This window comes from Pelmatolapia mariae, linkage group LG3_W, assembly GCF_036321145.2.
Source record: "Pelmatolapia mariae isolate MD_Pm_ZW linkage group LG3_W, Pm_UMD_F_2, whole genome shotgun sequence".
NCBI classification, from domain to species: domain Eukaryota; kingdom Metazoa; phylum Chordata; class Actinopteri; order Cichliformes; family Cichlidae; genus Pelmatolapia; species Pelmatolapia mariae.
In genome coordinates, this window is record NC_086229.1 from 78,700,008 (window position 1) to 78,771,596 (window position 71,589).

At 40.8% G+C, this 71,589-nt stretch overlaps 4 protein-coding genes and 1 long non-coding RNA gene across 5 annotated transcripts; 3 read left to right on the forward strand and 2 right to left on the reverse strand.

The window, feature by feature from the left end:
- Positions 1–13,689: 13,689 nt before the first annotated feature.
- LOC134618850 (uncharacterized) lies at positions 13,690–14,767 on the reverse strand. Its single transcript, XR_010091935.1, has 3 exons — positions 14,604–14,767; positions 14,373–14,435; positions 13,690–13,971 (listed from the first exon to the last, which is right to left on the reverse strand). It is a non-coding gene; the product is annotated as an uncharacterized LOC134618850 (long non-coding RNA).
- Positions 14,768–19,323: 4,556 nt separating this feature from the next.
- On the forward strand, positions 19,324–22,010 carry LOC134618856 (cornifelin homolog B-like). Its single transcript, XM_063464445.1, has 4 exons — positions 19,324–19,451; positions 19,777–19,887; positions 20,140–20,285; positions 21,735–22,010. The coding sequence occupies exons 2-4, from the start codon at positions 19,779–19,781 to the stop codon at positions 21,828–21,830; spliced, it is 351 nt and encodes a 116-aa protein (XP_063320515.1). The 5' UTR covers positions 19,324–19,451; positions 19,777–19,778; the 3' UTR covers positions 21,831–22,010.
- Positions 22,011–38,679: 16,669 nt separating this feature from the next.
- LOC134618866 (cornifelin-like) lies at positions 38,680–40,806 on the forward strand. Its single transcript, XM_063464458.1, has 4 exons — positions 38,680–38,790; positions 39,116–39,226; positions 39,801–39,946; positions 40,536–40,806. Exons 2-4 carry the CDS (start codon positions 39,118–39,120, stop codon positions 40,629–40,631), a joined length of 351 nt encoding a protein of 116 aa, XP_063320528.1. The 5' UTR covers positions 38,680–38,790; positions 39,116–39,117; the 3' UTR covers positions 40,632–40,806.
- A 3,702-nt stretch (positions 40,807–44,508) lies between these two features.
- On the forward strand, positions 44,509–50,201 carry LOC134618870 (cornifelin homolog B-like). The gene is made up of 5 exons (XM_063464472.1): positions 44,509–44,718; positions 46,441–46,462; positions 46,805–46,918; positions 49,063–49,208; positions 49,448–50,201. The coding sequence occupies exons 3-5, from the start codon at positions 46,807–46,809 to the stop codon at positions 49,610–49,612; spliced, it is 423 nt and encodes a 140-aa protein (XP_063320542.1). The 5' UTR covers positions 44,509–44,718; positions 46,441–46,462; positions 46,805–46,806; the 3' UTR covers positions 49,613–50,201.
- Positions 50,202–53,664: 3,463 nt separating this feature from the next.
- Positions 53,665–57,067, reverse strand: LOC134618880 (transmembrane protein 272-like). The gene is made up of 5 exons (XM_063464482.1): positions 56,983–57,067; positions 56,702–56,774; positions 56,560–56,610; positions 55,488–55,649; positions 53,665–54,777 (listed from the first exon to the last, which is right to left on the reverse strand). The coding sequence occupies exons 2-5, from the start codon at positions 56,754–56,756 to the stop codon at positions 54,569–54,571; spliced, it is 477 nt and encodes a 158-aa protein (XP_063320552.1). The 5' UTR covers positions 56,757–56,774; positions 56,983–57,067; the 3' UTR covers positions 53,665–54,568.
- Between the last annotated feature and the right edge of the window lie 14,522 nt (positions 57,068–71,589).

The window sequence follows — 71,589 nt, forward strand, 5'->3', positions numbered from 1 at the left end:
GGTCTCCTCTCAGTTTCAGCCGTGATTTGGGGACTGAGAGCAACAGCTGCTCAGCTGACCGGAGCGAACGAGTGGGACATAGGGCTTCAGCAAATCAGACATATATGCAGGTGCCAGACCATTTAAAGATTTAAAAACCAATAAAAGAACTTTAAAATGAATCCTAAATTCAATTGGAAGCCAGTGCAGGGAGGCCAGGACCAGAGTAATGTGCTCAAATTTCCTTTTACCAGATAAAAACCGTGCCGCAGCATTCTGTACTAGTTGCAGGCGTTTCAGAGTGCCCAGTCCAACCCCTATTAAAAGGGAGTTACAATAATCCAAGCGTGAGGTTATAAAAGCGTGGATGACAGTCTCCAAGTCACGCCTTGAAAGAAAAGGTTTAACCTTCGACAGACGCCTGAGTTGATAGAATGACGATTTCACCACCCCATTCACGTGGCCATCAAAGGTAAGTGCAGAGTCGATTTTTAACCCAAGATTGGTAATCGAGCTCTTCAGGTGAGGGGTCAGAGCAGCAAGGTCAACATCAGGGATATCAGAGGAACGATTCGGGCCAAACAGAATTGCTTCCATTTTACGTTCATTAAAATTTAAAAAGTTTTGAGCCATCCATGACTTAACATCACTAAGGCAATCAAGCAGGAGTCTAATTGGGGAGCTATCAGAATGACTGAAAGGAAAATAGAGCTGGCAATCATCAGCATATAGATGAAATGAAACATTGTGTTTACGAAAGATCGCACCCAGTGGCAGGAGATACAATGAAAACAGTAATGGCCCAAGAATAGATCCCTGTGGTACACCCCATGACAGAGGGGCCACAGAGGACGATGATGAGCCCAACTTAACACAGAAGCTCCTGTTTGAGAGATATGATTTTATCCACAGGAGTGCCAAGCCAGAAATGCCCACACAATGCTGTAATCAAGAGATCAGCAGGTCGTGATCCACTGTGTCAAATGCAGCAGTCATATCTAGTAGTATAAGCACTACATGTTTACCACAGTCTGTCGCTACCAGAATATCATTCATAACCTTTATGAGAGCTGTCTCTGTGCTATGAAACGGCCTAAAGCCAGACTGAAAAACTTCAAACATTTCAGTTGTTTAGATAATCCATCAGCTGAGTGTGAACAACCTTTTCCAAGATCTTACTCAGAAAAGGAAGTTTAGAGATGGGTCTAAAATTTGACATTACTGAAATATCTGAGCCTGGCTTCTTAAGTAAGGGATGAATAACTGCATGCTTAAACTCACTTGGTACTTGACCTGACAAGAGGCTGGTATTGATTATGTTCAGAATATGTGGTCCAACAGTAGGAAACACCTCTTTCAGAAAACGGGGATGAACGACATCATTCGGAGAACCACATGGTTTAGCAGTTAACACAAGCTTCTCTAGTTCAGGTAGAACAATTGGTTGGAAAGCAATAAGCAAATTTAAACAGGGAACATGCACAACCGGGCCAACAGAAGATAAAGTGGAGGGTCTCAAGCTGGCAACCTTATCCACAAAGAAATTAAGAAACCTATTACACATAACCTCAGAAGATTGCAAAAGAACATGATCCTCTGCATTCAGTACAGAATTAATGGTATTATACAGAACACGAGGGTTATGTGAATTAACAGCAATAAGTTGTGAAAAATAGGAGTTTTTGGCAGTCTTTACTGCCCTCTGATAAGCTTTCCAGCTCGTCTTAAGAGCTTCCAGAGAGACGTACAGCCTGTCCTTTTTCCATCGTCTTTCACATCTCCTACATTCTCTTCTAATGGCTCGAGTAAAATCGGTTAGCCAAGGGCTGGCCTTGGGTTTACACTGCCTGAGTCTTAGAGGTGCAACAACATCAAGGGCAGATTTACAAACAGAGTCCAGATGAGATAGTAATCCATCTACGGAGGACGACTCAGAGGGACTGGACGCAAGTTGTTCAAATAGTGTTGAAAAATCCTCAGCAGTATCAGAATCAGAATCAGAAAGGGTTTTATTGCCAAATGTTGAGCAGGTTTACAACATTAGGAAATTGCTGCGGTGCTTAGTGCAAACATACTGTCATATAATGCTTAAATAGACATAAAAATAAGAATTAAAAGTGCTATCTGAACTAAAGGCATGATAGCATCGCATAGGTGCAGCCCGTTTAACAACAGGACTAAGAGGAACAACGTCAAATAAAATGGTCATATGGTCAGAGAATACAGCATCCTCCACATGTAAGTTACAGACAGATAACCCATACGATAACACCAAATCCAATGTGTGACCACGTTCTTGAGTGCCACATTTAACAGATTGAACAAGATTAAAAGAGTTCACCAGGTCCATGAATTCCTTAGCCAGGGGCTTCCCTGGGCAACAGACGTGTATATTAAAATCACCGAGTAGCAGGACCTGGTCATACTGGGATGCACAGTCAGCGAGAAACTCCGAAAACTCCTTGTTATATTTAGGAGGCCGACAATAAAAACAATAAACTCAAACAGATAAAAAAGAGCGGTTGACGGCATGCCAAACACACAGGCACATCTTAAAAACTGCAAAACTGATCTTTCACTCATCTGGCTGGATCATGCCACCATATTTGGATTCTCAGAGAAACCAAATCCTCCAAATATTAAGCTTCCTGGATTAAACTACAGTGTGACAAGTAAGCAGTATTCATTTGTTCCCATTTATTAATTTAGTTACAGCCAGATTTAGACTTATCTCTAACTTCTCTTTTCTCCCTCTATCTTTTTTTTAAACCTGTCCTGTCAGGCACTTTTAGTAAACACATGGTCTGAATGCTTTGTTGAGCCAAACACATTTGCTTTGCAAAGTGGAGCGCTGTAGACTCTGTATAGGCTCCTATTGTTAATCATTTTAGTTTATTTTATTATTCACATTATTATCAGACTGGTTATTATGCCAGGGCTGACATGGGGTGAGGGCCAGGTTGGCAAAAGACAGAAGAAGAGATAATAACAAAGACAAGAAGGAGGAGGGATAGAAAAAGAAACGAAACAGAAAGAGAGAGAGAAAGAGGGGAGGGAATGGATGCCCATAGTCAAAAGGCAAGAGCCCCAGACAACCAGATGCAATGGGCGGTCCACCCTGGCAGAGGACGGTGGCCATGGCACGAGCCAAGGAAAAGTCAGATGGGGTGGCTGTGTGCTAAATGGTAAATGGCCTGTATTTGTATAGTGCTTTACTAGTCCCTAAGGACCCCAAAGTGCTTTACACATTCATTCATCCACCCATTCACACACCGGTGATGGCAAGCTACAGCCACCCTGGGGCGCACTGACAGAGGCGAGGCTGCCAGACACTGGCGCCACCAGGCCCTCTGACCACCACCAGTAGGCAACGGGTGAAGTGTCCCAAGGACACAACGACCGACACTGTCCAAGCCGGGGCTTGAACCGGCAACCTTCCGATTACAAGGCGAACTCCCAGCGCTTGAGCCACGATCACCCAAGCCTAAAGAAGTTCAAAACACCCCGACTGCATCCCCTGAGGGCACAGGCCAGAAATCATGCCACAACACCTTGTCAGGTGCCCTGGAGCCACACGTCCAGCATTGGTGGTTGTAACAACGAGTGGGGAGCAGCAGGGAGCAGTCAGGGCTCCTGGGTCGTTGACCCTGCGTTTTCAGTTCATGTTCACTGTTTGTTTTCCACATGTTCCATTTCCTGTTTCATTATGTTCAGCTGTGTACTCACCGGTCTCTCATTATCATCCTCATCAGTCCCTGTATTACAGTTTTTCTCGATTGGTTTGGCTCATTTCCTGAAACCGAGATGACATTCTCAAAATAACATGGACAAATCTCCAAACCACCTTGCAATTGTTCACAACAGAATGTCATTTTTCATTGGTTTAATCAAATTGCAAATGCTTTAGTACATGTCTCAAGTGACTCTGTGCTTCTTTTCAAATGATTATGTACAAGTAGCTACAGTTAGCACAATGAGCCCACATTTAGCACATTTTCCAAATAAATAGATCTTGCCGATCTAAACTGATTAGTTGATTTTTCAGTGAAATGGTCACTCACTCCAAAACATATCAGCATGGTTTCATTGTGTAAGTCATCATATGCACAATTGTCTGTCCAACTGTCAAAATTAGTCAAAGATATAATACCATGAAAGAATATCTTGGAACATTTGATAAAGTTATGACAGTACTTGACAATCAATCAGGTGTAATTAGAACTAACGAAGGAGCAGTTTCCCACATCTCAGATGACCAATCAAACAGGTTGTTCAGATACCTGACAGGGGTTGTCTATGATCATGACTGCTGCCAAAAGTATATAGACAGAGCTTGGCCCGAGGCCAGTTTCATTTGCAGTGTGAACATGGAAGCACCTCGCCAAGTACAACAGCAACTTCCTGCTCGAGGAAGAGGAAGAAGAAGAAGAGGAAGAGGAGGAGTGAGAATGCGTGGAGGAATAGGGGGAAGAGGCCGAGGAGCACGGAGGCACCATGATGTCCCAGATGAAATCCGGGCCACCCTTATTGACCACGTTATAAACCATCGCCTCACAATGGCAGAGGCAGGTCGCCGAGTGCAGCCTAATGTGCCTCGGTCTACAGTCTCCTCCATCATCCAAACCTTTCGCAGGGAAAACAGGTACAGAACTATGCTAGTGAACTATTCAGTGTTGGTGTGTGTGTAGGCCTAGAGTACTGTAATATCGTCATGTGATGTTATATGATACTATAAAAATGAAAAAGACAAAAAAATGGAGAAAATACTGTGAATAGTATTCCAGTCACTATGCAGTGCATCACACTTCTAGTACCATAAGACAGCAGTACAATTACATTGGTAACTCATTTTGTAACAAATTTACAGTGTTGACCTTTGACTTGTATGTCTAGGATTGGACGACAGCCTCAAGTGGGTGGCAGAAGAAAACTTCTAAATGAACAACAAGAACGAGAAATATGCAACATGGTCATTGCAAATAATGCCATCACACTGAGACAGATTCGTAATGCAATCCTGCTAGACAATGTAATGTTCCAAAATATAAACTCTATCAGCATCTCCACAATAGACCGGGTATTGAAGAAACATCAGATGACCATGAAACAGATTTACAGGGTACCATTTGAGAGAAACTCTGACAGAGTGAAAGGGCTGCGGTACCAGTATGTGCATGTAAGTCAACTACTGGTTGTCTATCATTGTAACACTATTACAGTAAGACATGGTTACCACTGTTTTTTTGTTTTGCGTTATCCTTTTCACCTTCAGAATCCAGCTTTGTGTGACTAGAGCATTTTGCCTAGAAATTGTCTTCAGTTTTCCACTCCCTGTTTGTACAGTACTTTAGATCCTCCCTGCAGTATCTGTCTCTACTTGACTGATTAGATTTATGTCTATTCTATTGTAGAGAATAATGGCATTAGAAGGCAACGAAACCCCTCACATCCTAGTGTTCGTTGATGAAGCTGGCTTCAACCTGGCCAAAGGTCGAAGGCGTGGCCGTAACATCATTGGCCACCGAGCCACTGTGGATGTCCCAGGCCAGCGAGGAGCAAATATAACAATGTGTGCCGCTATATCAGAAAGAGGTGTGGCCACACACATTCCCAGTTTAGGGCCCTACAATACACAAAAGCTCCTCAATTTTTTGGACCACCTTTATACTGATCTGATCCCAGAAAATGAGAGAGGTGTAGAAGGACCTCAGCTACCACATTATGTCATTGTGTGGGATAATGTGAACTTCCACCGCGGCCCACGCATCAGAACCTGGTTCACCACCCATCCCCGGATGCTAATGGAGTTTCTTCCACCTTACTCTCCTTTCCTAAATCCAATTGAGGAGTTTTTTTCAGCTTAGAGGTGGAGGGTGTATGAGCATCAGGCTCAAGACCAGAGGGCCCTGCTGCATGCAATGGATGCTGCATGTGAGGACATCACAGGGGATCAATGTAGGGGATGGTTGAGACATTCACGCTGTTTCTTCCCTCGCTGCATCGCACGAGAAAATATCCGTTGCGATGTGGATGAGAATTTATGGCCTGACAGAGAGCAGCGCGTCGATGGCCAGGAGGATGAGTGTTAGAGTGGATTGTTAAATGTTTGTCATTTTTATGCTTGCCAACTCTGATGAAAGGGATTCCACTGTCCTTCCCCCCAGATTCTCGGGGTTCTGGGTAGGGGGCTGTAATGTTTTATTGCAGATAGATCCTATCTGGAGGATCTACTTCTTTTGATGTAAGCTTCCTGAGTTTACGACCCTTTGGTCAGCAGGAGGTCTGCCACACACACACACACACACACACACACACACACACACACACACACACACACACACACACACACACACACACACATTCCTACTTACATATAGAAGCTTCACACATATACATACAATGCCTTAGAAGCATGTGGGCATTGCTTTGCTGTGTTTTGTGTGAACTGTCTCTCAATAAAAGCCAGCGAGAGGAGGCCATCATCGGGGTCATTCGTATTGAGCTGAGATACCGACGAGGCCTCCCTTGCAAGTAAATGATCAATCGCAGTTGCCTTGTTTTTCTTTCATGGGAATAAGTCCTGGATACAGCGGGGTCTGAGTTTAGACCCAACAATGAGGATGGTGGCCAGGAAAGAGAGGGTGACAATGGCGACCACTGAAAATATTACTGTACTATAGTTCTGAAACTTTATTTACAGTATGGTAGGCTAGAGTTTTTTTTGTTTTTTGTTTGTGTTTATAACTGTTCACATTTACAGAATCCTGTATATGTTTTCTTTTCACAGTATGTTCTCTAATGTTAACATTTCTTTGTACGAATAAAAATGTTTACAGTTTCCTTGAGTATGAGTGGTGTATTGGAGGCTGATTTTACTGTAAAATCTTTTGGTTTTATTCATAGTGGTATTCTGTTGCTAGACCTGTGCCTCAGTGACAAAACGTCTAAGCATTTTGACTTGCAGTGCTTAAACAATGCCAAAGGTATAATGCATTTTGGGGGCATTGACTATTTATATGGGAAGGATATTTAGTTTTGACACATGGATAAACTCTTTTGGGAAAGATATGAGCTTTTGCAGGGGATCCATGGTGTTGTGCTAAACCATCCAGGTTATTCTGACATAAGCACTAAATGAATGCACATGTGCCAAGGCAATTGAGAAGGATCTGTGCTATTTTGACTGTACTGACCTTTTATATGGGAAAGGAATCTGCTTTTGAAGCATGGACGAAGAGTTTGGGGAAAGATATTTGATTTTGCTAGTGAGCTATAATGTTGGGCAGCACTGTAAGACTGTTTGGCCAAATGACCTTATGGTTTTGAGAATGTCATCTCGGTTTCAAGAAATGAGCCAAACCAATTGAGAAAAACTGTAAAACCCTCAGTTTCTCTCTGTTCTGGGTCATGTCATTGTTGATGTGATGTTGTCGTTTCCATGTGTGCTTTCAGTTCAGCCAGTCAGTGTTCGTTCACGTTCTGTTCATCCATTTTGTATAATAAACACCATTCTCATCTTCTCAAGCCACGAGTCCTGCATTTGGGTCCTCTCTTCCTCTCATCCACACACAAACCCTTGACACTGTCATCCAGGTCATGGTAATCTAACAAGGTTGGAATGAAAGCGACTGGACTTCTTTAAGTTTCTTAAAGATTTAACACCTTATCCATAAAACTTTTTCAGTTCTATGATCAAATGGTGGTGAGTCCCAGGTATTTAAATCCTGGTGGGAGTGTCCCTTAAGAGGGTCGACCACGTGCCTCATCACATGTGCCAAGGTGTGACAAAAGGCGTTGGCTGAGTCTCGCCTTTTCTATGTTGTGCCATGGGTTTATGAAGTGGCTCTTTGGTTTCCTTGCTGCATTGCAGAGCAAATACCACATTTTTTAGTTTGTGTTTGGGAGTTTTGTCCTTGGAATGAACCAGTTTTTGTCTGAGTGTGTTTCTGGGTTTGAAGTGCACTGGGATGGTGTGCTTGGAGTAAATTCTCTGATAAGCTGCCCCAGACCTTGCACGTACACAACAATAAAGCCTTGACTGTCTTAGTAAAGTTAAACACTCTCATTTTTTGCCTTCTTCTTTTTGTTTGGTGAGTTGGTCAGACAAAATCAACCAACAAATGGTCAGAATTATAGATAATTGATAAAACAGGAATTAAATAACTCCCCCCCCCCCCCCCCCAATAAAATACTAAATAAAAATGTTTGAGGTTTAGTCTACCTACTGTTCTATGCATTTGTAATAGTTGTGTCCAAGAGGTAAGTGAGAAAAGTTTAAGAAGTTTTTATTATTTATTTTTTATTTATTTGTTCATTTCAGGCACAACAAAAATACATATATTGAACATAAAGTGCACAAAACAAAAAACAAAATTTGCCTGAAAAGGAGTGGGACGAAGAAAACTTATTAAATCCCACCCCTATACTCACTCATCAACAAAAATCAATAAACTTCCCGCAGCTACGCCCATCGTTGCAAACAAAACAACCCATTAACAGCCCCGGGCACATGCAAGCATCTCAACGGCAGCTCGCAAACAGCAAATAGAACCTTCATAACTGAATACAGAATATATTAATTATAAATTGCGTTACCACAGGTAACAGGCAATTACATAGTAACAAACACACACATGTACATATATGTACATACATATGCACACACTTTTTTCCTTTTTTTTTTGGAATCCATACCAGCAATGGTAAGAGAACAGACATTACAGAGCACACTAAAACCATCATTGAGTATACTGTGACCAGACCAACTGTTTGTAGAGGAATTTAAATCTATAAATATTTTTGCATTGTTTCAGTTGTAAACTCAGACTGTTCCAGATTTTCACACCACATACAGACACACAAAAACCTTTACGGTTTGTTCGAGTTCTTGGTAATTTGAATTCACCGAAGCCTCTCACATTATAAGCCCTTTCTCGAATTTCAAATATAGTTTGTAGATTTGCAGGTAGAAGTTTATTAAAGGCTTTGTATAAGATTATGGATGTATTATAATTAACCAGATCCTGGAATTTGAGTAACTTTGCCTGAAGAAAGAGTTTGTGAGTATGATCTAGATAACCAGCCTTGTGAATAATACGCAGTGCTCGTTTCTGTACTGTGACTAATGGATTAGTTGTATTTTTATATGTGTTTCCCCACACTTCCACACAATATGTAAAATATGAAAGAACCAGGGTACAGTACAGAGTACGAAGTGCATCTTTATCAAGGTATGGTTTCACTTTGTTCAAAACTGCGAGGCTTCTTGAAATTTTGGTTTTTATGTGTCTGACGTGGGGTTTCCATGAAATTTTGTTATCAATTACGACTCCCAAAAATTTGTTTTCACTCACATTATCAATTGGTACACCTTCTATAATAATTGGTAATTCTATATTATATTTTAAATTACCAAAAACATTGCTTTAGTTTTATTTATATTTAATGATAGTTTATTTATATCCATCCATTTTTTAATTAATTTTAGCTCCCTGTTTACGGTCATTACAAGATCAGTATAGTCATCGCTACTGAAGAATATGTTGGTGTCATCTGCGAACAGTATGAGTTTAAGTACTTGAGAAACATCAAAAATATCATTTATGTATACATTGAAAAGTTTTGGTCCCAACACTGACCCTTGGGGAACACCACATGTAATACCAAGTTTCTCTGAATGGTAATGCCCTATGCTAACATATTGTTCCCGACCCGTTAGGTAACTTTTTAACCAGTTACCAGCTTTCCCTCGAATACCATATCTTTCCAATTTATCCAATAAAATTGAGTGATTGATTGATCAACAAAAATACCAACTGCATATTTATTTTTATCCAGTGCATTAGTAATTTCTTCTACTGCCTCAATTATCGCCATTGAAGTGGTTCTTTGCGTTCTGAAACCATACTGACCAACATATTATTATTTGATTTTTTTCAAGGAATTTTTCTAATCTTGAATTAAAAAGTTTTTCTAAAATTTTTGAGAATTGAGGCAGTAGAGAAATAGGCCTATAATTGGTAAAACTGTGTTTGTCATTACTTTTGTATAGTGGTATTACTTTCGCAATTTTCGTTTTTTTTGGAAAACAACCGGACTGAAATGATAAATTACAGACATATGTTAAGGGACTAGCAATATTCAGAATAACCTGTTTAACTACGGACATATTTATGTCATGATAATCCATTGAAGACTTACTTTTACATTTTAATGTGATATTTATTACTTCTTGCTCATTTGTAGCTGAGAGGAACAGTGAAAAGGGATTTGATTTTATATTACTGATATTTTCATTTTTTTTGACACGGGATGTCTGCTGCTAGTTCAGGGCCAACATTTATAAAAAATTTATTGAACCCTTCAACAATGTTACTCATGTTGTGATTTTCACCATTTGCATCAATGAAATATTCAGGATATGATGTTCCAGAAGATCCTTGTTTAATTAAGTTATTTAACACATCCCAAGTTCCTTTTATATTGTTTTTATTTTCATATAATCTTCTTCTATAATAAAGTTGTTTACTCGTTCTTATAATATCAGTCAATTTATTTCTATATGCTTTATATCTTTGTTCCACTTCTTTTGTTTTTACTTTGATGAACTGTTTATACAGATTGTTTTTCTTTTGCAAGCACTGATAATTCCTTTTGTGAGCCAAGGACTTTTTATCTTTTTTTTCTTTGTCTTGTGTTCGTTTACAGGACAATGTTTATTGTACAACATAGTGAAAATATCTAGGAAATTGTCATAAGCCTTGTCCACATCTGACCCATGTATGTTGTATTTTACCGTTCTTCTTCAGCTGCCTTGCCTTCCTCGCGATGTCTGCGTTTTTTCGTGTCAGATGCTCATTAATGAAAACGTCCGTGTCTTTCAGTTTGCGTCCTTGTTTCAGCAGTGCGACCTTGTTCTTCCGATTGATGAATCTCATAATGACGGCCGGCGGTCTGTCGCTCCTCCTGGGCAGTGGGTGAAATGCTTCTATGTGCTCCAGGTCCATCTCTATCCCCTTGCTTTGGAGGAAGGACGCCACCTGTTGCTCCACCGAGCGGGTCTCCTCGTCGCTGGGCTCCCCGACGTTCCCGGCCACCGCGCGCGCGTACGAGCGCGGCTTGATTTTAATACCGCCGATGACCACGTCGTTCGTACGGGTGTACTGCTCCAGCTCATCCATCCGCCGCTTGAGATCCATGATCCGTCTGTCCTTCTCGGCATTTTGGAGGCGTAGCTGTTTTACCTCCTCCAGAAGCCCCAGAAGCAGCTCCTGCTGCGCCCTGACTGCGGCCACGTCTCCGCACAGCGCTCCGAGGGAGGTTTTAATTAGGGCTGGGTATCGTCACTGATTTCTAGAATCGATTCAATTCCGATTCACAAGGTCCCTAATCGATTCGATCCACGATTCGATTTAATTCGATTCGATTCAATTCGATTTGAATCTGGGAAATTTTGACAGTCAGAAATATTATAATTCAGATCAGTACATTTACATATTTGTATCAATAAAAAGGAAGATGACACACACAAGACTTTATCAAAGGTGTGAGCGTCACAGCAGATGCCTTTGTGTCAAAGTAGCTGAAGATAAAACACAGAAAAACATGAAGGTGATTTTCCTGGCCTGGGATTTTATAAAAAAATATTCTGCAGTACATCAAAAACGAAAGAAAACCATTAATGAACATATGAACGTACCTCTGACGTTACAGCGGTTTTATTAGAGACACGGCTAAGCGTTTTGCATTTTGCATAATTTTAAAAAGTTTAAATTGGTTCAGTATTGAACAGCAGAAATGAGGTTTTCTTTTCTGAAGAATGTAAAAGGGAAAAAAAAACAGCGGCCGACAGCGCTGTAAACAACGGTAGACTTGGGAGAGAGAGAGAGAGAGAGAGAGAGAGAGAGAGCTGTGCATGAAGTGTGGTGGAAGCAAAACAGTAAAAGTCAGAGTGAATTCATGACGATGTTTATGTGAAGCGTAGTTTGGATCTTCTTGTGCTGCTGGTTCGGTCAATATTGTTTGGAGAGAGATAAAACTAACAGCTTTAGAATCAGCGCAAAAAGGGCGTGAACACAAAGCGCGGACCCGCCGATAGATCAGAATCAGTGAGCTGTCGGCTTTCAGCCCCGACCGTGAGAAAGGCGACATCTCACTGATTCTGATCCGCGGGTCGCGCTGTGTGTTTATGTCTTTGTGCAGAATCCGTGTTCCTGCTCTCATTTACTGTCTTAGCTGTTTGGTGGTTGTTGAAATTTTGTGAGAATTCACCAGAGATTCTAGCATTTCGGGCAAAATAAATTTATATTAAAAAATCGATTCAGGATTTTAATGAATCGATTTTACGTTATCCAAGCCAGAATCGATTTTAATCGATAAATCGATTATAAAAACCCACCCCTAGTTTTAATGTCCTCGACCTCCTCTGGTGTTGGGCCTTTCTTGGGTGGGATACTTCACCTTGCGTCACTGCAATTTAACTGACTGGCTTCGAGCTATCCGGCTAACCTCCACGAGCGAGCCGCCTGCACGCCTCTGATCGCTCTCGTTGGTTTGCATCAGCTGATCGGAGCGGGTTCGGCGCCGGACCCAAGATGATATTCTTGGGAATATCATCTCCAGGTTTTTACAGACCCAAAATGGGACCTAAAATTCCCAAACTGTAAAATAATGCTTAACCTTTCACATGAGGCATACTGAGTTTCAGCTAAGCAATGGAAACTGAGGCTACAATTCGATATTCTGGTGTGACGAGTCTCAATTTCTGCCAAAAACATTCAGATGTTAGGTTCAGAGTTTGCTGTAAACATTATGAAAATATGGATCCATGCTCCATTGTATCAACAGTTCAGGCTGGTGATGGTGTGATGATGCTGGTGATATTTTTTGGCACACTTTGGGTCCCTTGGTACTAACTAGCATGCTAGTAGTTAGTACGAGCATCATTTAAACACCAGAGCCTACCTGACCATTGTTATGAGATGTCAGAGGCTCACCTCCACACTGTAAAATCTAATTAGTTCCCAGAACTCAAAAAAATTATGGAAACTCGTTGCCTCAAAAAAATTGAGTAAAGCTTAACTAAAAATGACTAAATTAGGACAACTTATTTATTTTGAGTACTCTGTACATGCTCATTTGTTCCCAGAACTCAAAAAATTGGATCAAGTTTACATAAGATGACCAAGTTAGGGCAACTTACTCATTTTGAGTACACTGTACAGCCTTGTTAGTTCCCAGAACTCAAAAAAATTATGGAAACTCGTTGCCTCAAAAAAACTAAGTAAAGCTTACTTAAGATGACTGTTAGGACAACTTATACATTGCAAGTCTGCAGTATTAAGAATAACTTGATATTTCTGACTGTACAATACTAATTGTTTACCTACTGACAAACATTTCAAGTTCAACTAAATGAAAAAACAATTTGTGGTAACCTGAATATGATTAAAAATAATTAACAACACTTTTTGTAATGATGTTAAAATGAGCCCAACTTTTATTTTCAAACACAACAAAGTACAACAGCCAACATACTGGACACTGTTCTGCTGAACAACAAACAATTATATTGCCATCACTGTTATAATCTTACAATGAAACAAAGTCTCAGATGTAATTATTCTGAAAATAAGTTTAGGCCTACCACAAGTTTGTTTTGTACTTACATTACTTATATAATCAAAATAAAATATTTATTGTTCTGTCACAAGTGCAGTCTCTACTTTAAACAACACATTTGTTTTTCATTCCAACACATGAGCTGGAATGTTGTATTATTTTAAGGATGGCTTGTTTCCAGTCCAGGCATTACTGCCTGAATGACTGTCATGGATCGAGGTGATCCAAATGTAGGTGCAGAAGAAAGTCTTTAACTTCCCTTAAGTACAGTGGCAGTGGATGTGGGTTGGAGATGCAATGAGCTTGAACCTGCAGGCGACCATCTTCACTGACCACACCATCTGTGATGGAGGACTCATCTCTCCTGTTGTCCTGCAAGCAAACAATCATATTTTTTTGGAACATGAACTTAATTGCTTTCTTAAAACATTTTTTTCTGCATTTTGTATAAAACAGACTCCAATTAAGACCATCTCAGGCTCCCTCCCCACCGGAGAGGTGACATTCAATGTCCCAATTGTCAGTCTGGATAGCCGTGACCACCACCCAACATACAATAATGTCATGAAAGCATCATTTTAAAAGGGGCTATGCAAACATGGCCAATAACTTTCATTCTAATGATGTGCAAAATGATTTTGGGCACAAAACAAATTTTGCTGTTAAGAAAACTTGCAGACTTCACTATATACAGTGTAGACCCTCTAAACTAAGTTTGGGGGATGTGATCTTTCAAGAAATGCAGACTAAACTGTTGTTGTTTGTATACTTACACAGCATGTCTTGTAGAATTAACTGGAGTCACAGCAACAGCATAGTGCAGTCATATCTCAAGTCTAATAACAGAAGACAGGAAAAGATCAGTAAAGAAACAACTTCCCCAAACCAAAGCACAAATAAAACAATAAGTAAAACAGGCTGATCTAAAGTATGATTAAAGTTCAGCCTGATTAATATAAATGTCACTGACAGTTGCTAATATATTGGAAAACCAAAACACTTACCACTGAGTTGATGTCTTTCTGTCCAACAACAGGAGTGCTGGTCCCGAGCCTCAAAGACAGTAAGAAGCAAGCAGAGGGAGAAAAAACAGAACATTTTTCAGAAACTGATTTGATCCTTAATGGCTGTGCAATCATTGTAACATAGAGTTTGCTTATGTTGTTAAATAAAGGATAGATTTAACATTAATAGATGCCACAGATGTTCAAAAGCTGCCACAAAGCATGAAAAAAATGGACGTCTCCGAAAACGTTGGCGCATTTTTGCAAATATGCGATGTCTTGATAAATCGAGCAGATATTTGAAATTTACACAGATACATTCTCGCCTGAAAATATCTTAAAAGTTTATTTTGTGACCCAGAAAAAGTAATAAGTTTTTCAGCGGCGCTCCTCCGCCATTGCCGCGCTTACAAGTACGCACAGGCTCCGACAACCGTGGCGACAAATGTGATCCTCCTTTTCCCCAGACTACCCTTTCTGGGTCACAAAATAACCTTTTAAGACATTTTCAGGCGAGAATGTAGCTGTGTAATGCTCAAATGTCTACTTAATTTATCAAAATATCACATATTTGCAAAAGTGCTTACACGTTTTCGGAGAGCTCTGTTATCCACCCCCCACACCTTCCCCGCCCCTAACGGCTGCACCTCCCAAAGAATTTTGTCTGGGCTCTTATCTCACTTTTTTATTTCAAACAATCAACAGAAAATTTCACCGACATAGTTTTATGTAAGGTTTTTAAGGCTGTGGTGTTAATTTTTTAAGTAACATGAGCCCAGCGGCAGCAGCAACGCTAGGCTAACACTAACTAGCTAGCAAGATTAGAAACCTGGTGCTAAACTAAGAGAAGCCACAAATCAGTTTGAATAAGAGTAAACATTTACTCACCAAGTCAGTAAAGATCCACAGCAATGACAACAATAATCTCTTGAGCTGACGTTTCTCCAGGTTTGCTCAACATACGGACTGATCCGCAAGGGAGGAGGACGGTAGTCACGTGGCATTTTCAAAAAACATCTTTCATCCTTCCGCACTGAGAAGCAAAACTTCCAGCTTACTTAGTTTTTCTAAGTTAAGACAACTCAAATAAATTGAGTTTATCAGCGTTTTTGCATAAAAAGTACTGGTAACTTATTTAAATTGAGTTCTAATAACAAATTGATAAAAATTGAGTTCAGCCTATTTAATATTTTTAATTAAACACAATATTACATTTTACAGTGCACTGAGGAAGTGACGATAGAAATATAACACAGAGTTCAACAACAAGTATAGCTGTATGTGAATTTGCTGAAGCTAATCTTTTTAGGAGCAAAGATATATTTCATTCGATGTAACAAACATACACATTTTTTTCGATGTAGTGAATAAGCAGAAAAGTATCAAAATGTGTTGATTCTGAATACTGAAATGTCATCTGAATTGCTGAGTTAGGCAACCGGATGAGTCATAGGGCTTCTGCTCAAGAGGAGGACAGAGGGACGGTAAATTCATGGATAAATATATACAGTTGTGGTCGGACGTTTATATCCACTCATCATTGGTCTTTTAATTATTTCATGAACTGTTCTTTTTTCAGCATAGAATAATTGCACAGCACATGTCTTTCATGACTTTAAAAACTAAAGGTTCTGTGCATAAATTTTAATTTATTTTTCTACATGTCTTTTGACCTAACAAGGTTGAGGCCTGTCAACTTCTTGTTGATGATGATGATTGACTACAAGTGCAGCATAAAAGCATTTGGACTGACCAATACTTTGAAATAAAGTAAAGCCCAAGAAAATCAGTGAAGATCTAAGAAGGAGAGTTGTAGATTTACACAAGTTGATTATTCATATAAGAGGGCAAAATAAAGAAAGCGATTGTTCTCATGTAGATTTTTTCTTCTTTTATGAGCTACAGCTCTCACTGCAGCTACTGACAGTTTCTCAACTAGTGTGTGATCAACATCTGCATTTCTGAGTAAAGATTAGGAGGTACTTCAGGGTTTAAATCACGGCCACTGGCATGTGATTTCTTGGTCAGCATCATCTGCCTGATTCTATGTACAAATTTCGTAAGGCATGCCATGTACGCAGTTTGCAGATTTCTTGCTTCCTCATTTTCATGTTGCCCATGGGCATGTTATGCAGATGTTACAACAGACAGTTTCTCATCATATTGTGTATTAGAAACATTCAGATTACTATAGACAGGTTTATTGAGCTTTTACCCTCTTTGATAATTATTCCTTACATTTTTGTGGTATTTTCTTGTTATCAGTTCTGAAGAAGTTAGTACATTTCAAACAGGCTAGGCATTTGGGATCAAACATTTTTTAGAGATTCAGAATAGTTCCCTTTTTGAGGTTTGGTTTCTCTTTTTTTTGTTTTTCTCAGCTTCCTAAGATCCGCTTTTCCAAAATACTTTCCCTGTTTTCAGTTCACATTCTGTTCAAAGTTCTAAATATGATTAATTGGCCTGTAAAAGAGATCAACTAAGTACAACTCTACTCAAAACGTGACTTAAGCAAGATTAACTAAGCAAACAAAGTATACACAACTTAACTCACAAACTGACCTAAACACAAAGACACTGAAGGGTAACTTTTATAGTGGTTTGGCCAAACGATTTACACACACAAGCGGAAACAAACTAAACATCAATACTATCTACTATCTAAGCTAAAACAGCCCCTTACTGACAAGCACAGGGTTGGTCCTGCTGAGCTGGCATTGTGTTTTCAAAGTCCTCAGCCTTTGGCCACACCTTTTGCCCAGACAGTAAACAGCCAACTCCCCAAACCAGGTAACTCAAAAGAAAGAGAAACATTTTTTGGTTTTCTGTAGAGCAAGTCCGAGTGGAACTGATAAGGAGGTTCGATAGGCAGGCAGACTAACAATTCCAAGGAAATGATCTACTGATGCGCAATTCCCATCCCTAGACAGGACTATTTATACACATCCAATACCTCACTACAACACTTGCCTTACTTCACAAGGAAAAAGGCACTTCTAAAGTATATAAGCAGATACAAGCGACAGCGGTCATAATAATTTTTTACTGTGTTGCTCCTCTTATTATTGTTTTGGTGACGGTTTACAGAGAAGAAATGGTCTTCTCTGATAAATGAACCATTTATGATGCCATGGTAGAAGCAGCAGACAGAGAGGTCTTCACTGACACTTGCTTTCCATGGCAGTTAACTAATGATATGATTAGTTTTGATTTGCTCAAAAAACTAGACGAAAACAATTCTATAAATTCTGGTGTTTGGGATTTCTCCCTCTACCTCTTTGCCTCTCTCTCTATCTCTACAGGCCTGACCGGAGGACAAGAGATGGTTGCCATGGTGAAGTGGGAAGAGTGGTCTTCATAGGTCATCATAGAGAAGTTTGTGCCATACAGGGTGAAAGATGACCCAAGTCCAAACTGTGACGACCCCTCAGCTATTTCGACCAATCACATTAATATTCTATTTTTATGATGCATAATAGAACTGTTTACTGCCTAGGTGTTGTGCTCTTTGTTCGTTTAGGTTTGCTAAATGAAGTAAGAGACATGGTGCTGTTAGTTACTCGAACCTTTAACTGTCTAATAAATTTTAAGAAACGTGTACTTTGAGTTTATGTTGTCTTCCCTCATAAAGAACCTGACAATACTTCAGATACTGTTATCTTCTGCCAAGACATCAGCTGCCTTGTTCTTCCATACCTGAGAATAGAAGCTAACTGTTGTGTTGAGCTTCTTCTTTAATCACTTACATTTGGAGTCCACAAATAAAATCTACAAATGTGATGACTTGTTCCTCACGTTTCACTAGCTTTACACCAGATGTGTGCGCTGTGTGTATTCATTTCTGGAGCTGTCAGTAAAAATCGAACACGGTGACCTATTCTGAGCATGTTCCTTTTCACTGGCTGATGTCAAAGATTGATCACCTGTTGCAAAGATGGCAGAGTTTATTCTTACACGGTTACACCGTGCAACAGTTTGCAACTACCTGAGATTTTATTGGTTTTATTGACTTTTGGTCTCACCTTCTAATTCATTGTGGTACCCGTGCAACCCATGCAAGACATACACTAGGTATGTACTTTATTGTCTGAGCCAAAAACATAAAGAACCAGCTTTGACAGCACGACACTGCCTGTGAAATCAACTAAAGACACAAGCTAGCTCATTAGCAGCTAAAAATGGCATCTTGTTAATTTAATTAAACTGCCAACATGTCTTGTTTCTTTAATCATTTCATCATCTTCAATAATTTTCCTTACAAATGTGACACTATTTAAGGGGAACTAACAGCGATATACAATTTATTGCCAGGAAGCATTGTTGCAGCAAAGAAATAATCAACCAAACACAGATTTCCTCATCTATATTTAAAAAAAAACAGACATTCCTCCAGTCATAACAAGTATCATCGGTGCACCTACTAAACCTCAGGTTGTGCTAGATGTGTCCATTGGAGTGTGAATGTTGGTACAGCAATGAAGTATTTGTACTTCGTTACTTCCCACCTCTGGTGTCAAGACTGATAGAATAAGTCTTGTTGCTGCTCACTGGTTAAGCAGTGTTTTTCCATTTCACAGTACTGAAGCAGAGACTCAGTGAACTCTTGACCCTTTATCATAGCAGTTACAGGAAAGTCATTGCAGTAACTGGTGTGGAATTTCCTTCAGGCTCAGCCCTCTGCAGTTCACGAGCAACCCAAAAACATCTGCCAGTCCAATACAAATTAGATGTGTGTGTGCGTACTAACTCCACCTCCCCTTCCTGTTATTGTTCTGTGCTTAAATGCTGATGTTTCCTAACTTTTTCTCTTGTTTTGAAAGCTCAGAGAACCAGAGAAGACAAAAGAAGGTAAGAAAAACATTTTACACTGATGAACAGCTTAAGACAATCAGAAATCTTTGTGAAATCATGAATGTAATATGTGGTAACATTTTTCTGAGGAAGTCCGAGACAATAAATCTGTGCTTAAAAATGGTGTCAACTCTTTTGTCTGGGCCGTACATAAATCATTTGTACAGCTGGCCCAAGATATTTGTTGTGATTTATATGAACCAGGAATCATCCTGTTATACTTATAACATGGATCAAAACCAGTCTTTTACCTTTTTCATGTTGAATTTCTCTAACCAGATAACCACTACAGCGTTTCAATCTGTGTCTGTGTTTCCTTCAGGCATGGCCGTCCGCCAGCAGCCCACCCAGGTGGTGACAGTCATCAGAACCATTGAAAACTCTGGCCAATGGAGCACTGACCTCTGTGATTGCTTCTCTGATATGGAGACCTGTAAGTAAACCCAGGAAACCCTACAAACAGCAGTGATTTGTACATGAGCGATTTCCTCAGACTTTGTTTGCAATAAGCTAGCCGAGCGTTTGAAATCAGTAAAAAATCAAGAATAAATTAATTATCTGAGACTGCATGATAGCAATGATCATTTAGTAGCATTATGGAGTTTTTCATTATTTTACATTTTTCACCAGAAAACCAAGTTTTCGTAATTGGATTATTTATATATGTATATATTTCTCCTCAAAGGTTGCTGTGGCTTTTGGTGTTTCCCCTGCCTGCAGTGTGATGCAGCCAATAAACATGGATGGTGCTTTGCACTGCCACTCCTGGACGCTTTTGGTGTGGTGTCCTGCTTACTCCGTCAGTCCATCAGAGAGCGCCACAACATCTATGTAAGGCTGGGTTAGAGATGGAGGATACTGTTACAAACTACACTTAAAAGATAGATGTGGTCACTAGAGGAAGTGCAGTTTTATAACTTCTGCACTGTCTGTGAAGGCTCTCAGTCATCCAGGTCATCGTAGTCTAAGGAGCTTGGAAAGAAAAGCGTCTGGACTTGTTTAAGTTGCTTGAAGACGTTTCACCTCTCATCCGAGAAGCTTCTTCAGTTCTAAGAGTCAAATGGTGGAGAGTCCCAGATTTAAACCCAGTGGGAGTTTCCCCCCACAGATGGACAAAGGACCCCCTGATGATCCTCTACCTAATCACATGAGCCAAGGTGTGAAAGCGGGTGTGGGTCACAATCAGCCAGGGTTTTGGGTGAGCTCATTGTGAAACCTGGCCTCAACCTATCATGTGATTTCCTGAGGTCAGATGGCCCAGGATGTGAGTGGGCGTTAAGGCGTCTGGGAAGGATGCCAATGTTCACATTTTGGACAGAGAGGACAGATGGTTTGAAAGAGGAGTGAAAGAAGCCATTTACGTCCACTGTGGGCGACCATCTTTGAACAGAGGCGGTGGTTTACGACACCAACTGTCTGCCATCTATAATCCAGTTTTGAGTTCCCACCCCAGACGCCTTAACGCCCACTCACATCCTGGGCCATCTGACCTCAGGAAATCACATGATAGGGTGGAGCCAGGTTTCACAATGAGCTCACTCAAAACCCTGGCTGATTGTGACCCACACCCGCTTTCACACCTTGGCTCATGTGATTAGGTAGAGGATAATCAGGGGGTCCTTTGTCCCTCTTTGGGGGGACACTCCCACTGGGTTTAAATCTGGGACTCTCCACCATTTGACCTTAGAACTGAAGAAGCTTCTCGGATGAGAGGTGAAACGTCTTCAAGCAACTTAAAGAAGTCCAGACGCTTTTCTTTGCAAACTCCTTAGACTAACTTCTGCACTGGCTTCATTTTAAAGTCCTGGAGGTTTCTGCTTGTAAAATGAACTAACATAAAATCTAAATGTAAATTTTATGAGATTTATATAAAATGCACACAAATTGTGCTTTGTGCAGATCTTTCTCACTCACCCTCACCTCTCATGGTCAAACCGACATAAAGTAACCATATCATGCAGTGCCATTATAAAAGTGACCTGGATAAAACTTGTGGTATTTTACAAACCGTAGAGTTTATAATGGAGTAGCTTAAGTTGAGAAAGAGGAAGTGTAAAGTTATTCAAATCTGAACTCTTTTGCCCTCACTGTAGGAAAAAATGCTGAGGTTGCTTGTTTTGACAATTTCTCAGATATTTGGTTACCCAGCTCTACACAGGGACACAGCTGCCGGATGAGGGGATGACAACACCCCACTAAACTTTTATGTCTGAGGGGTAACAACAGTAACTCCTGCTGCTTCATCCTCTGTCTTTCTGCTTCTTCTTCTCCATCCTGCAGGGCTCGTTCACTGATGACTGCTGTAAAGTGTGCTTGTGTTACCCGTGTGTTTGGTGCCAGATGCATCGTGAGCTGAAGATCAGGCAATACCGTTAGCCCGCCACCTCGACTGTGATCACCACGCAAGTCGTCTGTGGATACGATGCAAACATTTTGGCTGTGTGATGAGAGGCTATGTTCACTGCTGAACCAAAATGCTTTAAATCTGTTGTCATATAATGTGCTGAATGCCTATGTGACTTTTTCAGGCCAATAAAATCCTTTAATTTTATGCAACATCATGTGTGAGATTAATTGTCCTCTTCTGCAGAGTTGAGTTTAGCCAGTGTTCAGATAAAGACTTGTCATATTCACTAATTGTGAACTTTGATAGGATACCGAGAAGGACATTGTAAGGTCACACTGTCCACTCATAACTTATAATATTTGCAAATGAAATACAGTGGCTTGCAAAAGTATTCGGTCCCCTTGAACTTTTCCACATTTTGTCACATTACAGCCACAAACATGAATCAATTTTATTGGAATTCCACGTGAAAGACCAATACAAAGTGGTGTACACGTGAGAAGTGGAACGAAAATCATACATGATTCCAAACATTTTTTACAAATAAATAACTGAAAAGTGGGCTGTGCGTAATTATTCAGCTCCCTGAGTCAACACTTTGTAGAACCACCTTTTGCTGCAATTACAGCTGCCAGTCTTTTAGGGTATGTCTCTACCAGCTTTGCACATCTAGAGACTGAAATCCTTGCCCATTCTTCTTTGCAAAACAGCTCCAGCTCAGTCAGATTAGATGGACAGCATATGTGAGCAGCAGTTTTCAGATCTTGCCACAGATTCTCGATTGGATTTAGATCTGGACTTTGACTGGGCCATTCTAACACATGGATATGTGTTAGCCGCCCGGCCTGGAGCCCAGTCGCCACCTCTACTACCATTTTCACCTCAACTTCAGTCGCCCCCTGTTCAGTTTTCTGTGTCGTCGCTAGCCCAGTCCCCTGTTTAGTTTCCGCTAGCCCAGTCTTCACCTCCACCACAATCAGCCCCGCTTCCTGTAGCTCAGGCTTCAGCCCCGTCAGCCACTATCACAATCAGAATCACCACAACCTTTGTTGCAGTCCATAGCTCAGTCAGTAGCGCAGTCATTAGCTTTGTCACCAGTTCAGGCTCCAGTGTTGTCACCCATCCAGTCAGCCACTCATCTACACCTTCAGCCAGGGGCCTCAACGCCTTCTGGTCATGCATCAGCTCCTGCTGGAAGCTCGAGTGAGCCAATCCAGCGTTTCGCGGCTCATACGCCGCTGTCTGTCTCCGCTGGCAGTTCAGGAGAACTGTTTCAGCAGTCTGCCTCTGCTGAAGGGTCCGAGAGGCCCATCCAGTCGTCTTGTGTTTTAGCTGGGGTTTCTGGAGAACCCAGCCAGCATCAAGCCACGTCAGCTGACGGCTCTGGGGAGTCTGTTCAGCCACCACCTGCAACTTCCACGCCGTCATCTGCAGCGTCACCACCTACAACTTCCACGCCTTAGCCTGCAGCGTCACCACCTGCAACTTCCACGCCGCAACTGGTCCCGCAGCTGCCACACCGTCGTCTGGTCCTGCGGTTGCTACACCGCTGTCAGATCCTGTTCCACCTCGCCTTTGACGGCTGTTTTCCAGGCCTCTAGTGGGACGTCATGGTCGTCGAGGGCGGCCTCCTGAACAAGTTCGTCACTGCCACTGCCTTTGGCGTGGCCGGCCTCCGGACCTGCTCTGCCGCCGCCACTGCCTTCCGCGTGGCCGGCCTCCTTATTTGCTTCGCCTGTGTCGCCGCCGTCCACACAGCCGGTCCCCTTAACTGTTTTGTGGACTCATGTTTGATCTAGTTTTGGGTTGGACTGTTTTTGGACTGATTTGGGCCTATGCTCCTTGTTTTTTGTTTCTTTGTCGTGTCGTACCATCAGATTTTGCCTGTGTGTTCTAGTTTGTGTTTTTCCCAGTTTGGTTTCTGCTTTGTTTTCTGGCAGCAATAAAGCTGTGGGTTTTGAGTTGCATTCAGTTTCCGAGTTCTGCATTTGGATCCTCACCTCCGCCTGCCTGCACACAGAGCCCTGACAAGCACATTACTGTAGCAGAGAAACTCCAGAGCTACCCTAGCCAGTGCTATTATGCCACTGTTTTAACACTCCCAGTTTCAACAATCCACTTAAATGCTTCTTATTAACAGTTAAATAATTCACAGTGATCACAGTGGCCACACAGATGTTCATATCCAATGACCGTATACAATGCTGTGCTCTACAACCCACCTGGTGCTCATTTCTCAGTGCATTTATCCACTGCCTCTGACAGAGGGCGCCATTGTTCTTCCACAGATGAACATTGTGGTTATTATGGCAAGTGGAGTCACACACAACATAAACACAGTTACACCTCCATGTGGTTAAGAGACTGAAACAATGTTAAGCATGTATCTCCTTTTATCTGCTTTATTACAAATAGTTCAGCTAACTTAGTGTGGCAGCACGAGGTGGAAATAAAATAAATACTCTTCACAGTTTAAAAGACAACGCCACCCTGGGAATTTCACCCAGAAAATACTAGAAGTAACACTAATCACCAGAAAGGCACTTAGGTTCGTTTATGCTCAGTACAGAGATGAGGTTCAATTATAAAACAGACCATTTATTAATAGCTATTTAAAAGAGCCTATAAAAACACAGCATAAATATCAATATACAAACATTCTATAAAAAAAACTAACAAACAAAAAAAAAAACCCACCCACAACATTCAGAGCCGAGGCTTACCAGTGGAGGGGCCGGGATACCACACACCAACTCAAAAAAGAAAAGAAAAATCACCAATACACCGGTGTAGCAGACCATCACCCACTCACACTAATAAACTAAAAGAAGACAGGTGTGTAACACTCAAAAGTTCCCACCACCAAAACACCCCCAGTCTCCTCCATGTCAGCTCTCCGCATCTGAATAAAAGAAAGAAAATTATAATATATTACAACAAAACTAATATGCAGCGCTGGGGGAATAACCCAACTGCAGGACCACACTGGTGATCTGCAGCTAGAAAAAGGGCCTCCCACCAGTGGCGTAACAAAAACCCAAACTGCAAATCAAAACAACAGAAAAGCAAACGTACAACCTAAATAAAACTTTAAAATCTGGAGCAAACGGAATTGCCGTATTGCTCCAACTTGCCGTCTGCCTGACTATAAGTTAATCATCCAGTCAATCAATGTGCACGCCAGCCGACTCCCGTACCCGGCATGCATATGGCCGCTGTCCACGCCGACGTCCACTTTAAAAGGCTGGCAGCAGCAGGAAAAGAAACCTCGCAACAGGAACAGACGGTAAAAGCAAAGCAGCAGCAATTCAGTTAGCGTGGTGTAAAAAAGCTGTAGCGACCTTTCGGTAAAGCTACTGGTCGCTCACTAAGGCCCACACTTCCTGCAAAGCATAATAAGTATTTACTATAAAAGAACAATAAAAGGCAGAGATCGTAACAAAACTGAATTACGTACCGAGTAAACAGCGTCACGAATCATGAGCAGAGTGGCTCATAGGAGGCTTCTACAGCTACGACCTAAAAACAACATCGGTTTACCACCAAGTAAGATAATGTACGCATTACACTGAGTAAACACATACGAGCCGCGATGGAGGCTTCAGAAGGGTAATCCGCAGATGATCTCTGCAACACCAAGGGAAGTCAGGTGACCAAAAAGGAGATCACAGGTAAGCGATTCAGGAATGCTCAAATGGCCACTATTTATACTAGCGTCCCCCTAATGCGCCAGGCCGAAAGTGGGTTGAACCAAGACATAACATTCATCCTGCCACATTAGGAAAGCTCTGGTGCATCGGCCTAACTGGGGGGCTCTTCAACTGGCAGGGAGGTTGTTCCATCCTTGCAGAAGTCCACTCTGCAGGTGGGGGAGAGACATAGGAGAGGTGGAGAATAAACCTAACCTGGGTGTCTGTTGTCTTGTGTAGTCTGGGAGATGATTGAATGTTGGGGTGGGTACAGTTTCCTCTGCGGTGGGGTGGGGTGGGCTTCCCCGGGTCCTGTGGGGCTTGGCGGTGCTGCTACTGTAGGCCCCGGTCTGGATGGGTCTGGGCTCCCTTGCCTTGGTGGGTACCAGAGGACGGGGGTGCCTACTGGGGTCAGCGGGGGAGCTGGCCCTAGGGAGGGGCATCTTGCCCCTCCCTTCTTTTCCTCCCCATCCCCGGCTGCCTCCCTCTTCCCGCTCCACCACACCCACCCACACAGGTAGGGCCTTGGGGTGCGGGTGTGTCACCAGGGTGCAGGGGAGGCATTCCCCCCCCCCCCCCCCCCCCCCCGTCCCCTTCTGGCCACCTGTGCCTCAATTTTATTCCACAACTTAGACATCCACATTCCTCACACTCTCATAACACACACATATACATAGGGCCTTGAGGGTGACCACGTTAACGGCGTCCAGTGGACGGTCTGTGTATTCAACCTTACCTCTGGCACCGGTGCCCACCTCTCAATTTTAAATCCATGTAGACATTGAGGGTTCTCGGGAGGGGCCGTGCTAACACCTGCTGCTCTCTGGCAGCAGCACCATGCCCTCCCTTGTTTTAAATGCACTTTAGAACAACACGCAGCAACACTACACATGAGCGGGAGGAGGGAGGTATGGGGTCTTCACACACCCCCGTTCTCTACTAGCCATCGGGGCAGGGGGCTGGGAGGAGGTGTTGGCTGTCCGATGGGCCTCCCTGCTGCCGCGGAGCCTGGGGCGGTCTGCTTGCCTCCACCCCGGGGGAAAGGGTCACATCTCTTGGGTCTGGGTGCCGTTTCCCCCTCTGGGGGTGAGGGTACCTGGACCCGGGGTATAGAGTATGTTTGGGGAGTGTGATTGTGTGTACATGTCCATGTATGTCTATTACTAAGTTGGGTGAGTGCTGAGTGTTTGTATATGTGTGCATGAGGGTGGGAATGCATGTTTGTGTCTGTGTGTGCCTGTTTGTCTGTGTCTATATGTCAGGTCGGGTCTTAGACTCCACCTCTCTGGGAACACCCAGGCCCTCCAAAGTGTGGAGGTCTATCTCCCCTCACCACACTCCCTGCCAGTGACTGATGCCCTCAGGGGTTGGTGCATTGGTGGTTCTTGGTGTCCGGGGCTGGGCGCTCAGGTATGCACCAGCTCACTCCCGGTGGCTACTTGGCGGGGCCTGGTGCCTGTCGCTCGGTCAGGCCTCTTCCGGGGCAAAGGGGACCCCCCGGGCCTCCGGCCTCGGGGTCTGCGGCTCGGTTCACTCTGGCACAGCTGGCTGCCGGCAGAGCCGGCGGGCACGCCAGTGCAGCCCCCTCTGGCTTCTGCTCTGTGGCTACTGGGTGACCCCTCGTCTGGGGATCTCCTCAGCCCTTCCCAGGAGGGTGGCACGGATGCCCCTCCGGTGGTCCACCTTGGGCTCTCGCACTCTGGGGCCTCTGGATGTCTGAAACCTGGATCTTCTCCATGCCTGCTTCATGCCCTGGGGGACGGGGCTATGGCCCCCCACACCCTCTAGCAGACCGTTACATGGAGAAACCTTTTGTATACAAGCGCGCTGATCCACACAGGTGTGCACACAGGTGTTCACTGTTCGTAGACATAAACTACACCTTTCTTAGCTGCTACTTCAAAGCACATTGTGCGCTGTCTGTCCTGTGTGCTACACAACAACATTCAATATTTAGTATTTACTGCTGTTCACACTTAGCTAGATTAACGGGATGGTGTTGTGTTTAGTATGTTGCTTTGGTTTTTTTTTGCTTGTTTTCTCTTCTTTTTCTCTCAACAGGTGATCCAGGAGATTTTTTTTTTCTCTTTGTCTTTGTAAGTGCCCTTTCTCACTGTCCCTCTTCCCTTCTGTTTTTCTTTTCCTTCCTCTCTTTCCTATCCCCCAGTCGTGTCTGTCCCATCTGTAACAACTGAAAATAAAATAAATAATAACAACAAAGGTTGATCAAATGGACCAATACGGCAATGCCATGATGATCCATTTGGCAAAATAAATCCATTTGGTATCCTTGTTGGTCTTCAGACAACAATTCTGACGGCTAAAGAACCAAATGGGACAGACAAAAAAAAAAAAAAAAAAAGGAAAGTTCTTATCAACGTGATCGAGCCTCTGCATCAGGCGGGATAATTACTGGGTCCACCTTAAAACCGGTGTATTTTACTCAACTCGCACTACAAAGGTTGCTTTTCAAAGTAACACTGCAATAACTGCATCTTTAAATTCAGGTTTATGAAGGTGAAAAAGGTTGTTTGCAACAAGAATGCTTCCAATAATGTTACTTTTAGGGAAATGTATGCATGACATTATGATTGGGGGATGACATCCTCTAAAAGTTTGACCCCAGAATGAATCACGTCACTTCACCATAAAATAAATGAAACAGAAATACATGCAAATTGATGTGATTGTCTTACAATACATTTAAAACAGGCTTTGTGGTAATAGTAGTCTGTGTAATTCAGTTCAATTTTATTTATATGGGGCCAATTCACAACAGCAGTTGTCTCAAGCCTCTAAATGGATAGAAACTTTCTGTTCTTCACTAACTGATTTTTCTTACTTTGTAAGAAATGGTCTGCCTAACTGGTCTTCTATTATTCCCAGTAACAACATTAACATCTGTCCACTGGTCTTTTACAGTGTTTCGCAGTTGTTCAGTATCATTAGGCATCATTAGTTAGTTTATATCTGGCTCAGATGAACATGTATTGCTAATTTTGTGTTTTTCTGTCCTTTCTGACTTTAAGAAATTAATTAATGCCTTCGTTTCATCCAGGCCTGATTATTTCCTTTATTTTGGAGTCACTCAGGCTCTTGCTTTGCTCCCTCATCTGTAGTAATCATTCAGAGTGCAGCAGCTCTACTCCTGACAGGGACACGCAAGCAAGACCGTATTTCCCCTGTTTTGGCTTCTTTACACTTTTTCAATTCAATTTCAATACAATTTTAGCGCCAAATCACAACAACAGTCACCTCAAGGCGTTTCATATTGTAAGGCAGACCCTACAATAATACATACAGAGAAAACATCAACAATCATATGACCCCCTATGAGCAAGCACTTTGGCAACAGTGGGAAGGAAAAACTCCCTTTTAATAGGAAAAAACCTCCAGCACAGCCAGGCTCAGGGAGGGGCAGCCATCTGCTGCGACTGGTTGGGGTGAGGGGAGGAACACAGTAAAAAAAACATGCTGTGGAAGACAGCCAGAGATTAAAAATAAGTAATGATTCAATTCAGAGAGGTCTATTAAGGATAGATAAAGTTGGGTGTCATCGGCTTTTGGTCTATATGAGTAACTTGTCATGACCAAACATTTGATGATCGTCTTTGCATCATTCAAGCAAAACTTAAATTTTATTAAGGGTCACACACACCAACCATAACATGCCAGCTGATGTGAACCTGCAAAATTAACTAAGCAAACAAAGTATACACAACTTAACTCACAAACTGACCTAAACACAAAGACACTGAAGGGTAACTTTTATAGTGGTTTGGTCAAACGATTTACACACACAAGCGGAAACAAACTAAACATCAATACTATCTACTATCTATCTAAGCTAAAACAGCCCCTTACTGACAAGCACAGGGTTGGTCCTGCTGAGCTGGCATTGTGTTTTCAAAGTCCTCAGCCTTTGGCCACACCTTTTGCCCAGACAGTAAACAGCCAACTCCCCAAACCAGGTAACTCAAAAGAAAGAGAAACATTTTTTTTCTGTAGAGCAAGTCCGAGTGGAACTGATAAGGAGGTTCGATAGGCAGGCAGACTAACAATTCCAAGGAAATGATCTACTGGTGCGCAATTCCCATCCCTAGACAGGACTATTTATACACATCCAGTACCTCACTACAACACTTGCCTTACTTCACAAGGAAAAGGGCACTTCTAAAGTATGTAAGCAGATACAAGCGACAGCGGTCATAATAATTTTTTACTGTGTTGCTCCTCTTATTATTGTTTTGGTGACGGTTTACAGAGAAGAAATGGTCTTCTCTGATAAATGAACCATTTATGATGCCATGGTAGAAGCAGCAGACAGAGAGGTCTTCACTGACACTTGCTTTCCATGGCAGTTAACTAATGATATGATTCGTTTTGATTTGCTCAAAAAACTAGACGAAAACAATTCTATAAATTCTGGTGTTTGGGATTTCTCCCTCTACCTCTTTGCCTCTCTCTCTATCTCTACAGGCCTGACCGGAGGACAAGAGATGGTTGCCATGTTGAAGTGGGAAGAGTGGTCTTCATAGGTCATCATAGAGAAGTTTGTGCCATACAGGGTGAAAGATGACCCAAGTCCAAACTGTGACGACCCCTCAGCTATTTCGACCAATCACATTAATATTCTATTTTTATGATGCATAATAGAACTGTTTACTGCCTAGGTGTTGTGCTCTTTGTTCGTTTAGGTTTGCTAAATGAAGTAAGAGACACGGTGCTGTTAGTTACTCAAACTATGCCGGCTTGTACACACTTGTAAGTCCTTTAACTTGCTGCTTGAAACAATTTTTGTTTTGGACGTTATAGTGGAAATCTTGAGTTTAACTGGCTCTAACATGGCGTTGAGCGACTGAGCTGTGTCTTTCAAGATGAAAGTGGTGTCACTTTGAGTATCGAGCAAAGCATACACTAACTTTTCATTCTCTGGTTCATCCACAGTTGATACATAAACTGGGATAACTGAGGAAGTACAACCTTTTGACTTTTGTTGCACAACTCTGTTGGATGTAACTTGGTTAGATACTTGCTCTTGTACTTCAGAAACCTCTGTTTCCTGGTTAGTCTTTGATTGTTGTTGGCTATTCTTTCTTTGTTCCTTGTCTCTTTTCTCTCTGTCTTGATGTAGACAAGACAGAGAGAAAAGTCCTGTCACAGAGACTGTGACAGGACTGTGACAGGAAGATGGCGCCTTTGCTCGGCTTGACGTCTACCTGCCTACGTTGTATTGTATTTTATGCTTTTATATCAGCCCTGACGTTTAATATATGGAGCTATGCTGCTGTGATTTACGACCGTTCTTCCTTGCTCCACATTGAAGAGTCTATGGAACGTCTTTATGATGACTGGGACAGTTATAGAAAAACTTTCCCCCCACCATTTGTTCACTCTTCCACCTCACCGGATTACTTCTTGCTACCTGCGAAATGTGCCCTAAGCAATTCCAAGAAGAAATCGAGGAAAAGAGGCTGTAGGGCCGGCATCCAGGTACACATCAGACGAGCCTACAGATCAGAGATTTCCCGACTCGTCTGGAGGCGCCCCCGTTTTCTGCTGCCAGTTACCCTTCCGGATTTGATTGGAAACACGTACTTGCTTCCACTACAGCGTGGATCCTGCCCATCTGATGCTCTGGATTTTGCAGATTATCTCCCCACCGCTGCGCCCTCACAGCCCACATCGCACAACCGGTGGTTGGCCCCGCCGGTTCCGTGGCGCCGCTGGAGACCTCGCATGCGGACACGGTGTTTGCTGTCTATTCCACTCCGACAAGCTGATGGGAAACCTGCGCTGCCAGCTCTTACTCGGATTGCGCTCTTGAACGCTCGCTCCATCGCAAACAAATCCTTCTCCCTGAATGAGCTCTTCACAAGGAAAAGCCTGGACTTTCTGTTTCTCACTGAAACATGGCAGAGGGATGGCGAATTTATTCACCTAAACGAACTGCGTCCTGCAGACTGCTCTTACTTGGGCGCCCCCCGTTTAGGTCGCCGTGGTGGAGGTCTTGCTGTTGTCTTTAAGGACAGCTTCACCGGCAGAGGTATGCAAACTGAAAACTATTCTTCCTTTGAGTCGCAAACAATTAAGGTGGGCTCTACGAACATCTTTTATTGTGTTTTAGTCTATTACCCTCCTGGCCCTGCTACTGAGTTCTTAAAGGATTTTATGGACTTCTTATCTTCTATTATCAAGCTGGAGAAAGTTTTAATTCTTGGGGATTTTAACATTCATATTGATGATCCCTCATCTAACTCTGCAGCTGAACTTCTATCTATATCTGAGTCTTTTAACTTCGTCCAACATGTCTCCGGTCCAACCCATTTAAAAGGCCATACCTTGGACCTTGTTTTTTCCGTGGGCCTCAACATTGGCAATGTGTTTGCTGAGGATGTACATTTGAGTGATCATAACTGTATCTTCGTTGAACTTAATTTTAGCTCTAAACAAATGCCTGTGAAGTTAAAAACTCATAGACGCATAATAGCTGAGACTACTGCTGAGAGGTTCTCCATTATGTTTGATAGGTCTCCACTTTTTACCGGAAACGATGTAAATGTTCTTATTCAGTCTTTTAATAGGGAATGCACATCCATTTTGGATCAAGTGGCACCTATTAAAACAAGCTCGGCTTTACAAAAGAAGACATGCCCTTGGATAAATGAGTCTATCTTAAACTTAAGGAGAATATGCCACAAAATAGAACGACTATGGAAGAAAACCAAACTTGACGTACATAGGCTCCATCTTCGAGATCTCATGCTCTCCTTAAACAACACGGTGAGAACTGTTAGATCTGAATATTTTTCTAGACTCATAACAAAAAACAAGAGAAATCCCAAGTTTCTTTTTGACAAAGTTAGTGCTATTGTCTCCCCAGATGTGGTACCTTTAGATGTACACTCTAAGGTAGATAGTAATAAACTTCTCCGATTTTTTGTTGATAAGATTAATGACATCAATGCTAAAATCTCCCCAAAGCTTTCTTGTTCTCCGAGTCAGGCACTCCCTTTGTACTCCTGGTCAACTTTTACAACTGTAACATATGATGAAATAGCAGCCCTGGTTGACAAAATGAAGCCGTCCTCAAGCCCCTCAGACATTATCCCCACTAAGCTTTTTATTAATGCCTTTGACACCATTGGTCCCAGGGTTGTGAACCTTTTTAATGTTTCTCTTCAGACTTTTTTAAACATGCCATTGTGGAACCAAGGCTCAAAAAACCCAACCTGGACCCAACACTACTTCAAAATTTAAGACCTATCTCCAAACTCCCATTTATGTCAAAACTCCTTGAGAAGGCAGTAGCTGTCCACCTTACGGCATACTTGGAGAAATATAACATCCATGACCGTTTTCAATCTGGGTTCCGTAAACTGCATTCCACTGAGACAGCACTATTGAAAGTTACTAATGATATTATGATGTTAGCAGACTCCAGAGAATACACAGTCCTAGTCTTGTTAGACCTTACCTCAGCCTTTGATACAGTCAACCATACCATCCTGATAAACAGACTGAGAGACCTGGTTGGGATGTCTGGCTCTGTTCTAGACTGGTTTTCATCTTATATATCTGAAAGGAGTTTTAGTGTGTCTGCAAACCAGATCATGTCGGAATCTACAGAGTTGTTGTGTGGAGTTCCTCAGGGCTCTGTGCTGGGACCTATTCTGTTTTTAATATACATTCTTCCTTTAAGTCAGATAATACAGGAGTTTCCTGAAGTATCTTATCATCTTTTTGCTGACGATATTCAGCTATATTATTCTTTTAAGCCTGCTGAAGCTCATAAGCTCTCCAATCTGATTGACTGTTTAACCAACATTAAACAATGGTTGAACAATAATTGCTTACAGCTAAACCCGGCCAAAACAGAAACTTTGATTATTGCACCAGGCAGTGCAATACCTGATATTAAACGGTGACTGGGTGACTTGGGTTCCTCACAGAAACATAACCTTAGAAACCTGGGTGTTATTTTTGATGAAGCTTTTTCTTTGGAGGGACATTTAAATCAGACAGTAAGAACCTGCTTTTTTCACTTGAGGAATATTTCTAAACTTAGATCCATCGTGTCAACAAGTGAACTCGAGATGATAATACATGCTTTTATCTCTACAAGACTTGACTACTGCAACAGCCTGTTTACTTGTCTAAACATGAAAGGGCTAGCCCGCCTACAGGTTGTTCAAAACTCTGCAGCGAGGCTACTGACCCGCTCGAACAAGGGTGCTCATATGACCCCTGTTTTAAAGTCGCTGCACTGGCTACCAATCAGATTCAGGTTCCATTTTAAAATTCTAGTTTTAACTTTTAGAGCATTACAGAGACAGCCCCCCCCCCCCTACATTGCTGATCTGATTCATACACATACCTCCACTCGTAACCTGAGGTCAGCAAACCAAAACCTTTTAGTGGTCCCCCACACTCGTTTTAAAACCCGAGGGGACCGATCCTTCCAAGCTGTTGCACCCAGATTGTGGAATGCACTTCCCCCATTTCTACGGGGTTTGGACTCAGTGGAGACCTTTAAAAAGCAGCTAAAGACATTTTTATTTCAAAAAGCTTTTAATTAGACCAGGGTTTTTATGGTGTATTTTTTGACTGTATTATGTTTTTACCTTGTAAAGCACTTTGTGACATATGTCTGTGAAAGGTGCTATATAAATAAACTTTACTTACTTACTTACTTACTTACAAGTTGGGTGAGGCTTTTTGGCATTTGTTACACACACTTCTGGAAGTACAGTTCTTAGAGTTATGACCAGTCTTGAGGCAACCAAAGCACAGTTTTTCAGACTGCACAAACTTTACTCTCTCTTCAACGGACTTTCCCATTATCTTGCGACATTTCTGAAGCGTGTGACCAGGTTTCTTACAAAAGAGACATGCGACATTTGTCCTTTCACTAGAGCTTGTACTAAGTGCTTTAGCATTCAGCATGTAGTTTCTTTTGGGCTTGTCTTTGAATGCGTACTTGTCTTGTGCAGTTGGCTTTATTGCAGGCAGAGAAGTGATAGGATTACATGCAATTCTTGCTTCTTTATTCAGGAATTTGACAAAATTCCTGAATAAATTCCTGTGCACTTAGCCAATCAGGCATCTTTGCAGCTATCCTCTGATTTTCCATGCAGTCATGCAAAACTTGTAAACCTTGAACATAAGGTATGGCTGACTCAACACTGCTTAGAAAATCTGCAAACTCACGTAGATCTTTAGTGTCTTTGCTGTTAATTTTTGGCCATGACTGAATCTTGTCACGATATGATTTGCCTATCACAAAGGGATCTCCAAACCTGTCGTTGAGTATCTCCCAGGCAGCATGATAAGCGGTGTCTGTTCCAACCAGAAAATGTCCTTCAATAGCCTTCTTCGCTGGACCTCCAACATTCTTTCTCAGGAAGAATAGCTTTTCTTGAATTGGCAGATTCTTGCGGTCAACTAATGTTTGAAAAGACAACTTCCAGTCGTTATACTGCAGCGGATCACCTGTGGAAACTGGACGCTCTGGGATTGGGATTCTGTTTGCAGTGATAGCTTCAGCAAGCATCCTTACAAGATCAGTGGAGGGCGTTTCATTTGCACTACGAATTGCTGTTTGAGGAACAGAGGCTTGGAGAGGTGCAGTTTGTTGCGGAACTCTAACTTGAGAGGGGATGAATGGTTTGACATCCCAGAGATAGACCTTGACTTATATGTGATCCTTGAAGAAGCGCTGGATGAACTGCTGTCAAACACGGACTCTGAATCAGGCCAGGGTATACTATTTGGATCACCATCTTCTTCTAAAAGGCACCGAGCCTTTGCTCTGGCAGTTTCACTGATATCCATGCACGCATCGCATCTTCTGCGCATTTCAATATCAGGACTTTGTATTTTTCTGATCTGATCATGAATGTTACAGATGTCAGTCATACTAGCGTCTATAACACTTACTGCTTCAGGTATTAACTCAATGTCTTTACTCTTCACCATTCTTTTAAGTAAGTTTATCTGGTATTTCCACTTCTTGTAAACTCGCTCAAAATTGTTTGTCAAGTCATTTAACTTGGCTTCTTGTAAAGATTGTGCCTTTTCAGTGAGAGTGCGTGTGCGGTGGCTTCTGCGCAAGCTTTCTGACTGTGTGCCTTCAGTAAATACTGAGGACTGTGGAGTTTCTTCTCCAATTGTCTGCTCTTTACTTTCATCATTTTGAAAATTATCATCAGCACTTTCTTCTTCAGTGGGCTGTATTGCATCTTCATTTTCATCTGCCATGTTGTCTTAATAGTATTTTCACTTGACTTTAACATTTACTTGATAAATCTTGATTTTAGCTGCTCCTTAATATGAAAGGTCACTTTGAATATCAAATGGAACTGAGGCTTGATAGCAATTTACAAGTGCTTTTGTTACTTCCAAGACACGGACTTTTGTGCTTGCTTGATTATCTTTCACTTGTTAGCTTGCTTCTTTACTTATTCAATGCCTTTGCTGGAGCATATGATACTTCTCTTGCTAGTAGCGTCTCTTGCTAGTAGCGTCTCTTGCTAGTAGCTTTTCTTGCTAGTAGCTTCGGTCCAACCATCTTGTTGCCTTCTCCGGGGCAGTGCAGTGTTCTACTATGCCGGCTTGTACACATACACGAGAGACACGAGAGTTCTTCTTTACTGATGTTTACTGTGCTTCTTTAACGTACACAGGTACACCGTAGAACTGGTGAATACAAATGTACAAGAAAATTATATTTCAGCATTAAAACACATTGCAATATAAAATTCACAAAATATAAACAAACATACCACTTTGGCCTGCAAGTAGACAAACCGGTGTAATTGGAACTTAGGACTTATTATTTCTTCCTTAGCTTGACTTTTACACGGCTAGACCGTCACCATGAGCAGCTTCTCTGACCTTACTTCCCAAAACAGGAAGTGACCTCTGCCCTTACCTTGTACTTACAAAATTAACCGGTTATTTTCATGTATCAAATTAACTTTACACCAATCCGGTATGCAAAAAAGGAAAATGTTAACATGCTCAACACAAAAATAAAACATACAAAATAAAATGCGTTAATTACATTATCATTACAAGAGCTCCGCCTAGTGGTCAAATACTAACATTTCACCAACTGTTACACAAACCTTTAACTGTCTAATAAATTTTAAGAAACGTGTACTTTGAGTTTATGTTGTCTTCCCTCATAAAGAACCTGACAATACTTCAGATACTGTTATCTTCTGCCAAGACATCAGCTGCCTTGTCCTTCCATACCTGAGAATAGAAGCTAACTGTTGTGTTGAGCTTCTTCTTTAATCGCTTACATTTGGAGTCCACAAATAAAATCTACAAATGTAATGACTTGTTCCTCACGTTTCACTAGCTTTACACCAGATGTGTGCGCTGTGTGTACTCATTTCTGGAGCTGTCAGTAAAAATCGAACACGGTGACCTATTCTGAGCATGTTCCTTTTCACTGGCTGATGTCAAAGATTGATCACCTGTTGCAAAGATGGCAGAGTTTATTCTTACACGGTTACACCGTGCAACAGTTTGCAACTACCTGAGATTTTATTGGTTTTATTGACTTTTGGTCTCACCTTCTAATTCATTGTGGTACCCATGCAACCCATGCAAGACATACACTAGGTATGTACCATATTGTCTGAGCCAAAAACATAAAGAACCAGCTTTGACAGCACGACACTGCCTGTGAAATCAACTAAAGACACAAGCTAGCTCATTAGCAGCTAAAAATGGCATCTTGTTAAATTAATTAAACTGCCAACATGTCTTGTTTCTTTAATCATTTAATCATCTTCATAATTTTCCTTACAAATGTGACACTATTTAAGGGGAACTAACAGCGATGTAAGATTTATTGCCAGGAAGCATTGTTGCAGCAAAGAAATAATCAACCAAACACAGATTTCCTCATCTCCATTTAAAAAAACAGAAATTCCCCCAGTCATAACAACTATCATCGGTGCACCTACTAAACCTCAGGTTGTCCTAGATGTGTCCATTGGAGTGCGAATGTTGGACAAGGTGCTATGGAAAAGTAAAAAGCAGTGTATGGATGTGTGTGTGTGGTAAAGAAACGCTCTGACACACACACACACACACACACACACACACACACACACACACACACACACACACACACAAGTACAGTACAGATACCTGAAGTACAGCAATGAAGTATTTGTACTTTGTTACTACCCACCTCTGGTGTCAAGACTGATAGAATAAGTCTTGTTGCTGCTCACTGGTTAAGCAGTGTTTCCATTTCTCAGCATTGAAGCAGAGACCCAGTGAATTCTTCACCCTTTATCATAGCAGTTACTGGAAAGTCCTTACAGTAACTGGTGTGGAATTTCTTTCAGGCTCAGCCCTCTGCAGTTCACGAGCAACCCAAAAACATCTGGCAATCCACCACTCCACTCCAAAGAAGGAAACTAAAAAGTATCTCTATTTACTGTTGTCCACATTGTAGAGGGTGACTTTTCCTCTAAACAGGAGAATGTGACAGTCAGCCAGTCAAATGAGCAGTCCTTACCTTTAAATCTACTCCCTCTTCTTCCTCTCTCTGTTTGTTGAGCTGATAGAAACACTGCATTTAAAATGACCTGACACTTAAAAAACGTTACTCCCTTTATGTTCGCTCCTCTTTAGTATCGCAAGCTAGATGCTGAAGTACCACAACTTACAGACACCACCAGTCGTTCCGGTGTTGTGCAAAAACAAGCAAACACAAAAAAACACAGTCCCACTTTTAACCCCTGACTTTGGCACAGTCATCTCTTTTTACGTGACATCCTCTGGCAATTAATAAACAGCCTGCCATATGTTTCTGTTTAGGCTTAATTAGTTTGATGTTTGGAGCCTTACAATGACAGAACTGCGTTAAAGCAAAAGTAACAAGCCTTTTTACAAAATGTAAGGAGTACAAAGTACAGATATTTGTAGTAAATGATAGTCAGAAAAAATCCCTACTCAAGTACAGTACAGATACCTGAAGTACAGTAATAAAGTATTTGTACTTTGTTACTTCCCACCTCTCGTGTCAAATGTGTTTGGATTGACTGCAGAAGTACTGATAGACTCACAGAAAAAGTCTGGACTTTACATCAGGCTCAGCCATCTGCAGTTCGCAAGCAACCCAAAAACATCTGCCAGTCCAGTACAAATTAGGAGTGTTTGTGCGTACTAACTCCACCTCCCCTTCCTCTTTTTGGTCTGTGCTTAAATGCTGATGTTTCGTAACTTTTACTTTTCTTTTAAAAGCTCAGAGAACCAGAGAAGACAAAAGAAGGTAAGAAAAACATTTTACATTGATGAACAGCTTAAGAGAATCAGAAATCTTTGTAAAATCATGAATGTAATATGTGGTAACGTTTTTCTGAGGAAGTCAGAGATAATAAATCTGTGCTTAAAAACAGTGTCAGCTCTTTTGTCTGGGCCGTACATAAATCATTTGTACAGCTGGCCCAAGATATTTGTTGTGATTTATATGAACCAGGAATCATCCTGTTATACTTATAACATGGATCAAAACCAGTCTTTTACCTTTTTCATGTTGAATTTCTCTAACCAGATAACCACTACAGCATTTCAGTCTGTGTCTGTGTTTCCTTCAGGCATGGCCGTCCGCCAGCAGCCCACCCAGGTGGTGACAGTCGTCAGGACCATTGAAAACTCTGGCCAATGGAGCACTGACCTCTGTGATTGCTTCTCTGATATGGAGAGCTGTAAGTAAACCCAGGAAACCCTACAAACAGCAGTGATTTCTGCATGAGCGATCTCCTCAGACTTTGTTTGCAATAAGGTAGCCAAGCGTTTGAAGCCAGTAAAAAATCAAGAATAAATTAATTATCTGAGACTGCATGATAGCAATGATCATTTAGTAGCATTATGGAGTTTTTCATTATTTTACATTTTTCACCAGAAAACTGACTTTTCGTAATTGGAGTGGAAATGTCTCAAATGTTCAACTCAAACTTCATGACTCCTTTTACAATAGCATAAAAAATCAGACTTAGAGTGTCCCAATTTTTTTTTTACTATCAATAAATAATAATAATAATAATAATAATAATAATAATAATAATAATAATAATAATAATAATAATAATAATAATAATAAAATAGAAGTCCAGTCTCTCTGTGGTTGGATTCAGGGAAAGTTGAAATAGCAAAAATTCAAAGTTTTTTTTGCTCCCCTGGAACATCCAGGTTGGTTGGTTTGTTGTAGTTAAAAAAAAATTAGTAAATAAAATATATAAATAAATATTTATTTATATATGTATATATTTCTCCTCAAAGGTTGCTGTGGCTTTTGGTGTTTCCCCTGCCTGCAGTGTGATGCAGCCAATAAACATGGATGGTGCTGTGCAATGCCACTCCTGGACGTTTGTGGTGTGGTGTCCTGCTTACTCCGTCAGTCCATCAGAGAGCGCCACAACATCCACGTAAGGCTGGGTTAAAGATGGAGGATACTGTTACAAACTACATTTAAAAGATACATGTGGTCATTAGAGGAAGTGCAGTTTTATAACTTCTGCACTGGCTTCATTTTTAAGCCCTGGAGGTTTCTGCTTGTAAAATGAACTAACATAAAATCTAAATGTAAATTTTATGAGATTTATATAAAATGCACACAAATTGTGCTTTGTGCAGATCTTTCTCACTCACCCTCACCTCTCATGGTCAAACTGACATAAAGTAACCATATCATGCAGTGCCATTATAAAAGTGACCTGGATAAAACTTGTGGTATTTTACAAACCGTAGAGTTGATAATGGAGTAGCTTAAGTTGAGAAAGAGGAAGTGTAAAGTTATTCAAATCTGAACTCTCTTGCCCTCACTGTAGGAAAAAATGCTGAGGTTGCTTGTTTTGACAAACTCTCAGATATTTGGTTACCCAGCTCTACACAGGGACACAGCTGCCGGATGAGGGGATGACAACACCCCACTAAACTTTTATGTCTGAGGGGTAACAACAGTAACTCCTGCTGCTTCATCCTCTGTCTATCTACTTCTTCTTCTCCATCCTGCAGGGCTCGTTCACTGATGACTGCTGTAAAGTGTGCTTGTGTTACCCGTGTGTTTGGTGCCAGATGCATCGTGAGCTGAAGATCAGGCAATACCGTTAGCCCGCCACCTCGACTGTGATCACCACGCAAGTCGTCTGTGGATACGATGCAAACATTTTGGCTGTGTGATGAGAGGCTATGTTCACTGCTGAACCAAAATGCTTTAAATCTGTTGTCATATAAGGTGCTGAATGCCTATGTGACTTTTTCAGGCCAATAAAATCCTTTAATTTTATGCAACATCATGTGTGAGATTAATTGTCCTCTTCTGCAGAGTTGAGTTTAACCAGTGTTCAGATAAAGACTTGTCATATTCACTAATTGTGAACTTTGATAGGATACCGAGAAGGACATTGTAAGGTCACACTGTCCACTCATATAACTTTTCACAGTATTATAATATTTGCAACTGAAATACAGTGGCTTGCAAAAGTATTCGACCCCCTTGAACTTTTCCACATTTTGTCACATTACAGCCACAAACATGAATCATTTTTATTGGAATTCCACGTGAAAGACCAATACAAAGTGGTGTACACGTGAGAAGTGGAACGAAAATCATACATGATTCCAAACATTTTTTACAAATAAATAACTGAAAAGTGGGCTGTGCGTAATTATTCAGCCCCCTGAGTCAATACTTTGTAGAACCACCTTTTGCTGCAGTTACAGCTGCCTGTCTTTTAGGGTATGTCTCTACAAGCTTTGCACATCTAGAGACTGAAATCCTTGCCCATTCTTCTTTGCAAAACAGCTCCAGTTTAGTCAGATTAGATGGACAGCGTTTGTGAACAGCAGTTTTCAGATCTTGCCACAGATTCTCGATTGAATTTAGATCTGGACTTTGACTGGACCATTCTAACACATGGATATGTGTTAGCTGCCCGGCCTGGAGCCCAGTTAGCCACCTGGCCTGTAGCTCAGTCGCCAACTCCATTTTCACCTCAACTTCAGTCGCCCCCTGTTCAGTTTTCTGTGTCGTCGCTAGCCTAGTCCCCTGTTCAGTTTCCGCTAGCCCAGTCTTCACCTCCACCACAATCAGCCCCGCTTCCTGTAGCTCAGGCTTCATCCCCGTCAGCCACTCAGCCACTATCACAATCAGAATCACTACAACCTTTGTTACAGTCCATAGCTCAGTCAGTAGCTCAGTTAGTAGCGCAGTCATTAGCTTTGTCACCAGTTCAGGCTCCAGTGTTGTCACCCATCCAGTCAGCCACTCATCTACACCTTCAGCCAGGGGCCTCAACGCCTTCTGGCCATGCATCAGCTCCTACTGGAAGCTCGAGTGAGCCAATCCAGCATTTTGCGGCTCCTACGCTGCTGTCTGTCTCCGCTGGCAGTTCAGGAGAACTGTTTCAGCAGTCTGCCTCTGCTGGAGGGTCCGAGAGGCCCATCCAGTCGTCTTGTGTTTTAGCTGGGGGTTCAGGAGAACCCGGCCAGCATCAAGCCACATCAGCTGGGGGTTCTGGAGAACCCGGCCAGCATCAAGCTTCGTCAGCTGGGGGCTCTGGAGAGCCCGTCCAGCATCACACCTCGTCAGCTGGGGGTTCAGGAGGACCCAGCCAGCACATCCTCATGTCAGCCGATGGCTCTGGGGAGTCAGGAGGACCCAGCCAGCACATCCTCATGTCAGCCGATGGCTCTGGGGAGTCTGTTCAGCCACCACCTGCAGCTTCCACGCCGTCGCCTGCAGCGTCACCACCTGCAACTTCCACACCGTCGCCTGCAGCGTCACCACCTGCAACTTCCACACCGTCGCCTGCAGCGTCACCACCTGCAACTTCCACGCCATCGTCTGGTCCCGCAGCTGCCACGCCATTGTCTGGTCCCACCTCGTCTGGCCCTGCGGTTGCTACACCGCCATCAGATCCTGTTCCACCTCGCCTTTGCCAGCTGTTTTCCAGGCCTCTAGTGGGACGTCATGGTCGTCGAGGGAGGTCTCTTGAACGAGTTCGTCGCTGCCAAATCACAACAACAGTCACCTCAAGGCGCTTCATATTGTAAGGCAGACCCTACAATAATACATACAGAGAAAACATCAACAATCATATGACCCCCTATGAGCAAGCACTTTGGCGACAGTGGGAAGGAAAAACTCCCTTTTAATAGGAAAAAACCTCCAGCACAGCCAGGCTCAGGGAGGGGCCGGGCCATCTGCTGCGACTGGTTGGGGTGAGGGGAGGAACACAGTAAAAAATGACATGCTGTGGAAGACAGCCAGAGATTAAAAATAAGTAATGATTCAATTCAGAGAGGTCTATTAAGGATAGATAAAGTTGGGTGTCATCGGCTTTTGGTCTATATGAGTAACTTGTCATGACCAAACATTTGATGATCGTCTTTGCATCATTCAAGCAAAACTTAAATTTTATTAAGGGTCACACACACCAACCATAACATGCCAGCTGACGTGAACCTGATCAGATGCCGTGGTTTTGAAAACACATAAGCTCTTTTTGCTGTTACATGATGTTACTTACAAGTAACAGATTACACCAGTAAGTAGCAGACAGGTCTGGCCCAGATCTGGTGTCAAGCCGGCACTGCTGGCTGACTTCTGGTATGGTAAGTGGTATGTCATCCAGATACGGGCCAGGCCTGGCGTAGATGGCACTGTTTATGTGATGGCATGCCACATCTGGCCCAATTGTGGTTTGGTTTATGTGGCTCAGGCTCATAGAAAACAGGTCTAGCCTGGATCCGGCATCAAGCTGGCACTTCTGAATAACTGGTGTCATGGCAGGGTGTATGTCAACCAGATGTGGGCCAGGTCTGGCAATGATGCCACTATTTATGTTCCTATTTTGCTATTTTAGTTTGAAGACCCAAATGCCATGTTGCAATACAATACTGCTATGGTAGCCAATGCTTCAAATGCAGGTTTGTGAGTGTACACTTTATCCTAAACCTAGTGAGGGCTTACTCATGTTTACCACTGGTTGGCTGTAGCTCAGGAGGTAGAGCAGGTCACCTACTGATTGGAAGGTTAGTGGTTTGATCCCTGGCTTCTGTAGTCTGCATGTCAAAAGTGTGAATGTGTGTCAATGTAGTTAGGAAGTGTGCAATTTAGAGAAAGTGTGTGATTGATTGAATGTGGCATGTTGTACAGATCACTTTGAGTAATCTGGGAGAGTAGAAAAGCGCTATATAAGAATCAGTCCATTCACTGTTTGAACAGAGTTTTGTCATGGTACTTTTGCACTATTATGTTCCATCACATGTTGTTATTACATGGCTTGATTAAGGTACACATTAGGCTGACATCTGGGGCCAGAGCTGAAATTGTTCTGGGCCAGCACAGGGCCAGCAGTGTGTCTGCAACTGGCCTTGTGGGCCACCTCTGGCAAACCAGATCTGGGCCACCAAAGGGCCGTCATTCTTTGCAGCATGTGGGCCATGTGTAAGCACATTGTGTGGGCCAGATCCGGGCCATACCAATTTTGCTATGTGGGATGTAACAGCATTTTTGTGACCTACAACACTACCTCCACATGGTTAAGTAAATATAGCTCATTTAGTCATGGCTTCCAAGCATTCTTTTGTCTGTATGTCAGTAAATGTAGTGAAAGACGGACATACTGGGGCCAAATGTTTATGAATGTAACCAGTTTGGTTTGTTTGAGTGTGTGTGTTTGGAATGATCGCAGAAGTATTAACAGACTGAAACACAGATGTTTAAGATTTCACTCCAACCTCTATGTTTGCAAAATAAAAATGTAGCCCAGCTACATCATGGCAGAATAGTAATATATTAAAAAGCAACATTTTCTATAAACTTTGTCTTCTTGACCATTTGTCTGTGAGGGTCTGGGCAGGCTGGGGCTGGTTCTGTTTTTAGTTTAAGCTTGGTATGCTGGGGGCGGAGCTGCGGGGGCTGAAGTTTGTTCCACTCAGCTGTGTTTGAGCTCCGTCATCGGGGCGGCGTATTCAGAAGAAGCCAGAGTGGGAGTTGTTATTGCAGCATTTGTGGTAACATTTAAACATTTAAGGCTCTCTGATGTTTGCCCCTGCTCCTGTACTTCAAGTTGTAAACTTGTTTGCTGTGATCTTTCACTCATCTGGCCGGACCACGCCACCATATTTGGATTCTCAGAGAAACTGAATCCTGCAAATATTAAGCTTCCTGGATTAAACTACAGTGTGACAAGTAAGCAGTATTCATTTGTTCCCATTTAATAATTTAGTTACAGCCAGATTTAAACTTATTTATCTCTAACTTCTCTTTTCTCCCTCTTTCTTTTTTTTAAACCTGTCGTGTCAGGCACTTTTAGTAAACACATGGTCTGAATGCTTTGTTAAGCCAAACACACTTGCTTTGCTAAGAGGAGCGCTGTAGACTCTGTATAGGCTCCTATTGTTAGTCATTTCAGTTTATTTTATTATTCACATTATTATCAGAGTGGTTATTATGCCATGGCAGACAGGGGGTGAGGGCCAGGTTGGAAGAAGACAGAAGAAGAGATAATAACAAAGACAAGAAGGAGGAGGGATAGAAAAAGAAACGAAACAGAAAGAGAGAGAAAGAGGGGAGGGAATGGATGCCCATAGTCAAAAGGCAAGAGCCCCAGACAACCAGATGCAATGGGCGGTCCACCCTGGCAGAGGACGGTGGCCATGGCACGAGCCAAGGAAAAGTCAGATGGGGTGGCTGTGTGCTAAAGAGGTTCAAAACACCCCAACTGCATCCCCTGAGGGCACAGGCCAGAAATCATGCCACAACACCTTGTCAGGTGCCCTGGAGGTACACATCCAGCATTGGTGGTTGTAACAACATCCATTTTGTATAATAAACACCATTCTCATCTTCAATCAAGCCACGAGTCCTGCATTCGGGTCCTCTCTTCCTCTCATCCACACACAAACCTCTGACACCGTCATCCAGGTCATGGTAATCTAACGAGGTTGGAATGAAAGCGACTGGACTTCTTTAAGTTTCTTAAAGATTTAACGTCTTATCCATAAAACTTCTTCAGTTCTACGACCAAATGGTGGTGAGTCCCAGGTATTTAAATTCTGGTGGGAGTGTCCCTTAAGAGGGTCGAACCAGTTTTTGTCTGAGTGTGTTTCTGGGTTTGAAGTGCACTGGGATGCTGTGCTTGGAGTAAATTCTCTGATAAGCTTGCCACAGAAGGAATCACAATGTTGCTGACATGCCATGTTTGTATGAAAACTAGAGCGCTATTAAAATTGAGATGCAGCAGGAGCACCTGACTGCTGCTCAGCAGTGCTCATCCACACCTCCCCCATCTACCTCTTTAAGATGAGCACACTAAATCTGCACTCATCACCTCATTTAAGTTGCTATTTTCACTGTAAATAAAATCCTTTCACTGTCGCATGAGTCTGCTCCTTGGGTCCTGCTTTTGGCTCATCCTGATATTGTCTCCATTTTTCAAATCCTTATATTATGTTTAGGTCAGATAGTTCATTCACAAATATTAGTTTACGTTTCCTCCTTTTTAAAAATACCAACTAATAAATAACTTTATTGATCAATCTATCCATCCATTCTCTTTCAATATTTTGATTAAGGGTTGTGGGGGGGCTAGAGCCTATTCAAGCTACAATGGGGCAGGCTACACCCTGGACATGTCACCAAGTCTAACAAAATGACTAACTTTATTGATATTTACATAAAACAAAGAAATTAAAAGAGAATTTATAAATGAAATTACTATTCACAATTAAATATTAAATCTAAATTTTGATGTCTGTGACTCTCCTGGTCCTTCAGTGTGTGTGTGTGTGAGTGTGTGTGCATGCGCGCGTGCGGAGCTTTTAGCACACTTGACCTCCACTTTCACTTCCTCTTTCTGATTTGTGGCGAGATTCTGAGTTTCCCAAACGTCTCAATTTTGTTTTTTCTCAGAGAAAGAGAGAAGAAGAAGAAGGTAAGACATTCTTTCTTAAACTGATGAAGTGAATCATTGTGAACTCATGAATGTAATATTTGATGTATTTTTTCTCAGGAAGACATAGTTGCAATACATCAATGTAAATATGATGTCATTTGCTTGGTAAACTATTTCCTCTGTACTGTACACAAATCAGCTGTACAGCTGGTCCAAGGTATTTATAGGGATTCATATGAATAGCCACACAGTGGCCTCTGTTTCAAAACCAATTTCCTTTGTCATATTTTCATATTCTAGCATTAAATGTCTTCATACACAAGAGCTATAACCACTAAAACATTTCAGTCTGTGTCTTCATTTCTGTCTTGTTTCCTACAGTCATGGCTACCATCCACCAGCAGACCACCGAGGTGGTGACAGTCACCAGGGCTTTTCAAAACTCCAGCCAATGGAGCACCGACCTCTGTGACTGCTGCTCTGATATGGACACCTGTAAGTGAACCCAGCAAACTCTACAAACAGCAGTGATTTCTGCATGAACGATTTCTTCAGACTTTGTTTGCAATAAGGTAGCAGAGTGTCTAAATGCAGTAAAAAATCAAGAAGATAAAATATCTGAGACTGTCTCATAACAATAACCATTCAGTAGCATTATGGAGTCAGAGTTCCCTAAGCGAACTGGGAAACTAGTGTCTGAACACTTTAATGTCTCTTTCCGTAAAAACTCCTATTTGTGTTGTTATTAAATAGTATATTAAAAATTGTAGACCTCTGTGGTTTGACTCAAAGCTGAAATAGCTGCAAATCAGCGTTTTATTTGATCCACTGGGGCATCCAAATAACATTACAATGGTAGACCAGTGCAAACTTGCTGGATCACAGTGGCTTCATGGTAACATTTGGAGGCCTTTGTGCTTCAGCTGCTTCTGATAGTTCTATTCTCACATATGATTGTATCTCTATATTGATGAAGTATTACAGTCAGACGTAATATTTACTGTCTAATCAAACATTCATGAGACTTTAGAAAACTTCATAATGCCACTGTGACAGCAGTGCCATGTGTGACGACACAGAGGAGTGCTGCAGTTTAGTTTAACCTTCTGAAATTTAATGAACGCCATAACATGACTGACCTAACATGTAATGACATTATCAACAGTGTGGAGGCATAAATGCTGTGGTGAAGGTGTTTCTGCAGGTAGAAGCAAATGTCTTTTCATTGGTTGAGTAAGAAAGGCTGCGAGGATGAGGAGCCAAACACTGGACCTACAGGCAGGTTATTAAAAGGACTATTTTAATTTTAACTCACTGGAAACTGGAACAAACTCGTGCCATCCCAAAAAAAAAGTAAAAACAAATGGTAGCTGAAAACTTAAAATGAACCACTCAATGAGGTGACCAAACAGAACACATGCAGATCATGAGATGCGAAGAGGAAGCACATGCACAGGGAACACACAAATTGAAAGCAAGAATGAGAAGTGTTTAAATACCCAGACAACTAATTGAAACCTCTAAAAGCACATGAAGGTCAGATAGGCAGCATTCTCAGGGTTTGGCATTTCCTCTCTTTCTTCCTGTCTTTTGGTTTCTACCAAAGCTGCCAAAAAAACATGACAAGGGTGAAAATTGTCAAAGTTGTCATGATCCTGGGTTGGTGACCCAGTGTTTTGTGTTTTGAATTATTTATAGTCTTTGCTTCATTATTGCCATGACAAAAGTATCTGATTTAGTATACACTGCCATTTGAAACATTAAATATAATTTCATACAATTTCATAATTTCATTACAGCAGCTCAAAGTGGTAGTTTTGTTGTGCATGCGTGCCTGACAACATTGGCATGCTCCCAGATCTGGACCAGGGCATCTCTGAGCTCCTGGATAGTTTGAGGTGCAACCTGGATCTGTCAGATGGACCGAAACATAATGTCCCAGAGGTACTTCACAGGATTAGGTCAGGTATCAACTTCAACATCCTGCATACTTTCGGCACGAGGCCAAGCATTGTCGTGGACCAAATGCACCAGCGTAAGGTCTAACAGTGAGTCCACGGTTCCATCCTAATGACAGTCAGGGTGTCAGGTCTGTGTGTCCCTCCCCAGACCATCACTGACCCACCAGCAAACCACTCATGCTGAAAGATGTTACACCAGCATAACGTTCTCCATGGCTTCACCAGATCCTTTCACATCTGTCACATAAGCTCACAGTGAACCTGCTCTCATCTGTGAAAAGCACAGGGTGCAAGTGGTGGAGCGACATCAGGCCCTCAGGGCACCCTCATGAAGTCTGCTTCTGATTGTTCGGTCAGAGACTTTTACACCAGCTGGTGGTCATTTATAGCTTAGGCAATGCTCATCCTGCTCCTCCTTGCATAAAGGAACAGATACATGTCCTTCTGATGGATAAGCGGCCTTCTATGGGGGTTGTCTCATTGTTGTTTCTCTTGTGCAGCTATTCTTAATTTCATTAACATCAAAGTACCTGAAACTGATAACCAACCGCCTCTGCTGCTTAACTGACCAGATCAATATCCAGACGATTTAACTGACTGGATGTGATAATCTGATTAAAAAGTGCTCCTTAAATTTTTTGTTGTGCAGTTTAAATCTGTATATTTTTCTATCTGAAGGTTGCTGCGGCTTTTGGTGTTTCCCCTGCATGCAGTGCGTGACAGTTAGTAAACATGGATGGTGCTGCTGCGCGCCACTCCTGGATATTTGCGGCGTGGTGTCCTGCTTACTCCGCCAGTCCATCAGAGAGCAACACAACATCGAAGTAAGGCTGGGTTAGGGATGGAGGGGCTATGTTACAGACAAGATTTAAAAGATGGAGGTGGCCACTAGAGGAAGTGAAGTTTTGAATCTTCCACATTGGCTTCACTTTTAAGCCCTGGAGGTTGCTGCTTGATTTTCTTTCTAGTCGTGTTGTTTTGGGTCCAGAATAATGAAAATCTGTGTGTCTTAATTGACTGGATGCCAGCGCTGTTGCTTATTTTGTTCTTCTCCATCCTGCAGGGTTCTGGCTGTGAGGACTGGTGCACAGTACTTTTCTGTTACCCGTGTGCCTGGTGCCAAATGCATCGTGAGCAGAAGATCAGGGAGAACCAGCCCGCCAGCGCAACTGTGGTCACCACGCAGGTCATTCGTGGATATGGTACAACCAGTTTGGCTGTTGACTAAGGGTCTATGTCACCACTGAAGCCATATTTTTTGACTTTTGCTGACTTATTAATGTGCTGAATGGTATATGAGGAAAGATTTATGTCTGGCCATAAAAATACTTCTATTTTACACAATATTGTGGCTGTTATTGTAATAGTCTTCTTCTACAGAACTCAGTTTAACCAGTGTTCAAATAAAAGCTATTCAAATTCACTATTGTGGTATGACAGTGATAAGGACATCGTAAGTAAGACCTTCCATACTTCTCTTTATATACTCATGTTATAGTAAATTTACTGTACAGTGGGTGATGGTCATTACCCATTGCTCATTTTTGATGCACTTCCCAATCACACAACACTTTAGAGTATTGGAGGAAACTGCTTTGTGCTTATTCTTTGACAGTATTTACATCTATCTTTGTGTTCCTGCCATCACCAGTATAAACAAGGTGACTTCCATCCACAAACTCATGATTGTAGTTAGTTTCAGCACTTCACTGTAACGTGCTTCCTTCTACTTTCTTTTTCTCATGATCAGTCCTGAATATAAAGTAATGAGGGGTGGGTCAAGACATCTGCACAGTACTGTATCTGTTTTATTTGAAAGTTGAAATTATTAAACTGATTAAATGATTCGAAGTGCTTGAAGTGCTTTTACCTCCGGTTTCTTTAAACCAGCTTTCTGAGTGGCTGTCAATCGCAAACAGAACGTGAAGCTTTAAATATTTTCTACATTTGGCAAAATAATTATTAAATAAAATTGAAATGTATTAAGTGATAGAATTAAACAGTTTGTTTGTAGGGCTATCATTTAGTGTCTGACAGGACTTTAACTGTTAACGGTGAGAAGATTTGGTCACATGTAAATGTGTTGCCTTCAGGTTACAGTTAAATCAGTCACGATTCAGTGATTAAATCATGAATGGAGCCTTTCTCTATAAGAAATCTACCTTTACATCGTTTGTTTGTATGTAAGCTATATTACATAAAAAGTGCAAATTACTAAAAAGTGGAACATGCATGGGCGTAGATTTGGCATGGACAGAAGGGACGTGTCCCCACCAATATCCAGCGATTATTGAATTGTCCCCACCAATAATTTGATCTCTTCGAGTAAAGAAAAACAAACCCGATAGAAAGAAGAAAAAAAAAAGATCTGTCAACGTCTCATTCACCCAGCGGTGCAGAAAGAGTTAAAGAAACCTGTAAGTTACTTAAAGTCAAGTTCACTCATAAAATGTGTCCGTCATTGTACGTTACAGGCTATGCAAGGCTTTGGCCCACATCAGTCTAAAATTGTATGTAACCATGAATAACGTGTTGCCATGTCCACCAGGAGAGACTGGGTAGTATAGATGTAAAACAAATATGCCAGCAGTTTATCTCAGTTAACGAGAGGAGAACTATGAATTGTAATTTTAAATGGTTTAAAAGCATGTAGAATAGCATATGTAGGCAAGTATATTTCTCCTTTTTTTTTTTTATCAAGAAGCAAAGACAAAAAGGAAAAAAAAAAAAGAAACAGGGTTCGGTGGTTGAATCATCTGTCCCCAACAATGCCAAAACCAAATCTACGCCCTTGGGAACATGAGAAATATTTTACTTCTTTTAGAAATGTGAAACTAGGATCTGGCAGAGAATGAACCATCAACGTTTCTCTCTAGTACTGTCGTATGCAAAACTAGTGTGGCACTAGGGGTGGTAAGAGATTATTTTAGGGTGGTCCATGCCACCCGTGCAGATCCGCCCCTGTCTGCATCACACATGTTGGTTAGCAAGAGGAAACTCCTCTTTTATGAAACTAAGTCACGGAAGGCTAATGACTGATCTTAGAGAAGTAAAAGCAGACCAGCGTGCGTCTGACTCTGGTCTCCCCTCGGTTTACCATTAAAGACCAGAGGTCGAAAATGTGCATGCGCAAACCTCCAGAAACTAGTTACTGGCCACTAAGCTTGCTGTTAACAGGACACAGACGCCTTTAAACACAAGGTGGCAGTATTGTACAGCATGAACGCAAACAGGTGAGGAGCCTTATGACAGTGGGATCTTTAAAGGGACTTTGCCTACTTTAAGAAACCATTAAAATGCATATAAGCTTCTCACCAAAATGCACATGTAATTGTATTTAATAAGGTCTGTACTGTAATGTAAACTGTATATATGTTTCAATGAGGTAATTTCACTAAAAGTTCTCAGTGAAGAAACATCACTGTCACACTTATGAGTACTTTTAAATGTGTGATGCCAACTAGTAATGGAGACTGTTCACCTTCAAGCCAACACCTTAATAAAATAAATGTGTGCATTAGAATTCACATACAGTCTATTCCACAGTGATTTCTAGGTACCTGATATGTTAATTTGAGTCTCATTATCGCCATCAGAACAAAAAAAGAGAAAAACAGCAGTGCGACCAGGACGCAGGTCTAGTTGGTGTTTCAAAATGCAAACAGACAGAGTGTCTCACTGCAGTAGACAGTGGCTTTGGTTGTGCTCTTGTTGCATTTGGGTTTAAAATTGTAGTAGAGCCACAGATTACCTGTAAAAAAAATTTAAGATACTACTTTAAGGCATTCATTTTCCAAATGTAATAAATATATATATATATATACACAGTCTATATGTTGTTGGTTATTCTGGCAGTGCAGTCTGTAAATAATATTTTTAACCTCCTAAGACCCGAACTCTTCCACAGCATACATTTTTAATTTCTCTTTGATATTTGGGCATATTGGAACCCAATGAATGTAAAAACAACGAATTACCAGATTTTTTTTTAACCCGATTTTTGTTTCTAAAAAAAAATGAGAGCCATATATGAGGATATTTATTTAAAATTTCGATAGAACAGTAGCAGGATAACGTCCTCGTAAGTGGAGCAGGCCCTTGTAGAGCAAAATTTAGTATTTTGGTCTAAATAACCCAAAATGTGATTTCCACATGGTCCTAGGAGGTTAAAGCAGGTATCTACTGTTGTTAAAAAAAAAAAATTTTAATTTTTTTTTTAGCAAGGAACCAGCAACAGCAGAACACAATCGGGATTGAGCAACAGACAATGTTGCACCACTTGGCACTTCATTCTTGGAGCTGTGCACACGCTCAGTGCCATGAGTGCAGACATGATTCAGTAACTGAGGACGCACATGGGAGTAAAGGGCTCTTCTTGACATACATCGGTTTTGGAAGCTAGCAAGAACAAAAGAAAAAAGTGTCACTGAATCGGCTTAAAGAAATAAGCATGCTAAAAATTCAATTTAAAAAACCCTGAAGACTTTATGCATGTGTCAAAATAGTAAGCAAATGAAAGTGTGTTATGTGAAAGTTTTAAATAGATTGTAACAGACTGACCTGTTTGTGTTTCTGACCGGACACATTTGAAGATACAGAAAAGGACTGTCGCAAGAACATGAGCACAGAGAATGTGGCCGTGTGGTCATGATATTGTTTCAACTTCCTCTCACAGTGTTTCACGTTACTACTTGTTCTCTTTTTTGCCTGCCCTTCCCATTACAGTTATATCATTTAATCATTAGTAAGTACAGCCATTTACTGTTTTAAATAATTCTTTATTTGAAAGTACAAAATCGCAAATATATTTTTCTTGCTTCAGTTTTTTAAGGAACTAGCTGTTTTCTTCTAGTATTAGTTTAAGGTTTTAAACGTAGTTTAGGTTTCAGGTTCCTAAAGAACTGGTTTGCGTCACAGATCAGAGCAAAAACGTGGCCAACCACTGACAATGTCTCTGTCAAGGAAAAACAGTAGGTCATGGTTCTTCTTTTCTCATAGTTTTACTATCAGTAGAAGACGTTGCAGACACAACAGCTTCTGTAAATACAAACACACTTTTGACAGGCTTTTGTTTTAAGATAACAGCACTTCCTCTCAATCGCCCTAACCCACTCGGACCTCTACCTCAAGAATTTAATGCCACATGTTTCTCAGCAGCACAAAGTTTGCTTTTATAAAATGCATCTCCTGCTTTTAGTGTGAAAATTGTCATTTCATATTATTCAGGAAGCAGGCTGGAAAAGACGGCATCAGCCAATAAAAGGACAGGAAATATTGATATAACATTTCATTTATTTTTATTTAAAGACAATAAATTAACATGTAGATACATTTTATTAAAATTTAATTACATCACGTAATATCATCACTGTGCAAAAGACTTGAGCCACCCCTCATGTTTAAAAAACTTTTCCCAAGGAGCCAGACTTTTAATTGTAATTTTTTAAGGTGGTCTTGAGAAATAGTTCTCCAGGTTTTCTGAGGGTCTTTCATTGGCTGCTTTTTTCACTCATTTTCAGTGTAGTCACTGTATCTGACAGAAAACCTGAACAGCAGTTGAGGGAATGGCAAACTCGGGTGCGTGATGCTTGACGATGGTGAACGTGATAATATGACAACAACAGTGACCTATAAATCATCCAACCACCATCCAAAGAAGAGCTTGGAATTCAAGAAGCCTGGAGAACTATTCCTGAAGACTACTTAAAGAAATAATAAGAAAGTTTGACTGAGAGAGTGCAGACTGTGCTGAAGAATAAAGATGGTCACACCAAATGTTGACTTTATACAGATTCTGTTTTTACCTTATATGCTGTATTTCCATGTATGTTTGCATGTCTTAATAAACATATTAATGCAAAATATAGGGGTGGCTCAAGACTCCTACACAGCATGATATGTTAATGATAAAGAACATGGGGAATAACTGTTTCATGACTTATTTGCAAACACAATGCTGCTCTTTCTGCAACAGGACAGTAAGTGGTTTGTGTCCAGCCACAGACACATCTTCCTGTCACGTAGAGTTGTGCTCCACTCTAAAACTTGCTTTATCCAAGGATATTTTTACATATTAAAAGAGTGTTGTGGAATGTACATGGTATATACCCTGACACACAGGAAAACTGTCTTTAAATGCACCATCTGCCATAATTGTTGTCTTGTTTTAATTATCTCTATTTAATTACCGCACAAGTCTTTGAGTGTCATTGTCACCATCGGGCTCTCGTTGTCTACAATAGCAAAAAGATAAAAAGAGCAGTGCTAACAGGATGTAGGTCACAATGGTGAACCAAAACGCGAACAGGTAGAGCGTCTTGTTGCAGTACACATCAGGCTGTGTCATATTCTTGTTGTAGTTGGGTTCATAAATGGAGTAGATGACTATATTACCTGGAAGAATATAAAAAACAATATCAAATTAGAATGAGAGTGATGGACGTGCACGGCCTCTACATAAATGCAGAACTGGCTTCAAGCTTTTTTCAAAATGCTGCTGTAATTAGTTTATTTTAAAAATGTAAAAAAAAAATCCAAGGAACAACAGAAATATTTATTTCAGTTAAATTCAATTCAGTTTTATTAGCAAAAAATTACAACAGCACTTGGTCATTTAACATTGTGTATTCTCCTTATATATCCAAAAGGAGCTAGTACGGCGTGACGTATATGATCAGTTTAATTTTCAAATAAATCGACTGATTTACTGATAAGACCTGTTCCCTTTGTTATTTCATGACAAATGAAGCAGGCATAAAATTGTTATATTTTTTTACGTTTTGTTATAGCTGTTCACTGTAATTTTAAATATGAGAGCACATAAATCTTAGTGCAAGTGAGGGAGGTCATTGTTAGGTAGAATAATCAAAAATGCCAAAATGTCTGAAACTAAAGTGCGCGATGACAGAAACATCTAACCAAGTCGAGGAATTTTACATATGTGACCTTGTTATTTAAAAAGGTTTGCTCATGTTTTTGTCTCCCTGTACTCACAAGGAAAATGTCCAGGCCTTGTAGTGAAATTCTCATTTTTTCAAACTAATCATCTTGTTATTTACTTTTCCTGCTCGGTTACTTTGGTGTTAGAAAAATTTAAAGTTTACCTGCAAGTAACCAGCCACACAGGAAGATGATGGTCATGGACCAACAGAAAGTGTTGCACCAGTTGTACCATAAGCTCAGTGCCAGGAAGAGTGGTATGATCCCATACAGGGACATGTAGAAAGGGATAAAAGTCTGTCTGGGACAGTCATAGAGTCCTGAACCTATGGGGCACAACAATAAAGAAAACTAAAACACAGCATCTGAAATATTATTTCATTTTTCAATTATTTTTGTGACATGTCTTGATGCATGCTCAGTCATCCAGGTAAAGAAATCCCAAAAGGTTGATTCTGTTCATCTGGACGTAGCGCTTTCAGTAGGAGAAACATTTCCTCACTCATCCAAGTGGCTTCTTCAGTCTCAGCTGACTGCAGGTTTCCCCAACCTTATAAACAGTACATTTGCACAGTAACTGAAATTAGCACCACTGAATGAACTATGGGCTGGGAGGTCAGTTCCTTGATCCACTGGGAACAACCTCTGGTGAAGCGGATGGCACAACACAGAAGAGCTACCTCGTCAGGCCAGGACTCTGCAGTCTATTTACACCTACAGGCCAGTGGACACTCTTTCAATGATGAGGATGTACACATCCTGGACAGGGAGGAACGCTGGTTTGAGCGCGGAGTCAAGGAGGCCATTTACGTGAAAAGGGAAAGACCATCTCTGAATCGAGGAGGGGGCCTAAGGGTACATCACCATCTTACAATGCTGTGATTGCAGCCATTCCCCAACTCTCTGTGAATGGTACTCATGGCGATCGATCAGTGGGCTTTGATCAGTGGTTGTTGATCAATGATCATGATATTAATGATCAAGGAACTGAGCTCCCAGCCCATTGTTCCTTCAGTGGACTAGTTTCAGTTACTGTGCAAATGTACTGTTTATAAGATTGGGGAAACCTGCAGTCAGCTGAGACTGAAGAAGTCACTTGGATGAGTGACGAAACGTTTCTCCCACAAAACGCTACGTCCACATGAACAGAATCAACTTTTGGGATTTTTGTGACACATAAAAATACATTCGTATGACTCTGATCTGAACATTGCAATAACAGTATCTCTTGCTTACCAAGTATTCCTTGAGCAACAAATGTGAAGGAGAAAATGACCAAGGTACATCCTGAAGGAGGCAGACACAGCGCTTTGTCAGTCACAAATCGCAGTATGCACCATCTGCACATGTGCAACGATTTTCAACATCACTTTCTCACCTATTATTATGTTTCGTAGTCCACACACGAATTGTGGTCTCTGACTCCCTGGCATGATAACTATATGTCGAACCTACAAAGACACAAAGATAGCCACGAGATATTCTCAAGCTGTTAATATTTGTCTGTCTGTGAATGTGTTTCCATCTTTTTAAACCAGGCACTGAATTGTATCGTATACGATTTAAGGAAATGCCCATGAACTTCCTTTCCTGTGTTAAAATAATTAGCAAATTAAAGTGTATTATGTAAAAGTATTAAATAGATTGTTACAGACCGACCTGTTTGTGTGTCTGACCGGACACATTTGAAGATACAGAAAAGGACTGTTGCAAGTACGTGGCCACATACACAGCAATGTGAGCATGATATTGTTTCAACTTCCTCTTACACCGTTTCACTTTAATGCCTGTTCTCTTTTTGCCTGCCCTTCCCATTACAGTTATATCATATAATCATAAGTAAGTACAGCCATTTCCTTGGTAATTATACATTTGAATCACTTTTACATAAAGCAAATTGACAATAAAAAAAATATGTGTTTTCTGTTTTCCTTTATTTTCTTGTTTGTTTTTGTATATTTAAGGAAATGCGGGGTAAAGCTCAGGGTTTGCAGAAAATTCACTGTGTCTTTTTTCCAGTGTTAGTTTTCAGTTTTCCAAAGGTCTCTTTTGCATTCACAGATCAGAGCAAAAACGTAAACACCCGCTGACAATGTCTCTGTCGAAGAAAAACCCCAGACACTTATGAGAGTAGGCCATGGTTCTTTTCTAACTGATAGTTTTACTCTTTGAAGAAGTTTCCATCAGCCTCCTCTCGTATTCGCATAAACATTGTTGTAGACAGAGTATAAGTGCACTTCCTGTGCCGGACGAGGTCTTTCTGCTTCTTGTGAAATACACGCCCTGTTCTCAGTTCCAACACCACTCTGTTTTTTTCTTTATAATTTAATTTGACTGATGGTTGAGTGTAGAAAAAAAGTCATGTCAAAAGGCAAACAAGGATACATATTAATAATGAAAAGAAAATGAATAATGTTGAGAAAATTTGTTATTCGAAATTCAGTCATAACAATTATTCACTGCATGATGTAGAGGCATTAGGAGGACATCTAGTGGCCTTCAAATATTACTGCAGGCGATTTCTTGCCCCACAGGGTAGAAGCGTGTTTTCTCATAGAGCATAGAGCAAAGCAAAAAGATAAAATAAAATAAAATAAAATTAAAAAGGGGGGTGTTTAGCATGATAAACAACTAGGAAATGTAATAGTGCTCTGGTGTTAACTTACAAACCAGCGGAGGTGCAAGAGAAGTTTGAAGCAGCTTAAATCTTCATCGCGCATCAATGATCAAAGCTGCTGTCTCAAAACAACAAGAACCAATCAACAACAAGTTGTCCTGTTGTCCTAACCCATTTTATTTATTTATTTACTTACAATTAAAAGAAGAAGAAGAAGAAGAAAGAAACAGCATGGATATTGGAAAATAAACAAAATCACACATTTAATAACACAAAATATATTCGTTTGTTAAACACGGAAGATCATGATCATTTATTCTGCTATGATGAGTTATCTGTATGAATTGTTAATAGTAAGATTTCTCTAACAAAAGATCAAAAACTGCATGTTGCTGTATTAACCAACATTAAATTATGTTCTGTATAAAAGCACACATGAAAATATTAATATAATATTTGGTCTGTTGTTTGCTTCTGATTTTATTACAGCCAGCGTCATTATTATTATTATTATTATTAGTATATGTCCATTATAGTTTGATATATTTGATATGATATATATTATTGTGACACCATTCTAATCTGTTTCATCAGCATTGGTTCACTTGTCTAAGAGGAAGTGGGGAAAACACAAACGTACATACATTCATATTATTAGCGCCACAGCAGTGGCCGAGCCTCATCATCGTAAACCTCTATCTGGTTGGTGCAGAGGGCAAAAAAATAAGTGAAAACATAAACGCCTGTCAGGATGTAGGTCAGGGTGATGCAACAAAATGCAGACAGGTAGAGCGTCTTGTTGCAGTAGTGATCGGTGTCTGTAGTGTTCTTGTTGTAGTTCATAGATGGAGTAGACGATTATGCTACCTGGAAAAATATAAACAAGATCTCAGAAAATAAGTGTTAATGATAAAATAATCATTAACACTTTTATATAATGCTGATTCGTTTTATATTCTGCTTCTTGCAGCCTCTCAGTTCATCCTTTGTTTGCAACTAGAAGTTTTGATTCAAATTCAAATAACTTTATTAATCCCAAAAGGACAATTTGTTCACAGCTAACAAACACTACCTACTCACATAGTCAAACTCACGCAACCTATACTCTTTAAAGACCAATCACAAGCACTGTTACTGATATCAGATAACAGACAATGAGGTCCAGGGAAAAAAATAAATGAATACAAATAATAAAAACAAATAAGTAGAATAACAAGGTCAGATGCATGTGTTTGGCTCCTCTTCCTCTAAGACAATTTCATCTGATTGGCTACCTCCCATAAACTGACAGTTTGAACTGTAGGTGGCATGTTTGTGCTGTACAGAGCCAACAGTAGAAAAAATCATAAAGTGAGCATTTAGAGCAGTCTGGAGGCTGAAGTGACAGGTTTGCATTTTTAGCAACCACAGAGCAATAATTGTATCATTTTTCAAAACTAATTTTGCTTTAAATTTTTGTTTTTGGACTAATTTTAGTCATGAGTTCATTAGTCATTAGTCAAGCTTCACTTGGTCTTTGAGAAACACATAGTTTCTCACCACCATGTTGCTAATCACATCGGGTATGTACTCCTGTGCGTGGCTGTGTATTACAACAGCAACCTTCACTGTTAAGAAGCTGAATATAACTTCAAGCTTACAGTCACAATCTGACTCTACAGACTGTGTGGAGTTAGAAGTGTGGACCCAAAAGTAGAAATGTGGAACAAAACTTGATTTTAACAGAAAGCGAGCTGTTTAATAAGGCTGCGCAAAGCAAAGTGCCTCAAAATGCTGGGTCAAGTGATCCAGAACCAGGATACTTACCAATGATGAACCAGGCAAACTGGAGGATGTGGAACAGACAGTCGAAGAAAATATTGTCACAGGTCTGGAGTTTTTACTGCTGTCCCCTCTAAATATAACTGTGATTAATATGTCATGAAGCTTAACTTTAATCTCAGCCAAACCCATTTACTCAGGAATAAATCTAGTTGGGCATTTTTCTTGGTCTTCAGGCAGTAATTGATAATCAGACAATAAAAACTGATTGCTACAGTGCCAAACAGGACAGGCATAAAAAAATGTTTTTGAAAGAAATATCTTGCTAGTTTGCAGCTTTGTCGGAGCCGTACTTTATATGCTTATATACATGGGCAGACCCTTTTCAAAGCAATAGCAATGACCTAATCAAAACTCTTTTCACTTGTGTTTGTTAACCCTTTAAATCTGCACTCCTCATTTGTGTCATGAAGTTACATTATATCTGTGTGCACTGAATCACCAGATACTGTGTCTGTTCTGTTTCTGTCACCTATCTCGTTCCTGTGAAGTTACAGCTAAATAATTAGATTCAAAAGTCAACATAACAAATGAAGTCAATATTTTAGACGTTTTCATTTTACTAAATCCTAAAATCTCTCTCTCTGCCTCATCATTCTCTCTTGGCTCTTGATGGAGGTGGTCGCACTTTCTCCCTCTCCCTTTCCCTTATCTTTCCTGCTTAGCTTCTCATGTCTTTTGTATAGTCTCGCCTATCTCTTACCCTCAGAGAGTCTCCCAGACTTGTTCTCTAAAAACCTAAAGAAGAATTATAGATGTGATCAACTGGTCCTTTAATGAAATTGACAATCTCTTCTCGATGAGAAGCCTGGGCTAGGGAGAGCCCGATTGTTCTGAGGAGACGTTTGCTATCGGATACTCGATGGTCTGGTGTGTCATGTGTCTGGCGACACTCTCGATGGAGGACATTGAATGACATCTACCAATTCGGAACCATGATAACAGAGTTCTAGCTGGAGCTGGCTCGGACCTGGCTTATCGAAGAACAACAAGCCGCTACAGCTGTTCAAAATCCCACAAGGCTGGCCAAGATTAATGACAATGGGCAGGGCTGTGAGTACTCAGACTGTGTATTGAAACCATATGGGCAAGATCTTGGAGAAGCTCATGGCTCTGCAATATGGATAAGATCTTGGAGAAGAAGAACGGGAATTGAGAGACCTGGTGACCAGTGACAGACATTAGACCAACTGTAAAATTGGAAGCAGTTTGTTCGCACTAAACAAAGCAACTACCATCTTCATCTCATGCGCCCCCCCTGGCGCCAGCTGGATGCTCAAGGCAAAAGCTGACGGGAATAACAAAATTCTCCCTTAGATGACAAGACTGTTGTGACCCTCTATACACATCCTTCAAGGCCACCTGTTGGAGCTCAGTCTGGGGGGAGTTCGTTTTTCTCCTCGTCTTTCCTCATGTTGTGCATTTTCCATTGTTATGCCTCTCTGACCTGTGCTCCCTATGTGATGTTTGTGTAATGTATGTATGGTCAGAAGGGTAAGATGGCGCTGGCAGCCTTAACCCAATTTCCTTCAGGATGAATAAAGTATTATCAATCAATCAATCAATCAATCAATCAATCAATCAATCAATCACACATGGATCCTGAAAAGCCTAGAACTATTCAAGGTCAAGAATTCGATGGAGATGTGGCAAACAACACTAGAGGCTAACTTCAAGCCAATAGCATACATCACCATCAAGTGCAGGATTTTTTGCAATTTGGTGTCAGGACTTATAGCAGCATGTCAGGACATCCTGTCATCAAACTGTCACTTACACAAGAGAAAAAAACATTCCCCAGCTGGTTTAGCAACTAGTGTGCGTGTGTGTGCTGTTTCCATTTGCCACATCTTGTACAGTTAAACACGTACACTGAATTCTTGTTTCGATGATCTACAGCAATGTAGTGCTACAGCATTGCTGTAAAACAATAAATCACCATTGTCTTTGTGTTGATGGATTTGGTCGATATTTTTATCGTTTTATAACTTTCAGTCACCATATGGAGGTTAATCTCGGTGTTTATTTCATTAGAGAAACCATTTAGTTAAGGGCATTCTCACTAGTTTCATTTATTCTGTACTTAGAGACCGTTCTCACTCTCGACGCATAACATACCAACGATTTGTCACACCCTGAGGTGTCCCATGGGAACGCGAAAGGTAACCTTCTGCGTTCCTATGATACCCGCCGGGTTGTGGATGTTCCAGCCGTGTATTCCAGCCCTAACCCTAACCTTAATCCTAAACCTAACCATAACTTTATCCCTAACCTTAACCACAACCTTAATCGTGTTAGATACTGTTTTCCAAAGCTGAGAAAGTAAAATAAATGTACATGTCTAGATTCAGTCCAAACGGCCCTCATGTTTTCTCCTGTTTCCGAATGCATAACGTAGAGACGTGTTGGGTGACCGAAAGCGTAACATACCAACGATTTGTCACATAGCGTATTTAGTATGTTACACTGTGGGACTGAAAAGTGTTGGTATTTACAATGGTGTGTAGCTGCTGTTTTGTGGTTTTCTTTTTTAATTTCTGTTATTTTTCATATACCTTAATATTTAACTTTTACAATGCTGTTAGCTGACACTGTTTTATTTCTAATGACCTAAGTCAGCTAATGTGGAGGGAATCCCACTTGAAGTCTCGGATGGAGGAGAGCGTCTGTAATTTTTTAAAAATAATTTAACCTTTATTTATACAGGTAGTCCCATTGAGACTCAGTGTCTCAATGTTCCCAGTGATGATTTCAAAAAAAACATTTGCACGTCTTTTGAAGTATGCAAGTGAAATCCACTGAGAGTTTCAAATCCTTTTGAAATTTACTCAGTGAACAAGGGCAGAAAATGAGAATGCCTTCTTCTCAAGATCTGCACAAACTGATGGAGGGGTGAATGTAATGATGTCCTGACACAGTCAGTGACTAAACTGTTTGTGTGACATGTACTCTGTTAAACAATAGGGCAGCAAACCAGTAATAGATTTATAGATAAAGTGAAACCAATGAACCATCCTGTGTAAGGCCATTGAGGACAAGTCAACCAGAAAATATAGAGTACAGTGGTGTGTTAAAGGTTTACAACCAGTAATAAATCTTAATGTCCCATGATAGACAGAATCCAACAGATGAAGAGAGTGAGCAGAGGCATTCATGTAAATTATGTCACCGTAATCCAGGGAGGGGTAATGAAGTGGCAGCAACAAGACTTTTCCTTGTGGTGAAAGAGAGACATGATCCGTTTCTGAAAAAGAACCCTAACTTCAGCCTTAGTTTCTTTAATACATGGTCAACGTATGGCTTACAGGAAAAAATGTCATCAATCACAATACCTAAGTATGTATATGAGGCCACAGGGAAGCAGTTACAGTACTGTGCAGTTTCCTAAAACCAGATTGGAAAAGAGATAAAATGCTATTTTCATCCAGATAACTTTTAAACGATATGCTCATGTAAAGCTATAAAGCTGAGGAGCACGAGCCAAAGAATTTCACAATGGCTAAATGTGGATACACTGTTTATCTGTACATGACAATAAAATGTGAAATTTGAAACTTGAAAACTTGAAATTGATCATTAAAAAGTCTGTCAAGAACCTTAGCTAAGGTACAGAGTTTGGTAATTGGCCTGTAATTATTAACCATTGAAGAACCATCTTTCAGTAGGGGGAGGACAAAGGCACACTTCCACATCTCTGGTAAAGTGTTCTGTTGTATAGAAAGATTAAAACTATAACACACTGGCTCAGTAATCAGATTCATGTGAGCTTTTAGTGAACATGAGCAAAGATGGAATCTGAATTCCATGAATTCAATGAAATGAAATGAAAAGTCTTACATACCAAAAATAACAAGCAGCATATAAGACTTTACTATTACCGTTATTATGCGGTATTCACATCATTTATCATGTCAGTTTGCACACATGAAATGAGCAAGAAAGAAAGCAAGCATGTGGCTGAACTTTGCACAGAGAGTAACTGAACAGAAACCAAAACTCTGAATAAACCAGTATTACCAGTGAAACATATTTTTACTATCAAGATGTTTCTGCTGTTGTCATCCAAGTTCTTCCCTCCACAAACACAACCTTTGTTTTACTTCAAGAAATTCTTAACAAGGAAAGACTTTACAATCTGTAGTTTAGTCATTAGGTTGTCAAAACTGCTGTAAAGTGAGACTTTCTTTCTCACAGCTCCCGAAGTCACATCTGCCCAGTCCTCCTATGCTCTCTTCACTAAAAGTTGTTGCAAAGAACGTATTTTCAGTTATATAGCTAGCTTAAACATTATATTCCCCAGCACTGCATCCTCCAAGGAACAGATGTTGTGTTATATTTGGGAAGATTTAACAATAGGAAATATCGTCACACTGTCATGACGTTCTGATGACAAAAGCAAAAAAACTGTGCTCTGCATAAGCAGGGTCTCTCGCATCACCTGGGGTTGATGAGGTTAGCCATGAGTTCTTGAAGGCTCTGGATATTGTAGGGCTGTCTTGGTTGAAACACCTCTGCAATGTTGTGGGGTGGTACCTCTAGATTGGCAGACAGGATGGTTTTTCCCATGTTCAAGAAGGGGGACTGGAGGGTGTGCTTTAACTATATGGGGTGCTTGGTCCATATAGCTGTCAACAAGTTGGACTCGTTTTCCGCTGGGTTTTGGACTCAGCCAGGGCTGCTCATTGTCATTGATTCTGTTCATATCCACTTGGGCAAAATAAGAATCTCATCTTAGATTTTTGCATTTGATGTGGTTCTGTCGGCTTCACCAGGCCGTCACCTGATGTGTGAAAGGCGCTCTCCTTCGTTTTTATTTATAAAGTGTTTTACAAATAAACCCAAAGATTACAGCTAACAGCTGGATTTCCCGTTTGAGTGCAGCTAGCCAACAGCAAATAGCCACTTACTGTTAAAGAGACTGATAGTGATAGTGGACAGTATTACTTTGGTTTCTTAAGCCTTGACAGCACAAAAGTGATCACCTTAAACAGATTTTTTAGCTTTAGTGTCCGTATGTTCCTCTGAGTTATCGATTCTGACACTTGTTAGCTAAAATAAATGTTATTCTATTAGCCCCAACCACATGACATCACAGTCCATACTGACAGAAGATGGCACTAAGTGTTTTTAAATCTTTAACTTTAAGCACTTATTTCTTAAATCCAACTTCACAGACAGATTTACATATAGGTCAGTATTTGAGAGCAGAGCTCTGTGATGTAAATTAGCCTGTATGTGTTAAGCGTTTCATGTACCCTTTAATAACAGTCCACATTATTATCAACAGCTACATTCACCCTGGGGGGAAACTTGTGAAGAAGACCATCAGGACCAAGTTGGGTTTCCTTGGCCCAGATGTTTGGAGAAAATTCCTCCCTTTCTTTCATCGCAGCTGTCCTGTGCCAGGTGTTCTGTTGACGCACTGAGAGAGACAGCATTTCAGAAACATCAGGAAGAGTAAAGGTCATAACAGGGGCCAAGCAGGACTCATAGTCTTCTTCAGACCTCCGCTGTAGGATGAGAAGAAGGAAAAGATGGACAAACCCAGCACTTCATTAACAGTGTGATACGCATATTCAGAGAGTTCTCAGAGGCTGTGGACTGTTACACAATGATAATATATTTAGTCCTGTAGAAAGTTGTATATTTAAAAATGTAGTATCCTTTCTGGTTGTTCTGGTACGAATGACTCTGAATTACTTTGTGGTAAATAACACACTATTGGAAAAACACATGTGAAAGAATTCCAATTAAAGTTTTTAGTTCAGCCATCAAGTGACCTTTGACCTTCCATTAGGTTTTTTTTTAATGCTGTCAGAGAAAATCTCATCTTCATGCAGCTGACTACATTCAGTGTTTAAAACAGACGCTCTGCAGGTCTGAGATGAACAACTTTCTGAAACACCAAACTGAGGTACTGTTTATGTTCCTATATACTGACTCAGTTACATGGATGATTGATTCCTTTGATGTTTTCTCTTTAACTTTATCAATAAAACAGCTGCACATCATGTGGTACTTTCTTTCTTTCTTTTCCTTTCTTTTCTTTTCTTTTCTTTTCTTTTATCTTCTGTTCTTTTCTTTCCTTTTCTAATGTTTTTATCAGTGAATTTTGGAGTTACTACAGTAAGTGAACATATAGGATGATTTGTCTCTTGTCACTGAGTGGTGCTGAGGTCTGAATCTGAGGGCAGGTCCTTTTAATATAGACCAGGTTAGCTCGTCTATTAAAACCCACCGCCACCTATGGCTCAGAAGTAAAAGTTAAATTTACTTTGATTAAATTAAAAGACTGACTTCAGGATGAAAAATTGGATCGGTGGCTGTTTCAATCTTAATTTATATATTGATTGGTTATTATATAAGTTATTTATGTTGGGCTCAGTACTTACTCACCAGAGTACAAATGGTTAGAAAAACACCAAGGTTGAGAGCAACATCTGCATTTAAGTGTAACATTGCATGTAGGTAATCTCAGTCTGTCACTGAACCTGCTCCATGTGACTGGCCAGAACATCATGGAGTGGGTGGGATGTATTGTCCAGTATTGTCCTTATCATGAACAACACCCACCTCTCCCACACCACCTTAAGGGAGTCCAGTTTCTGTTTAGTTCATTGTGAAAAAAATATACCAATTTATTAAATTGTTGACAAAAAATTGCAGAAGATGTAACAGGGTAATAAAAAGGACGGCCTTTTATTTATTTATTTATTTATTTTTTTGTTGACTTACAATTAAACAAAAAAGAAACAGCATGGATATTGGCAAATACACAAAACCACACATTTCATTAACACAAAACTTATATACGTTTGTTAAATGGGAAAGATCATGATCATTTACTCTGCTGTGATGGGTCATCAGTGTCTTAACTGAATTATGTGTCTCAATAAGTCATGTTCACTTATTCCTTAAATGTATGATGTTCTAAATAAAGAACAGATTAAAATATTAATATAATATTTGGTCTGTTGTTTGCTTATGATTTTATTTCAGTCCACGCCATTATTATTATTAGTAGTAGTAGTATATGTTCATACAGTGTGATATATTTTATTGTGGCACCATTCTACTCTGTTTCACCAGTATTGGTCTACTGGTCTATGGGGAGTTGGGGAATAACACAAACGTGCATACATTCATATTATTAGCCCCAGAGCAGTGGCCGATCCTCATCATCGTAAACCTCTATCTGGTTGGTGCAGAGGGCAAAAAAATAAGTGAAAACATAAACACCTGTCAGGATGTAGGTCAGGGTGATGCAACAAAATGCAGACAAGTAGAGCGTCTTGTTGCAGTAGTGGTCGGTGTCTGTAGCATTCTTGTTGTAGTCGGGTTCATAATTGGAGTAGACGATTATGCTACCTGGAAAAATATAAATAAGATCTCAGAAAATAAGGTCTGATCATGCTTGGCAACAGCAAACATTGCCGTAATGCATTAATTCTTGCATTAAAAAATTTTCATTTAGTAAACATTAATATAAATGACTTTTCAGACAAGATGTTTGAACTCATAGCCAGGTTATTATTTATCTCTATTTGTGTTTAAAAGCTGCATGACTTAATTAAATCTCATTCTAGAGTGGCTAATTATTTATAATGATCTAGTTAAATTTTTTCAAACAGCCTTTCTTCTGATTGGCTACCTCTCATAAACTGACAGTTTGAACTGTAGGACGTGTTTGTGCTCACAGCCAGAGCTGTACAGAGCCAACAGTAGAAAAAATCATAAACTGAGCATTTAGAGCAGTCTGGAGGCTGAAGTGACAGGTTTGCATTTTCAGCAACCACGGGCAATAATGGTATAATTTTTCAAAAATAATTTAGCTTTAAGTTTTATTTTTGGTCTAATTTTAGTCATGAGTTCATTAGTCATTAGTCAAGCTTCACTTGGTCTTTGAGAAATACTACATTTCTCACCACCATGTTGCTAATCACATCGGTATGTACTCTTGTGCGTTGCCGTGTATTACAACAGCAACCTTCACTGTTAAGAAGCTGAATATAACTTCAAGCTTACTGCCACAATCTGACGCTACACACTTTGTGGAGTTAGAAGTGTGGACCCAAAAGTAGAAGCATGGAACAAAACTTGATTTTAACAGAAAGCGAGCTGTTTAATAAGGCTGCGCAAAACAAAGTGCCTCAAAATGCTGGGTCAAGTGATCCAGAACCAGGATACTTACCGATGATGAACCAGGCAAAATAGAGGTAGAGGAACAGACAGTAGCAGAAAATACTGCACCTGTTCTTACACCAGCTCAATCCCCACAACACAGGTATGAATCCACAAATAACCATAAAGACGGGAATGGAGGGCGCCCTTGGACAGTCATTAAAGTACACACATCCTACAGAGCACAAGGATGAAAATGAAGACAACTGTCAAGTCGTTGTTGCACAGTTCTTGTTATTTGATTTTTCAAATTTTGATTCCAACACATAAAATGAATGTAGATAAATTCAGTCTGAATAAAGTGCCTCTCTCACTTACCAACTATCGCCTGAACATTAAACATGATGAGAAAAATCCCATAGATACACCCTGAAGGAAGGCAGACATGGTTTCAGTTACAAATGACACCATGCAGCAGCTGCAGATGTGTGCAAAACTGTTCAAAATCACTTTCTTACTTATTACTTGAGGTATCCAAGTGTGTTGAGGTCTTTTGCTCTCTGGCATCGTGACTAGTTAAAAAATGAAACCTACAGAGACACAAAGGAAGCTGTGAGACGAGCTCAGGTTGTCTTTAACTGTCAGCTAAATGACAAATGAACAGAGAAACACGGCAGATCACAAACAGTGTTCACAAGTCTGTGAAAGAGAAATAATATGTGCCAAACCCAACATGTAATATATAAAAAAGAAAGGTTTAAATTTTATGTGTGTTTCATGTAAAAAAAAACCCAGATGTATTATATGACAACAATAAAAAGTGTATTAGTTTAAATAGTTTGTTGCAGCACTACCTGCCTGTTTGTCTTGTTTGAAGGGCAAGCAAAGAATGTTTGCACGAGAACTTGGCAACGTGTTACCACATGAATGTGTTGTTGTCTGAACTTCCTGTTACAGGGTCTCATTGCGCTGGGAGAACTTGCCATGAGGATTCACAAGCCATTTACTCAGATAATCATTTGTATAACAGTGATATTACCACGAATAAAAACTACAAAGCATTTTTTTTTAAATTTGTTTTGGACATTTTAGCCTTTATGTTCAACAAAACAATAGAAAGCAGAGACCGTGACATGGTGAAAATCCCCCCACAGCTCTGTTTTTGATCAAAACTAAGATGCAAAACTGCATACTGATTGCAGTATGCAGAATGTTTTTGATTTAACCATGTCTTTGGTGTGTTTATGGGTTACCTCCTTCCACTTGCTGTGCTAAAACTGTTTCCCCTTAGGTTGGTCAACTTTATCACTATGGTTTTGAGAGATTCAGTCAGGAACTGATTGAAGCAGGATGTGATGTTAACAGACCAGGATACGGCACATTCTGCTGGTCCTGTGTTAATCCTGATGACATTTTAAGCTAAAAGCCAAACTTAATTCTCAGGTGGGAAAAGTTCCCTTTTTTTTTTACTTAAATCTGACGGCAGCCTCAGCTCCTCTTCATCACTGAATTCTTCCTCATCAGTCATTTCTTGGTCTAGATTATGTTCTGTCAGTTTCCTGGCCTCTCTCCTCCTCACCAGTGTAGTGATTAAATATGTAGTCTCACTTAAGGTGTATTGACCTTCTATGATGGTGCCACACAGTGACCTGTGAGCTATTCCTGTAGAAGAGAGGCTCTCCTGGGCACTAAGATTCGCATAGTGGTTCCCAAGTAACCAAAGGTGTCTGTATGTGTGTATGTGTGTATGTTTATGCACATGTATAGGTGCTTGCTTGCGAGTGTACGTGTGACAAATTGGCATGTACCTGTACTGAGTTATTTACACTAATCGTCTCTCCCATTAATTTCTAATGACCAGCTATTTTTGACCAGGAAAACCAAGAGTGTAGAAATGTTGAATAAAACACACAAAGTTGGATGCAGATGAATCTAATTTATTTTTGTGTTGAAATTCTCTTTGTGGACAAAGTCATGGAATCTTAGGTCAGTCTAATCAAGTTAGATACATAAAACTTTTAAATCAGTCAAATTTGACACAACATGACAGTTATAGGAATTAAAAACTAACATAGCTGGAGAGATTAAATTAAAAAGTGATGACGGCAAACAAAGACTGAAATATTTTTATTTTTCTCGTATGAAGGGAACCAGTTACAATGTGGTAGTTTATTGTTCCCATGATATAGTTCGTTGAAAGTTCACACTTCCTATCCTTGCATCTAGCTCAGTGACATTAATATCTTTAATATCTGTTGATATTTTCTGCACTCAATTCATGGCACAGTGAAGACTAATGTAAAGTCAGAGCTCTACACATGCCAATAAGTCAAACCAATAAGAGGTTACTGAGCTTGTGCCCCTTACTGTTAAAATTCAGCCCATCCTAGCAGTATGTAAATGCGGGTCGCTGATCTCAAGTCCGTAGCATAAAAGATTTTTGTGTATGTATTTTAATCTTCACCACACAGAGTCCACGGACCACAGGTACAGAAAAGCAAAAAGCCGAACAGGACGTAGCTCATGTTGGTGGTCCAGAAGGCAAACAGGTAGAGTGTCTTGTTGCAGTACGTATCCCTGCTCACTGTCTTATTGTAGTTGGGTTCATAGACGGAGTAGATCCACACATTTCCTGAAAGACAGAGCAAAAATAAAATGTTTAATATAGCAGTGAAGAGTTTCATGAGCAGTGTGCATTCATCTGATTCATAAACATAATGTTGACAAATTATCAGAAGTGGCAAAAGTACAGACATTTCATACTTAAGTACAGTGTTAGTACATATACTTGCATTAAAAAAATACTCCAGTAAAGGTTGAAGTACTGAAGCAACTTTTTTACTTAAGTATAAGTAAAAATAAAGTTTTTACGTCTGAAGTTTTTAACTACATGCTGACTCTGACTACATGATTTGTCAACCCGTCAAAGAGAAATTAAAAATGCATGCCGTGGAAGAGTTCGGGTCTTAGGAGGTTAAGTACAGGGTACATGTGCCTTGGTCACGCCATAACATGGACTGCGCCCTGGAAAGCACAGGGTACTTGTGCCTTCTTCGCGGGTCATGTGAGGCAGAGCTTTTAGCTTTCAGGCCCATCTTGGATTTAGGAGACAGACACCCTCTCTTCTTTTAAGATGCTTGTTTTCTGATGTGTTTTGAAATTCACAAGTCTTGTGAAATAATGTATGACATTCAGTTTTGAACAATGTTTCAAAAGCTGTTACTTCTCCAAAATGTACCAGGGCTACTGGCTAACTGATGATAACCATGACAGGGAGTTTATTTGCAAGTCAGGCTTAGTTATGGTGTTTTCGGTTATCTGTTTGTGTTGTATGGTTAACTTAACATAAGGCAACGGAAAGATCCACCAAGCATCAGACATCCATCGCCATTTTGTTCTGAGTGGTGGTCCAGTGTTGACTTCTTAAAAGATTATTGAAATGCCTGCAAGACTTATGTGGATTATGCTAATATGGGACCACTCATAATTAGCTGATTTTTCTTTGAGTCTTGATTTGTCATTGTTTTATTACCTGTACAACACTAAAATAGAGACAGACTTTTTTCAAAGTGTTTGTACTTGGATTGACACTCTCTGAATTCACCTTCTCTGCATTGACAAACTTTGACTTAGTAATATGGCTTACAGTCTTTAAGTTAACAGTCTTAGAAAAATGATTGTCTTTTACCGGCTCGGGAGGAGCAGAG

Excerpts from the sequence above, each read along its gene's own strand:
- LOC134618856 (XM_063464445.1), top strand. The coding sequence starts at position 19,779 with ATGGCCGTCCGCCAGCAGCCCACCCAGGTGGTGACAGTCATCAGAACC. Across the intron at positions 19,888-20,139 it reads CTTCTCTGATATGGAGACCT|GTTGCTGTGGCTTTTGGTGT; the intron begins GTAAGTAAACCC and ends TTCTCCTCAAAG. Across the intron at positions 20,286-21,734 it reads GAGAGCGCCACAACATCTAT|GGCTCGTTCACTGATGACTG; the intron begins GTAAGGCTGGGT and ends TCCATCCTGCAG.
- LOC134618866 (XM_063464458.1), top strand. The coding sequence starts at position 39,118 with ATGGCCGTCCGCCAGCAGCCCACCCAGGTGGTGACAGTCGTCAGGACC. Across the intron at positions 39,227-39,800 it reads CTTCTCTGATATGGAGAGCT|GTTGCTGTGGCTTTTGGTGT; the intron begins GTAAGTAAACCC and ends TTCTCCTCAAAG. Across the intron at positions 39,947-40,535 it reads GAGAGCGCCACAACATCCAC|GGCTCGTTCACTGATGACTG; the intron begins GTAAGGCTGGGT and ends TCCATCCTGCAG.
- LOC134618870 (XM_063464472.1), top strand. The coding sequence starts at position 46,807 with ATGGCTACCATCCACCAGCAGACCACCGAGGTGGTGACAGTCACCAGG. Across the intron at positions 46,919-49,062 it reads CTGCTCTGATATGGACACCT|GTTGCTGCGGCTTTTGGTGT; the intron begins GTAAGTGAACCC and ends TTCTATCTGAAG. Across the intron at positions 49,209-49,447 it reads GAGAGCAACACAACATCGAA|GGTTCTGGCTGTGAGGACTG; the intron begins GTAAGGCTGGGT and ends TCCATCCTGCAG.
- LOC134618880 (XM_063464482.1), bottom strand. The coding sequence starts at position 56,756 with ATGCCAGGGAGTCAGAGACCACAATTCGTGTGTGGACTACGAAACATA. Across the intron at positions 56,611-56,701 it reads ACTACGAAACATAATAATAG|GATGTACCTTGGTCATTTTC; the intron begins GTGAGAAAGTGA and ends TGCCTCCTTCAG. Across the intron at positions 54,778-55,487 it reads GTGTGGCTGGTTACTTGCAG|GTAATATAGTCATCTACTCC; the intron begins GTAAACTTTAAA and ends ATATTCTTCCAG.